Below are 72,089 nucleotides of genomic sequence, written 5' to 3'. Positions count from 1 at the left end.
ATTAAATTATTTGGGGGGTCTAGTGGTTTACAGTTTATTACACAGGGTTCAGATAGATTTTAGTGCTGGGGGTAAAGTTACCACTCGCCATAACAGTTGAACCAGCTTTTACAAAACAGGATTAAAAATTGCTAATCATGAGGGGCGGAGCTGGCCGCAGCAAAGATGGCTGCGTAACACCTTAGCTCTGCAAACCAGCTCCACAAATCTGTCTGAAAAGACCCAACTAATTACAGATTAATGCCAAATCTGTAATGGCAAAAGATGTCCTACACCTAGAGACCAGAGGGACCTGGGCAGATCCAGCATCGCTGCGCAAATACCGCTGCAGCCACTAACTACATCTAATACTGAGGCCTCCTACGCACGCTGCACCTATCCGGCGCTGAGAACGGCAGAAGAAAGTGAAAGTCAGCGCGCCATCAACAACGGGGCAGACCGGAGAGCGGTGAGATTGTTTGCCTGAACACAGACACAGACACAGTCTTTAACACTTACCCACCGGAACGATATATATCACGCTACAAATAGCGAGCCGTCACTCTATATATAGGTCAGTCGGTCCCGGTGATATTACAAGCAGGCCACGCAGACTAGGCATACCGGCTCTGGTATACGCAAATCAAATACACATGTATGCTTACATTGGCCCTACTCACAGATCCATCATAGGACTCTCCTAATTGAAATAAAAGGCCTCAACAGAAAGCAACTGTGATTATAGTGTTAGCACGCTGTGCTCAAAATCAGCCCCACTAAACACACTCAACTAACCACTGTACACAACCCTGTGAATGTCTGAAAGTCTGATCCTCACTCCATATACAGCAATATAGCGGTACAAGCTCATTTCAGACAACAAGGTGTCACAATCTACCCAATTCAGAAAGAACAGCTGTGGCCTGTAATACACTTTGTAGAAGAGACTTTATTCAGCAGAACCAAACATCCTGTATACAGCAACAGTCTAACATAAGGGCACTGTTTCTCTGCTCACAGTGGGGCTATTGAGGAGGCAATTGAATACAGACAGAGGTCACTGAGTCAACATGTATGCCAAGCGCTCTTCAAAACCCCATAAACTGTTAAAATCAACTAATCATAAAGACAACCTGGTAGAACAGTTTTTCTCCCCCACAAGCTCTAAGACCTCAGCAAACGAAGAGCACAGAAGATCGCTTTCACAAAAGCAATCAACACCACAAAAAAATATGGAGGAACCAGAAGAAAGCACTCCAGTCCCGAATAACATCCTCTCCACGTTGGCGTCCAAACAGGACATAGCCGACATCATACGCTCATGCATTTGCGAAGAAATTGCCGAAATCAAACAAGATCTGCACTCTGTGAATAACAGAGTAGAGGCACTGGAAGAGTTCTCTGACCACTTACAGGAAGAAATTAACGAAGTTCATGATACAACCACCAATCATACAAAAATTATAGCTGATCTTTATGACAAAATAGAGGACCTCGAGAACCGAAGCAGACGAAAAAACCTTAGAATTCGTGGGGTTCCTGAATCTGTGTTACCCAAAGACTTTCCAACATATCTCCTGGCACTTTTTGCTCATCTCAAGAATATTCCTCCCTCCACAGACATCCCCTGGGTTAGAGCACATAGAGCCCTCAGGCCTAAACCCCCAGACACGGCACCTCCAAGAGACATTATCATGAAATTCAAGGACTTTGGGGTGAAAGAGGAGCTGCTAAACCTTTCTCGCAAACATCAACCAGTAAAATTCAGAGGTAATGTGCTCCAATTTTACCAGGACCTTTCGCAACGGACACTCCAAAGGAGACGGGACTTAGCCCCATTGACAGCACTTCTCCGTCAAAAGAAGATTCTTTATAGATGGGGATTCCCTTTCCATCTATACGTCCTGCATGGCAACAGGAAACTGAATTGCAGATCCCATGAAGATGTCAGCGATTTTTGCTCTGCATTGGAAATAGAGCCGCCAGAGGGCCTAGCGACTGATGATCATTCAGAACCCCCCAGGAAAAAAGCATTGAGAACAGCCCCTGGAGAGTGGCAAAAAGTTGCCCCCAGATCTAAGACCCAAACTCTGACTAAGACTCGGGGCACCCTACCCCAGCCCGTGACCTAAGGAGAACTATTCACATGCTGGACTACTTCATAAACTGAATTCAAACCCTACTACATACTCTGTGAACATCATAAGTGCACGGTGCTTTGGTAAAGTATAGCATATGATGCTCACTGACTTTTTCTGTGAACAATTGCGTTACTAATGTTTCTAATATGTTGTTTTATAAAGTTTCCTGTTATACAAAAAGTTAATTATACTATCCCCTAGAAACTGAACCTACATCTAACCCAATAATGATACTATGCCAAGCGCTCAGATGAAAGGGTCAGTTTATTTCAGACACTTTTTAGATCCTTCTACAATAAAACATATATTTGTTATAAGGAGCTGGTTCATAGCCCCTCATGAACCAGAAAAGTCGCATGACATTACGTACTTTAAGATATTCTTTATTAAGATTTGATTTATGCTACCTGTTTATTTTTTTTCTTATTCTGTTTTGTATTTTGTACGTTACTGCTACACATTGGAGGCATGGGTGTGGGGATCTGCTTGGAGCTCCATACATAACTAGAAACTATAATGAGAGAGAATACTTTCATCCTCATAACCACTCTAATAAATATCTTTTCCCGGACTAGCTATGACCACTAAAAATAGAACAATCACATTAATTAGTCAAAACACCAGGGGTCTAAATTCAGCACAAAAATGCTCCTTAGCTATGAAAGACCTCCACAGGAAGAGTGGTGATATCCTTTTTTTACAGGAGACCCACTTTTTAAAATCAAAAGAACCTAAATACTTTGGAAGACATTACACACAATGCTTCCACAGTTCATTTGACCATAAAAGTAGTGGCGTAAGCATTTTGATAAGCAAGAACATTTCTTTCACCCCCATACAATCACACGCTGACACAGAGGGTAGGTTTCTCTGCGTCACGGGCCTACTATTTGGCACCCCGGTGACATTGGTCAATATATATGCTCCCAATACCAAACAGCTATCATTTTTCAGAAAAGTTTTTGCACAGGTACTAGACTACACAATAGGAGCACTCTATATGGGTGGGGACTTTAATATCCCTCTTCAACCAAACTTAGATACCACTAACCCCAAGCCCACAACACCTAAAAATGTAACTAAACAATTATGGAGACTGATGTATGAACAAACTCTGTTCGACATTTGGAGATTCAAGAACCCCGAAAAGAGGGACTATTCCTTCTTCTCTTCCCCACACCGCACATATAGCAGAATCGATTATCAACTTACCAACCAAAGGGGACTTACTAACATACTATCCTCTAAACTCTCACATACCGTATGGTCTGACCACTCCGCAGTACTCACTAGGCTTGACTGGCCCTCCGCACCACAAAGCTGTTCCTAACATACTACTCCCAACTTTACAACCTCCCAAAGGAAAATAGCCATCCCTTAGACACGCCACAATTGATCAACACGTACTTAGCAGACTCCCTATTGCCCCAACTGTCAGAAACACAGGCAGCAGAACTGGAAGTTCCCTTTTCTGCAGCGGAAATACTTTCAGCCCTTAAACAACTCCCCACTGGCAAAAGCCCAGGACCAGACGGCTTCACCGTCTCATATTATAAGTATGCACATATCTTATTACCACATTTGTGTAACATTTACAGTACGGTCGACCAGACACACCCATTCCTACCCTCAATGCTGGAAGCACATGTCACAGTAATCCCCAAACCCGGGAAATCACCAGATACCCCCTCAAACTTCCGTCCCATTTCATTATTGAACGTGGACGTGAAGCTATTTGCGAAACGAATAGCCATCAGAATGAATAGATTCCTACCCCAACTAATTCACTTAAACCAGGTGGGCTTCGTACCCCAAAGGGAAGCGAGAGACAACACCATTAAGGTTCTCAATTTATTAGAGTACACACAAGCACTTAATATCCCAACAGTTTTTCTAGCTGTCGACGCCGAAAAGGCGTTCGACAGGCTGGATTGGACATTCCTGAAACTTGTTCTAACTAGGTATGGTACAGGGGAAAAACTCATAGAGAAAATATTTGCCCTGTATCAAATGCCAACAGCCCGTATTAAGTTAAATGACTCTCTGTCTGAACCCTTCCGGATTTCAAACGGAACAAGACAGGGATGCCCCCTATCTCCCTTATTATTTATCCTTGCCATGGAGGTTTTAGCCTCAAGAGTTAGGGAAAATACAGATATACAAGGGATTCAGATAAACAACACAGAATACAAGTTAACACTATATGCTGATGATATCCTCTTCTCACTCACCTCCCCCCTACAGTCTCTCTCGTCACTACTCCCTGAGATTGAGACATAAAGTACATATTCCAACTTTAAAATAAACATGTCAAAATCCGAGTTTCTAGGCATAAGGATCACAGACCAAGTAAACACCCAAATCACATCACAATTTCAATTTACATCTAAAAACATCTCGATCAAATACTTGGGGATACACATAACGAAATCCAGAGATTGTTTATACCAACTAAATCACCTCCACCTTCTAGAGTCTATTAGATCGGAGTTAAAATCTTGGCAGGGTAAAAGTCTCTCATGGTTGGGAAGGATACAAGCTTTTAAAATGAGTACGCTACCCAAGCTCCTGTACCTGTTTCAGACTATCCCCATCCAACCCCCACCACATTACATCAACACCGTACAAAAAATTGTTAACACCTTCATTTGGGCACACAAACGCCCTAGAATAGCAAAACCGGTTCTTTATAGAAGCAGAGATAATGGAGGCCTCGGGGTACCCAATCTCTTACTCTACCAGCAAACAGCCCAACTCATCAGGGTGATTGACTGGTGCAAGAACACACCGAACAAGGAATGGGTCAAATTGGAACACGACCTAGCGGGCTCACAAAGCCTAGGAGCTATGTGCTGGACACATAGACAACATAGAGATAGTCTTACATTCACTTCCCCACTGGTATTAGATACACTAACTACATGGGACAGTCTTACCAGATCTCAGAGGAATATATCCACAATCCCCTCACCCTTGACTCCCTTATGTCACAACCACAACTACCCTCCACTTAGACACTTATGGGCGAAGGGCTCATACTCTATCACAGCAGGCCTACCTATATGCACAGTGCTAGATCAGGGGACTATCTTAACAAAAGCATCTTTGGAAGAAAAAAATATAACACACTTTAATAGATGGTTCGAATATCTCCAACTATCACATTTCCTCGCACAATGTTACGGTTGCCTCCAAGCTGGCTGGAAGTTGGACCGTAGAAAAGGATGCTCCTAGCGCTCACCAAAGAATCATCAGCACCATAGTCAGCAATCCCTGTAGTGATATTAGCTGAAGCTGTCCCCTACAAACATGAGTCAAAGCTTCAAGTTAGAGGGTCAAAAATAGGTCTGATGTGCTGGAGCACACAGCCTCCTTTTTATTGAGGTTACATGCAAACAGGACACTCTCAGGGGGAGGCACAAAATCCCCCATCACACATTTGATATTAGATAGAGAGACACTCCCTTTGACAGGCCACAACATTTACTTCAGCAGATAACATTACACACAATAAAACAATGCAGTCCACCTTATCACTACTAGAAGTCTGATTAGACAATGGGAAAGTTGATCACTAAACCTAATTAGAGCTAATCCCAGCAGACTTGTATGTAGAATAGGTTTCTTGAAGCTGAACAAAATTTAACTCTTAATGGCACACAATGAAACTGAACCAAGTGGGAGAAAGCCAGGGACAAGTCATTTCACAGGTCTGGGGACATAGTCTTAAAGGGGGCATTGTTCACCAGAGTCACAATATGTCCCCAGACGTTTCCCAAAGGGCCACACACACCCAACAAAAGTCAATATACTCTCAGGGGCACAATCTTCCAGGGGCCATAGTCATGAGGAAGGAGGCTGGCAAATAGGCTTCTCCAAAATCCAGGGAAGCAGGGCAACCTTCCATTTAAAGGGCCAGTCACAAATAGCAGTTTGTAACATATCTCCCCTTTTGGAGGGAGACTAACAAGGCACCTGACCTTCTGTCGGTCAGTGCCTAAGTTAGTCTCGCAACCCACCCACAAATAAACACTAGCAGCAAAGCAGCCCCCCCACAACAAGTAGCACTGGCCTGTAGGTTCCAGGTTATAGGATGAAAGTGTAGCATCCTCTGCCTTCCTGGCGCAGCTGTGCAAATAGCTGATGGTACTTGGGGGGCAGAGGCCAGCGGCACTCTGCCCTGGTGCCAGCGCTTCTGCTGGGGTGAGGGGTTTGCAGGCCAGTCCTGTAACAAGGGGGTCTGTAGGGCAGAGGCCAGCAGCGCTCTGTTCTGATGCCAGCTCTTCTGCTGGGGGAATTGGGGCATAGTCCTGCCCGGTGGCAAAGGGAACGTGGGGGTCAGTGGGGGTTAACATCTCCACTGTTAACCCTTGGCCCAAGTTAGGAGTTAGCTGGGGAGGGGGAGATTGGCTTACCTCCTCCTCCTGATACTCCGGTGGCCGTTGGGAAGGGAGGTCGATGCTCTCCGCTTCCTGTGGAACATGCTGCGGCTGGGGAGAGAGACCGGTTGTCTCCTCTCCCTGGAAGGCACACTCCGGCTGGGGAGGGAGGTCGATGCTCTCCCCTCCCTGTAGCTGGGTCTGTCGCTGGGGATCTGGGCCGCCTGCCCAGCATCCCTGTAGGGCCGGTAGAGAGACTGCGGTCCCATCTCCACCTGCCTGCTGGGGGTCCTCCCAGGACCAGTCTATGAGGCCTGCTGCCTCTGGTATCTCTGGCTGGGGAAGGGGACTGGTTGTCTCTTCCCTCTGCACGGTATACTGCCGCTGGGGAGGGAGGTCGCTGCTCTCCTCTCCCTGTAACTCTGGCTGCCGCTGGGAAGGGAGGTCGTTGCTCTCCGCTCCCTGTGACTCACTTTCTCGTTGGAGACCAGGTGTCCAGACCCTCAAACTCCACAGTTGGCGCTCAAAGGCTCGTGCCGCTTTGTTCTCCGTATCCAATTCCCGGATGATGCGACTGACTACCTCCTGTGCAGGGTCTGGACCATATCGGACTAGCCGCCTCTTTACCTCTGGAACGAAATCCGCGCCCTCATAGCGACGGATCAGGTTGAGGTGCTCTTCACAGGGTTCTGAATAGTGTCTTGTCAGCTCCATGCTGCTGTAGGTAGGGACGCTGCGCAGTGGCTAGCGTTGCCCTCAATAACTCTCCTACGATACCAGTGCTGTTGTGGTGCTGCTCCTTGCGCTAGGACGCCAATCCCACCGCTGCCGCCAAATGTTACGGTTGCCTCCAAGCTGGCTGGAAGTTGGACCGTAGAAAAGGATGCTCCTAGCGCTCACCAAAGAATCATCAGCACCATAGTCAGCAATCCCTGTAGTGATATTAGCTGAAGCTGTCCCCTACAAACATGAGTCAAAGCTTCAAGTTAGAGGGTCAAAAATAGGTCTGATGTGCTGGAGCACACAGCCTCCTTTTTATTGAGGTTACATGCAAACAGGACACTCTCAGGGGGAGGCACAAAATCCCCCATCACACATTTGATATTAGATAGAGAGACACTCCCTTTGACAGGCCACAACATTTACTTCAGCAGATAACATTACACACAATAAAACAATGCAGTCCACCTTATCACTACTAGAAGTCTGATTAGACAATGGGAAAGTTGATCACTAAACCTAATTAGAGCTAATCCCAGCAGACTTGTATGTAGAATAGGTTTCTTGAAGCTGAACAAAATTTAACTCTTAATGGCACACAATGAAACTGAACCAAGTGGGAGAAAGCCAGGGACAAGTCATTTCACAGGTCTGGGGACATAGTCTTAAAGGGGGCATTGTTCACCAGAGTCACAATATGTCCCCAGACGTTTCCCAAAGGGCCACACACACCCAACAAAAGTCAATATACTCTCAGGGGCACAATCTTCCAGGGGCCATAGTCATGAGGAAGGAGGCTGGCAAATAGGCTTCTCCAAAATCCAGGGAAGCAGGGCAACCTTCCATTTAAAGGGCCAGTCACAAATAGCAGTTTGTAACACACACCACAAAGATAAGCCCAACCTTACTCGGAACCTTAACCCCTTCGAACAACTGTGCCACTCACCGCAAGTAACGAGAGGATCACTATCCATGACATATAAAATTCTAACAACCTTACACTCGACAAACCTACCATCATACACTAGGGTTTGGGAGACGGAGATGAATACCACGATATCCCCAAATACATGGAACACCATCTTCCAACAGATGGGCAAGGCACCCTCATCAATGGGAATAACCGAGACAAACATGAAGCTGTTAGGGAGATGGTACTTATATCCAAGCAGATTAGCAAAAAATCTTTCAACACTCTGATCCCCTCTGTTGGAGAAATTGCAAACAGACAGGAACACTATTCCACATTTGGTGGGAGTGTCCCATACTCCTACCATACTGGAAAGAGATACATGGGGAAATTCAGAAAGTCCTTTCACAGACAATCCCTTTCGACCCTTTAATATTATTATTTAACAACCCTCCAAAGATTAAGTGCAAATATAAAGCCACCCTATTTTACATCATGCTCAGTAGTGCAAAACAACTAATCCCAAGACTCTGGAAACAGTGTAGGATCCCATCCAAACAGGACTGGTCCCAAAACGTCACACTTCTCCTGTCTCTAGAGAGGTATCATTACCTCAAAACCAAAAGAATGGACTTCTATTGCGCAATGTCCCTATACTGGGAAACATACATCCACACTTATACAGCAATAACCCCTGGTTAAACAATCCCAAATAGACACTAACATATAAATCAATCCACCGAAACTTCAAGAATCTATTGGCCACTACCTTTCCCCAAGTCACATTTAAGCATACCCAGCCCTACCTATCTCTGCTTTTACTTATTACCATTAGCACCTCTGGGGTTTTATTTCACTACACACACCACTCCAAAGAACTTGTACACAATCTATACAGCCACAAAAAAGGAGTGGTTTCTTGACATTTGTTCTCCTATAGCTCAGAACAATCTCAAACCCCTAAGACATGCATCTAGATATAACTGAATTAACATACACCACCTAGCAAACACAGGATACAACAAGCTAGGAGTGCCCCCATGCCCTGCCATGTTAAAAGACAATATGTATAGAATTTTGTACTTGAAATAACATTTTCAGACTCAAGCAATGTGTAGCAATGTTTATAGGTTTTTGTGTTATTAAAATTAGAAGTTTTGTTATGAATAAATAGAAGAAAATACCGCAAGCTTAAAAAAATACTCTAAAGAGACATTGAGAACTTGATTGTGTTGGACATATGATGTGTCACACTTGAATGCCGCCAGTAATACTTACCATTTATTTGTCCCTGTATATCCTATGTTGAATGTCTCTTTACTCATTTGTATAACAACTTTTTTTTTTATTCTTCAATAAAGCTTGTTTGAAAAAAAAAAAAAATTGCTAATCATGGGAATAGCTCAGTTTAATAAGTAATGGTCAATTTGGACAGTTTAGCCAAGTACATTAAAGGGACAAAAGTATTGTTTAAAAAGATACATAATCCCTTTTTTTAACCATTCCACAGTTTTGCAGAACCAACACTGTTATATTGTTACACTTTTTTGCTTCTGTGATAACCTTATATCTAAGCCTCTGCAGATTGCCCCTTTTCCTCAGTTTTTTTTTTACAGACTTGCAAATTAGCCAATCAGTGTTGACTCATAAATAACTCCACAAGAGTGAGGACAATGTTATCTTTATTGCACACATGATCTAGCACTGTCTAACAATGATAAACTGTCATAATGCACTGAAATAAGAGGCTGTCTTCAACAGTTTAGAAATCAGTTTGAGCCTGCCTAGGTTAATCTTTCAACAAATGAGGAACACGACTTGGGAATTATTATTTCAGGTGTTTTAAAATTTAGTAAACAATATAGTATTGCAGAAAGTGAGGCCAGCAGAATGTAGCAGGAGAGGCTCAATTACCTAAATATGTATAGCTAAGAGGAGAGAAGGGAAATAGGTGATTTGATAGCAACTGTCAAGTATATTAAAGGGTTTAGTAAAGATAACGCAGTGAGTATTTTACATAAAAAGGAAAGTTCAAGAACAAGGGGTCATGATCTCAAGCTGAAGAGTTGTATATTCAGGAGTAATTTGAGAAAGCACTTTTTTACAGAAAGGGTGATTGATTCATGGAATAAACTTCCAAAAGATGTAGTAATGACAAACTGTGGTGGACTTTAAGAATGCCTAAGACAAGCATAAGGCTATACTACAAACTAGATACCATTATACTTTTCTGAAATATTGGGCAGACTTGCTGAGCCTATGGGGCCGATTTATCATCAATTTGTCCAACATGATCTGCTCAGCATACACTGTCGGCATTTATCATTGCACAAGCAGTTCTTGTGAACTCCTTGTGCAATGCTGTCCCCTGCAAATTGCAGATTGGACGCCAGCAGGGAGTATCCATTAGCCCGATCGTATAAGATCGGGCAGATTGATGTCCACAGCCTCAGAGCAGGTTGGACCAGATAAGGAGCAGCGGTCTTAAGACCGCTGCTTCATAACTGCTGTTTCTGGCGAGCCTGAGGGCTCGCGCGGAAACAGGGGCATCAGGGGCCATTCGGCCCTTGATAAATCGGCCCCTATGGCTCTTATATGCCATCAATATCTATGTTTCTATGTTTAAAGGATAACAAGAGAACAAAGCAAATTTGATGCTAAAAGTAAATTTTCTGCCCTATCTGATTCATGAAAGTTTAATTTTGACTAGACTGTCCCTTCAAAACAGTTTCAGTTAACTTTTTAATCAATGACTTTTAACATGAACTTGAGTGAAATTGATTGTGCTAGGTAAGTTCAATTAACGTGCCACTTGCAATCAGTATGGCTCATCTTGTAACGTAGGCCTTATTTTGTTTTAGTTCAATGCTGAATTAACCTAATCCTGCATTTCTACTATTTTTTTTTTATTGTACCATTATGGCTTACTCTAGTATTCTGTGTATGAAACTTGTTATCATCATCATAATAATAATAATAATAATAATAATAATAATAATAATAATAATAATAATAATAATAATAATAATAATAAAGTAAGTTTTGGGACTCCTGCAATGCCCCTCATCTAACACACATCCTTAATAAAGCCACCAACATTTTAAGCCCTGATTAGGGACTAGGAACTGTTGGAAAGCATAAACTGGTTTGGGACTAGGCAGTGTTGGAGAACATAAAATATATGGGACACAATGCAATAAATGAGCATATTAAAAAAAAAAAAAACTTTTTATTTTTTAGTGTGCATGTTGCTTTCATTGTTTCAAACTATGCCACATTGCTTATCTTAGATATAAACACATATAATTACTTCCTTTGTGTAGACTTTAATGATTTAACTCTGATCATAGACTGTAATATCTCAGTTATCAGTACTAATGCCTTGTTTTCCATTTTAAATGGTTGTTAGCTGTGCATGTTTTCAATTTCTGAATACTGCTGCTTTTGAACTGAATGCTTTGTTTATCATTAATTATCCACAAGAACACAGAGATAGAGCCCCTAGCCAGTAGCCACTCTAACTTAATTACATATATTTTACATAGAATAAATACACTTGTCTGAAAACACAGAGCCATGAAATCAAACGGTTTATTTTCGTGGTGAAGACAATGGTTTATACGCTGTCTTGATGACTACTAAATGATCAAAACCACAAAATTAGAAATAGAAGTGTAGTTCCAGACATACAATAGGTTCAATGCTTCTGTGTATGCAGACGTAACTGGATTCTTGCCACTTTTACAACAATATCCTAATTTGTTGTATCCATGAATCTCGGCCAGCATTTTTTTGTTTGTTTATAGTAAGCCATTAAATTATGTATTATTTATTAGGCATGATATATATATATATATATATATATATATATATATATATATATATATATATATATATATATATATATATATATTAAAAACAAGGTTTTTGTGAATGGAAAAGTTCTTACGAGTGTTAAGAAGCGTACACATTAAGTACCTTCATATAGGCCCAACCTATAACAAAATATAATGTTGGGACCTCCATATAGGAGCATTGGTGCAGACCCATTAAATAATTATATTCACAATTGTACCAGAAAGATGAAACATCACATAATAGTAATGCTTGTAAACGCTTGTAACGCTTGTAAAAGACTGGGAATTCAGCACTCTTTTTTAATTAAAAAGACACTTGATAGGATACAAAAAATCTAGTTTTATTAGTGCAAACTGCTGGCCTGAAGCACAGAACCAAAAAGTATCAAAAGACAACATAGAATGTATTCAAAACCTAATGATAAAAAAATATTTAAAATTGTAAACCAGAACAAAGGTCATAGTCTACAAAAAGGGACCGGCCCTTGTGACAAACCTAGCTGGTAGATAAAGATGCAGATAATATACAGTTATTCAAATCCAGGACCAAGACTAGGGGATAAAAAAGAAGAGGGAGGAGAAGTGACTGGATATATGTGTATTCCGTCCAAAAAGTTCAGACCTAAGAAGTTTTTAGTGATAAACTGAACTAAACGTGCTAAAAGGACGGACTAGACAACATCCATATACAGCCCTTCAATACCAAGTTAGTTCATAAACAAACAAAAAAGAGATCATTACATGCAAAAACATTCAAACAGAATTAATTTGCGTGGCCACGCAGCAACAACATATAATTGAAAGTGGTTCTGTACATAAATGATAACAGAACCAATAGTAACAAATAGGCTTCAATTTGTTAAATGCTTTAAAGAGACAGTCATGTCATTATCTTCAGGTATTATTGTTAAACCTCTAAACTTGGAGCTCTTTGTCCACTGGTTAGTTGCAAACTGCCAGTGTACAGGCAAGTGGCAGAATATGTTCGGCGGATTTAAAGAGTTCTTTAGGGAGAAAAGGATGTTTAGGCAATATGTTTAGAGCAGATTTATTAGAACAACGTGTTAGCTCAGTCAACAGGAGATAATGCATACGCCAAGTCAGTCAGGATAGCAGAGTATAAAGTGCTTGGTAATACAGGAATGGGTTAAGTCAAGTGTAAGGTGCAGGAGGATAGCTCGTTGCTGAATAGGTACCCCTCGTTCACCTGCACCTATTTCTTCGGAAACTATCGACACTTGTTCCCAAAGCCTTGTGACATGATATATTTATCTGCTCAAATAGTGTCCTTTTTAAATCCCCAAAAGACTTGCTTACTTGTTGTGTTGTTGTTCAAATCAGCATAGGAATACACCTGCCATATTGTAGGTAGAAGCTAGTGTTTCCCATCAGTTACTCCGCACTGCCACAAACCAGCATGGAGCTATATATATATATATATACACACACAAACATGCCTGATAAAAAATTGTCTTTTATATATATATATATATATATATATATATATATATATATGCAGCAGTCGAGAAAGTGGCACACACCATCCGCACACCTGCCTGGTGCTCTGCAAATTAGGTAGATGCAATGGGTCTCCAGACCACACACCTGGCCAAGGATATGCTGTGGAGCTGGGAAAAAGCAGGCAACACAGGATCATATATACTGTATATATATATAAATGTATTTATTTTTAAACAAATGCATTTTGTTTAAGTTATTGAATGATTTTAAACTGTAGCAAAGAATAGAAAGTGCAAGTAAGATTCATGAATCACATTGTAGTTGTATTTTACAATGTTACCTAACAATGAACCATGAGTAAGAATATGCATTTGGTTATCTTTTAAAGTTTTAGCCCTATATTAAATGATAACTGAAGGCTCTTTAAAATAAAGGTTAATGCACCATAAATGTGTAATAGGAAATGTAAAGGGTGCATTTCAAATTTTATTACAAGCATTTTTTTGGGGAAAAAGTTTCCCTTAAAGGGACATGAAACCCAAATTTTAATTTTATGATTCAGATAGAGACTACAATTTTTAAAAAAAACTTTCCAATTTACTTGTATTACCAAATTTGCTTCATTCTCATGTTATTCTTTATTGACGAGATATCTAGATTGGTAGTGTGCACATGCCTGAAGCACCACATGGCAAGAAATAGTGCTGCCATCTAGTGCTCTTGCTAATGTATAACATTGTTAAAAAACTACTGCCATATAGTGTTGCAAACACGTGCACACTCCTGAGCTTACATTCCTGCTTTTCAACAAAGGATAACATTTTTTAGGAAGTGTGTGTGTGAAGCGCTAAGTTGGACCCACTCAGCCAATCTACGTTAACGGTCTCCTTCCCTGACAGTTGAAAGAAAGCAAATGGTCAGAAATAAAATATGTAGATGGCGCTTTAAGCTATGGGAGAGAAATGGATATAATAGAGTATTATATTATAAATTAACACAGGTTGTAATAATCTCTTTCTTTATCACTGATTTTACTTGAAAGGATTCGCTAAAAGGTGAATTCAAATGCAGTTTTATTAATGGTTTCTACAATCTTGAAATTTGATACAAACAAAAACTCTAAAAAATCTATTCACATTTCATCACACCTCATTCATAACACTCATTCATTCAATAATTCAAATGTTAAAACAATTAATTCCAATCTTTGGTTTTATATCTCTAAAAAGGCCCTTATTTCACAAATTAATAGATCAATCCAAACAGATAAATCAATAAAATGTCCTTTGGAACAAATACGTCTCCAAATGAAACTGGGAGCAGAGGATAGCAAACCGTTTCTTATAATTTTATAGCCAATTTCCTTTTAAAGTTCCTTTAAAATTGATTTATATACAAATCGTGTTCCTTATATAGACAATTTGTTCACCAATTTTCTTCTTAATTGAGGTTTCCACAGTCAATAAAGTGTTAAAGTTGGACTGACCACAGTCTAAGCAGTTGTGTTCAAATCACATAAAGATGGTTAAGTGTGTGTGCACATATTTTAACATATCTTAGTTCCCCCCCCCTACATATATTGATTAGTCCCTGTATTATCAAATTTTACTATCAAATTTTACTATCAAATTTTACTATCATATCTATTATATTTATTTTTTTATATATCACATGATAATATACGCCATTAAATATTTTAATTGATTTTTTATTTATTATTTATTATTTATTATTTTTTATTTAAATGAATTATTTAAATGAAGTAATTTATTTTATTTTATTATTTTTTTTATATATTATATTAATTGCCAAATCCCACTATACGAATTCTTTCAAGTTTATCTTTAGATTCTTTCAATTTTATTGTTAGATTTTTAATAGAGGTTTTTATATATAAAATAGTATATAAATTAAAGGTTATAAATTAATGGTATATTTTATCAAATTATTATATATATGTGTATGTCTGAAATAGTTGGTTAGATTTAGTAATTTTGTATGCACATACTACAGATGCAAAAGTTTAAGACCCTTTATTTAAAGACCCTGTATTTAAAGAATAACACTGGGAGTGATAATGGAACTATGAAGATTTAAACAATGAAATAAATATGGAGGGTAAGAAGAAAATGAGGTTTCCACCAAATGGCATCACATAGATACAACGGGAGAGGAAGTAGAAATTTTCCAAATTACCTACCGGAAGCTGTTTGTGTATTTAAGGCACAGGTGAGCAGGACACAGTATCTTGAGAAAGGGGTGAAACGCGTAGAAGGACTGTGGATTGATATAGAACCTGCATCTGGCAACATTTAAAGATTGGAGCCCAGATGATTTTCTACTCTGCGTTCGAAGTACTAAAGTGCAGAGAGTGAACCGAGGGCGGTCAAGAAGGAACAAGTCAAACTTACATTACTTGCGCAAGTATTCAACTATTCCTACAGGTGATCACAGCTGATCGTAACCGGTGACGTCAGGCGCTTTGCTAGCAACGCGAGGACTCCCGGGGAACTACAAGCTGCAAAACCAGACAGTGCTGCAGGTGAGAGCGTTGTACCTAGAAGCAAGCGCGTACACCAAGGCGGTAAGATTGTTACATTCCAGCGAAACTACAAGCCATAAGAATTATATGTGCACACACACTTAACCATCTTTATGTGATTTGAACTCAACTGCTTAGACTGTGGTCAGTCCAACTTTAACACTTTATTGACTGTGGAAACCTCAATTAAGAAGAAAATTGGTGAACAAATTGTCTATATAAGGAACACGATTTGTATATAAATCAATTTTAAAGGAACTTTAAAAGGAAATTAGCTATAAAATTATAAGAAACGATTTGCTATCCTCTGCTCCCAGTTTCATTTGGAGACGTATTTGTTCCAAAGGACATTTTATTGATTTATCTGTTTGGATTGATCTATTAATTTGTGAAATAAGGGTCTTTTTAGAGATATAAAACCAAAGATTGGAATTAATTGTTTTAACATTTGAATTATTGAATGAATGAATGAGTGTTATGAATGAGGTGTGATGAAATGTGAATAGATTTTTTAGAGTTTTTGTTTGTATCAAATTTCAAGATTGTAGAAACCATTAATAAAACTGCTTTGGAATTCACCTTTTAGCGAATCCTTTCAAGTAAAATCAGTGATAAAGAAAGAGATTATTGCAACCTGTGTTAATTTATAATATAATACTCTATTATATCCATTTCTCTCCCATAGCTTAAAGCGCCATCTACATATTTTATTTTATGAACAAAGGATAACATGAAAATGAAGCAAATTATATAATAGAAGTAAATTGGAAAGTTATTTAAAATTGTATGTTCTATCTTAATCACGAAATAAAAATGTGGAGTTTTAAGTCACTTTAAGTTAGCTAAGATAGTTTCTGTGATGTATTCTTTGTGCATGCAAGTTAAAGGGATAGGAAATCAAAATTAAACTTGCATGATTCCGATAGAGCATGTATTTTTAAGACACTTTTACATTCACTTCTATTTTCAAATGTGCTTTGTTGTCTTGGAATCTTTTGTTGTAAAAGAATAGACAAATATTCTACACTAGTGGGAGCTGCTGCTAATTGGTGCCTGCACACATTTGTCTTTTGTGAATGGCTGACTAGATGTGTTTATCTTGCTGCCAGTAGTGCAATGCTGTCCCTTCAGGAAAGGATAACAAGAGAATTAAGCAAATTTGATAATGGAAGTAAATTGGAAAGTTGTTTAAAATTGTATGTTCTATTCAAATCCTGAAAGAAAATGTTGGGGTTTCCTGTCCCTTTAATTCATCCACGTGTATTCTCTTTCTCCACAAGCCCCAAGTGCTGGTGATGTCACTTAACATGTCACTTCCTGCACTCATAATGCATGTGTACATGATTTATTAATGATTGAATATGCTAGATTTGTTACATATTACTCTGAAAAACTGACTAAGTATAGAATTAGAATCATACACAGAATTATAAATTAAATAAAGTGAAGAACATATACTGTATACACACATGTTTTGTGTATGAGTGTGTGAGTATATATCTGTTGTTCATAAACTCAATTACTCCTTTTTTTTTCTAGGCAAGAGCACAATGATAAAGAACACCACAAACATATATGCTCAAAACTTTTAGACCTCAGCAGGAACAAAAAGCAGAAGTTGGCTATATTAAAATCACAAAGAAACTGCAAATGTGAAAGGGTGAAATGTTTTTTTTTTCTCCAAGACAAAGTTGTACAGATTGAATCACACCCATCTATGCTTTACATTTTTTAATCCATCATGAACACATAGATGTTCTTTGGGTTTTCTTTTTTTTTTTTCTTAAAAAAATTCAGCACTGCCTTATGACTCCCTGGGTACAAATAATACAATTTTAAATACAAACCAAAGTAACAAGGATACCACAATGGAATATTCAGGTAAGATTCTTAACAGTTTTATGATATTTTTTTAAAGCCACTTCCTTTTTCATAGAAGAAAGATAACATTACAGCCTGCGCACAGTGCAATTTGAGCTAACATACTGAGCATAATGCATATTTCCTTACTCAAATCCATCTCGCGTATTGAATAGCAGATCTACAAAATATGTTTTATAAATAAAATAACTGGGGGTAGATTACTGAATTTTACCATAGGTATGGGTAATTTAACTCAAAATCTGTAATTAAAGGGACATGAAAGTCAAGTTAAACTCTCACAATTAAGATAAAGGGCACAATTTATTTTAAAAAATCCATTGTATGTATTATATCAAATAGAGCTCTTTCTAATAGTGTCACTTGCCCACTTTCCATGGCTGTATATTGAATTCTCAGGAATGTGCCTTCGATCTTTATGTAAAACTTTGTTACAAGCATTGTTGGATATACTGTTGCCATATAATGCCCTTATGGAAAGGACCTAGGCTTCAATAAAGCATACCTATAGTAATAAGTACATTTAATAAAAGAAATAAACTGGATTTTCTAGTTTTAATTATATATTTTAAGGGAATCATAACATTTTACTTTTGACTTCCATGTCCATTTGAAAGAGGTTATTTTAACAGAGTAGGATCTCCATCACCAAATTTGATATATGAGTTTATGTTTTTTAAGTCACATTATATTTATATATATATATATATATATATATATATATATATATATATATATATATATATATATATAATATAATATATTTAATTATTTACATTTTTAGAAACTCAGTATGAATTATCAAGAAATGCTAATATATTTATTTTTCACTGGCAAATCATTTTTGGTGAACAGGGATGAGTGCTGCTCACAGGTTGAAAGGAAAAAGTCAATTTATTCATCAAAGATATGTCTGCTGTTAAAAATTAACAAACAAAAATAAATCATGCATTTGAAATATTATATTTCTTTGAGTGCTACATTAAAGTGAAGGTAAACTTTGATGAATGAAAGCCCGTTTTTTTTAAATACTATTAAAAACAGGGGCACTTTCATTCAGCAAAGTTTACAAAGCAGCCGTTTTGATTAAAAACTTACCTTTGTTTTTTTCACAGCCAGAGCAGCTTCCCACACCCGTAGATCCTCTCTTCACACGTCAGCAATGACTAATCCAGCTTCCTCCAATCACGGCATGGCCTAAGGCAATGACTACCCTGAGGGGAAAGCCGTGATTGGAGGAAGCCGGATTAGTCATTGCTGACGTGTGAAGAGAGGATCTCCGTGTGGGGGAAGCTGCTCTGGCTGTGCAAAGAAGAAAGGTAAGTTTTTAATCAAAACGGCTACTTTGTAAACTTTGATGAATGAAAGTGGCCCTGTTTTTAATAGTATTTTAAAAAAACGGGCTTTCATTCATGAAAGTTTACTTTCACTTTAAGCTTTAATAAAGCAACTCAATAGGAATTAATAAAATACTTTTCCAATTGGAGTATTGTTATTGCAGTAAACTCAAGAGAGATAAAACCCAAACATTTTCTTTCATGACTCATATAGAGCATACAATTTTAAATAACTTTCCTATTATCTAAGTTCTCTTGGTATTCTATGTTGCAAAGCATACCTAGGTAGGCTTAGGAGCTTGGAGCTAGCTGCTGATTGGTGGTTGCACATATATGCCTCTTGTCATTGGCTTACCAATATGTTCAGATAGCTCCCAGTATTGTATTGCTGCTCCTTCAATAAAGGATACCAAGAAAATTAAGCAAAAGTGATAATAGAAGTAAATTAGAAAGTTGTTTAAAACTGTATGTTTAAAGGGACATAATACTCATATGCTAAAACACTTAAAACTGATGCAGTATAACTGTAAAAAGCTGTCAGGAAAATATCACCTGAGCAGCATCTCTATGTAAAAAAGGAAGATATTTTACCTCACAACTTCCTCAGCTCAGCAGTGTAAGTCATGTGTAAAAGGTTATTCTTTAGCTGCTGTCCAGCTGCAGGCAAAAAAAATAAAAAATGAAGAAATGAACTGCAGCCAATCAGCATCAATGGTGCTGAGGTCATGAACTCTTTTACTGTGATCTCAAGAGATTTCTCTTAACTCTCATGAGATTTCTTAGTAAACTTCCTTAAACTAAATAGGGAACTAACAGTTTTCACGAAGCTCACTCCCTTGCCTGTCTTGGGACAGACATACTGATTTGTTGCTTAAAGGGACATAAAACCCAACGGCTAGATTACGAGTTTTGCGGTAATATGAAAAAGCAGCGTTAACAGGTCCTAACGCTGCTTTTTTTCACTTCCGCTGCTATTACAAGTCTTGCAGGTTTAGGGGCACCTGCACACTTCTTTGGCCTTACCGCAAACCGACTTACGTAAAGTTTGTAAAGTCTTTTTTCTATGGGACTTTCATAGCGCTGATATTACGAGTTTGTCCTGGGAGGCCAAAAAGTGAGTGGTACACCCTCTACCTCCAAGATTCCTAAGATTCCTAATACATTCAAAAGTCAGTAGTTATGAGTTTTACACTACAAAGCTGTAGCATAAAACTCATAACTAAAGGTCTAAAAAGTACACTAACACCCATAAACTACCGATTAACCCCTAAACCGAGGCCCCCCCCGCATCACAAACACTATAATAAAATTTTTAACCACTAATCTGCCGCTCCGGACATCGCCACCACTAGAATAAACATATTAACCCCACACTCCCGCCTTGCAAACACATCGCCGCCACCTACCTTAATTTATTAACCCCTAATCTGCCGCTCTGGACATCGCCGTCACCTACATTATATTTATTAACCCCGAATCTGCCGCCCCCAATGTCGCCGCAACCTATCTACACTTATTAACCCCTAATCTGCTGCCCCCAACGTCGCAGCCACTATTCTAAATGTATTAACCGCTAAACCTAAGTCTTACCCTAACCCTAACACCACCTAATTTAAATAAATCTAAATAAAAATTACTGTTATTACCTAAATAATTCCTAATAAAAACGAAATACTTACCTATAAAATAAACCCTAAGCTAGCTACAATATAACTAATAGTTACATTGTATCTAGCTTAGGGTTTATTTTTATTTTACAGGCAAGTTTGTATTTATTTTAACTAGGTAAAATAGTTATTAAATAGTTATTAACTATTTAATAACTACCTAGCTAAAATAAATACAAATTTACCTGCAAAATAAAACATAACCTAAGTTACACTAACACCTAACACTAGACTACAATTAAATCAATTACCTACATTAAATACAATTAAATAAATTCAATTAAATTAGCTAAATCACAAAATACCCCCACTAAATTACAGAAAATAAAAAACAAATTACAAGATATTTCAACTAATTATACCTAATCTAACAGCCCTATCAAAACAAAAAAAAGCCCCCCCAAAATAAAAAAAAACCCTAGCCTAAACTAAACTATCAATAGCCCTTAAAAGGGCCTTTTGCGGGGCATTGCCCCAAAGAAATCAACTCTTTTACCTGTAAAAAAAAATACAAACAACCCCCCCAACAATAAAACCCACCACCCACACAACCAACCCCCCAAATAAAAGCCTAACTAAAAAAAACTAAGTTCCCCATTGCCCTGAAAAGGGCATTTGGATGAGCATTGCCCTTAAAAGGGCATTTAGCTCTATTGCAGGCCCAAAGCCTTAACCTAAAAAATAAACCCACCCAATACACCTTTAAAAAAATCCTAATACTAACCCCCGAAGATTCACTTACCGGAAGAAGTCTTCATCCAAGTGGCAAGATGTCCTCAATGAAGCCGGCAGAAGTGGTCCTCCAGATTTTTTCAGCCGGCTCTCCCCATTGATGTCTATGGGGAAATCGTGCAGGAGCACGTACGACCAGCTCACCGCTGACTTAAGCAGCGCTGGTATTGAAGTGCGGTATGGAGCTCAATTTTGCTCTACGCTCACTTCTTGCCTTTTAACGCCGGGTTTGTAAAAACCCGTAATACCAGCGCTACAGGTAAGTGAGCGGTGAGAAAAAACTGCACGTTAGCACCGCACAGCTCATAACGCAAAACTCGTAATCTGGCCGCAAGTTTTTTCTTTCATGAACATACAATTTTAAAAAATTTCCAATTTACTTCTGTTATCAAATTGTCTTTATTTTCTTGTTATCCTTTGTGCAAGTGTCTGCAGCTCTTTATGGCAGCAGTTTTGCAACAATGTTATACATTAGCAGGCAGCACTATTTCCTGTCATGTAGTGCTTCAGGCACATGCACGCTACCTACTTAGCTATCCCTTCAACAAAGAATAACATGAAAACAAAGCAAATTTGATAATAGAAGTAAATTGGAAACTTTAAAAAAAAAAATATTCTCTATCTGAATAATGAAATGTTTGTGTTTAATGTCCCTTTAAAGTCCATTACTATGGGGTGTGAATACTTAGGACATTGTGAGGTAAAATATCTTCCTTTTTTACATAGAGATGTTCAAGTGATACTTTCTAGTCAGCTTTTTGCAGCTATGCTACATCACTTTCAAGTGTTTCAACATTTGGGTATCATGGACCTTTAATCTGAATCATGAAAGACAATTTTGGGTTGCTTGTCTCTTTAAATGGAAAAAAAGGTCAAAAGTGAAATGTGCATGATGAGTTCATTTTAATTTTAAATAGAAGCATTTTTGAAATATACTTCTATTAGCAAAAATGGTTCTAGTTAATGTTATTTACTGTTTTTTAGTGGCATATGCAAATATGCTGTGAGGGTATGTGCAGCAGTATTCAAGCTGAGAGAGCTGGCAGTGGTGTGTATTGTTCCATAATATCATTGTGATTGTTATTTTGGTGAAAAGATGGAGAGCTAAATTCTGATCTTCAACCTATCCCTTTTTAATCCGTAATGACTAATAATTTAATTGATCACTGATTGGCAGAAATCCTGTCAGTTAAATGGATAGTAAAGTCCAAATTAAACTTTCATGATTCAGATAGAGCATGTCATTGTAATTAACTTTCCAATTTACTTTTATCATCAATTTTTTTTTTGTTTTCTTGGTATTCTTAGTTGAAAGCTAAACCTAGTTAGGCTCATATGCTAATTTCTAAGCCCTTGAAGGCAGCCTCTTATCTGAAGGCATTTTTTTTTTACAGATAGAGGGCGTTAGTTCATGTGTTTCAAATAAATAACATACGCCTAGATTACGAGTTTTGTGCTATAGAGGGTGCTAAACAAACGCAACAAAATTTGCGTTATTTCACTCTCCATAGCGCTGCCATTACGAGTTAATGAATAGCCTCCTTGTGAGTACGATATGGTGGTGATAAGCTCCATACCGCACAAAAGCCAAGGGCTGCTTTGACGTGCTTGTGCACATTTTCCCCCATAGACACCTGAATCGCGGAATGGCGATTGCTGTAACGCAACCCCATTAATGTCTATAGGGAAAAAAAGTTACGTTTAAACCTAACACCCTAACATAAACCCCAAGTCTAAACACTCATAATTTGCTGCCCCTGACATCACTGACTCCTAACTAAAGTTATTAACCCCTAATCTGCCACTCCCGCAACTAATATAAATTATTAACCCCTATTCCGCCGCTCCCTGACAACGCCGCCACTATAGTAAATTTATTAACCCCTAAACCTCTGGCCTCCCACATCACCGCCACTAAATAAACCTATTAAACCCTAAACCGCCAGCCCCCAACCTCACAAAAAACTAAATTAAACTATTAACCCATAAACCTAACAACCCCCTAACTTTATATTAAAAAACAATATCCCTATGTTAAAATAAATAAAAACAGAATTTATGCTTACCTGATAAATTACTTTCTCCAACGGTGTGTCCGGTCCACGGCGTCATCCTTACTTGTGGGATATTCTCTTCCCCAACAGGAAATGGCAAAGAGTCCCAGCAAAGCTGGTCACATGATCCCTCCTAGGCTCCGCCCACCCCAGTCATTCGACCGACGGACAGGAGGAAATATATATAGGAGAAACCATATGATACCGTGGTGACTGTAGTTAGAGAAAATAATTCATCAGACCTGATTAAAAAACCAGGGCGGGCCGTGGACCGGACACACCGTTGGAGAAAGTAATTTATCAGGTAAGCATAAATTCTGTTTTCTCCAACATTGGTGTGTCCGGTCCACGGCGTCATCCTTACTTGTGGGAACCAATACCAAAGCTTTAGGACACGGATGAAGGGAGGGAGCAAATCAGGTCACCTAAATGGAAGGCACCACGGCTTGCAAAACCTTTCTTCCAAAAATAGCCTCCGAAGAAGCAAAAGTATCAAATTTGTAAAATTTGGCAAAAGTGTGCAGTGAAGACCAAGTCGCTGCCTTACATATCTGGTCAACAGAAGCCTCGTTCTTGAAGGCCCATGTGGAAGCCACAGCCCTAGTGGAATGTAAGGGTTCAAACGGAACCCCTTGAAGAACTGAAAGAACTAGATTTAGACTCCAGGGAGGAGTCAAAGGTCTGTAAACAGGCTTGATCCTAACCAGAGCCTGAACAAATGCTTGAACATCTGGCACAGCTGCCAGTCTTTTGTGAAGTAAAACAGATAAAGCAGAGATCTGTCCCTTCAGAGAACTTGCAGATAATCCTTTCTCCAAACCTTCTTGTAGAAAGGATAGAATCTTAGGAATTTTTATCTTGTTCCATGGGAATCCTTTAGATTCACACCAACAGATATATTTTTTCCATATTTTATGGTAAATTTTTCTAGTTACAGGCTTTCTAGCCTGAATCAGAGTATCTATTACAGAATCTGAAAACCCACGCTTTGATAAAATCAAGCGTTCAATCTCCAAGCCGTCAGTTGGAGGGAAACCAGATTCGGATGTTCGAATGGACCCTGAATAAGAAGGTCCTGTCTCAAAGGTAGCTTCCATGGTGGAGCCGATGACATATTCACCAGGTCTGCATACCAAGTCCTGCGTGGCCACGCAGGAGCTATCAAGATCACTGAGGCCCTCTCCTGATTGATCCTGGCTACCAGCCTGGGGATGAGAGGAAACAGTGGGAATACATAAGCTAGGTTGAAGGTCCAAGGTGCTACTAGTGCATCTACTAGGGTCGCCTTGGGATCCCTGGATCTGGACCCGTAGCAAGGAACCTTGAAGTTCTGACGAGACGCCATCAGATCCATGTCTGGAATGCCCCATAATTGAGTTATTTGGGCAAAGATTTCCGGATGGAGTTCCCACTCCCCCGGATGGAATGTCTGACGACTCAGAAAATCCGCTTCCCAATTTTCCACTCCTGGGATGTGGATCGCAGACAAGTGGCAGGAGTGATCCTCCGCCCATTGAATTATCTTGGTCACTTCTTTCATCGCCAGGGAAGTCCTTGTTCCCCCCCTGATGATTGATATATGCAACGGTCGTCATGTTGTCTGACTGAAACCTTATGAATTTGGCCTTTGCTAGTTGAGGCCAAGCTCTGAGAGCATTGAATATCGCTCTCAGTTCCAGAATGTTTATCGGGAGAAGAGACTCTTCCCGAGACCATAGACCCTGAGCTTTCAGGGATTCCCAGACCGCGCCCCAGCCCACTAGGCTGGCGTCGGTCGTGACAATGACCCACTCTGGTCTGCAGAAGCTCATTCCCTGTGACAAATTGTCCAGGGTCAGCCACCAACGGAGTGAATCTCTGGTCTTTTGATCTACTTGAATCGTCGGAGACAAGTCTGTATAATCCCCATTCCACTGTCTGAGCATGCACAGTTGTAATGGTCTTAGATGAATTCGTGCAAAAGGAACTATGTCCATTGTTGCAACCATCAATCCTATTACTTCCATGCACTGCGCTATGGAAGGACGAGGAACAGAATGAAGTACTTGACAAGAGCTTAGAAGTTTTGATTTTCTGACCTCTGTCAGAAAAATCCTCATTTCTAAGGAATCTATTATTGTTCCCAAGAAGGGAACTCTTGTTGACGGGGACAGAGAACTTTTTTCTTTGTTCACCTTCCATCCGTGAGATCTGAGAAAGGCTAGGACGATGTCCGTATGAGCCTTTGCTTTTGACAGGGACGACGCTTGAATCAGGATGTCGTCCAAGTAAGGTACTACTGCAATGCCCCTTGGTCTTAGAACCGCTAGAAGGGACCCTAGTACCTTTGTGAAAATCCTTGGAGCAGTGGCTAATCCAAATGGAAGTGCCATAAACTGGTAATGCTTGTCCAGAAAAGCGAACCTTAGGAACTGATGATGTTCCTTGTGGATAGGAATATGTAGGTACGCATCCTTTAAATCCAAGGTAGTCATAAATTGATTTTCCTGGATAGTAGGTAGGATCGTTTGAATAGTTTCCATTTTGAACGATGGTACCCTGAGAAATTTGTTTAGGATCTTTAGATCCAAAATTGGTCTGAATGTTCCCTCTTTTTTGGGAACTATGAACAGATTGGAATAAAATCCCATTCCTTGTTCTCTTATTGGAACTGGATGTATCACTCCCATCTTTAACAGGTCTTCTACACAATGTAAGAATGCCTGTCTCTTTATTTGGTTTGAAGATAATTGAGACCTGTGGAACCTTCCCCTTGGGGGTAGTTCCTTGAATTCCAGGAGATAACCTTGAGAAACTATTTCTAGCGCCCAAGGATCCTGAACATCTCTTGCCCAAGCCTGAGCAAAGAGAGAAAGTCTGCCCCCTACTAGATCCGGTCCCGGATCGGGGGCTATCCCTTCATGCTGTTTTGGTAGCAGTGGTAGGCTTCTTGGCCTGCTTACCCTTGTTCCAGCCTTGCATTGGTTTCCAGGCTGGTTTGGGTTGTGAAGTATTACCCTCTTGCTTAGAGGATACAGAATTAGAGACTGGTCCGTTTCTGCGAAAGGGACGAAAATTAGGCTTATTATTAGCCTTAAAAGACCTATCCTGTGGGAGGGCGTGGCCCTTTCCCCCAGTGATGTCTGAAATAATCTCTTTCAAATCAGGTCCAAATAATGTTTTACCTTTGAAAGGAATGTTAAGCAATTTTGTCTTGGAAGACACATCCGCTGACCAAGACTTTAGCCAAAGCACTCTGCGCGCCACGACAGCAAGCCCTGAATTTTTCGCCGCTAATCTAGCTAATTGCAAAGCGGCATCTAAAACAAAAGAGTTAGCCAATTTAAGTGCTTGAACTCTGTCCATAACCTCCTCATACAAAGATTCTTTACTGAGCGATTTTTCTAGTTCCTCGAACCAGAAACACGCTGCCGTAGTGACAGGAACAATGCATGAAATTGGTTGTAGAAGGTAACCTTGCTGTACAAAAATCTTTTTAAGCAAACCCTCTAATTTCTTATCCATAGGATCTTTGAAAGCACAACTATCTTCGATAGGAATAGTAGTGCGTTTGTTTAGAGTAGAAACCGCCCCCTCGACCTTGGGGACTGTCTGCCATAAGTCCTTTCTGGGGTCGACTATAGGAAATAATTTCTTAAATATAGGGGGGGGAACAAAAGGTATGCCGGGCCTTTCCCACTCTTTATTTACTATGTCCGCCACCCGCTTGGGTATAGGAAAAGCGTCGGGGGGCACCGGAACCTCTAGGAACTTGTCCATCTTACATAATTTCTCTGGAATGACCAAATTGTCACAATCATCCAGAGTAGATAACACCTCCTTAAGCAGTGCGCGGAGATGTTCTAATTTAAATTTAAATGTCACAACATCAGGTTCAGCTTGATGAGAAATTTTTCCTGAATCTGAAATTTCTCCATCAGACAAAACCTCCCTCATGGCCCCTTGAGATTGGTGTGAGGGTATGTCAGAACAGTTATCATCAGCGTCCTCTTGCTCTTCAGTGTTTAAAACAGAGCAATCGCGCTTTCTCTGATAAGTAGGCATTTTGGATAAAAGATTTGCTATGGAGTTATCCATTACAGCCGTTAATTGTTGCATGGTAATAAGTATTGGCGCACTAGATGTACTAGGGGCCTCCTGTGTGGGCATAACTGGTGTAGACACAGTAGGGGATGATGTAGTATCATGTTTACTCCCCTCATTTGAGGAATCATCTTGGGCAATATCATTATCTGTTGCATTACTGTCCTTACTTTGTTTGGACACTATGGCACAATTATCACATACATTTAAATGGGGAGACACATTGGCTTTCATACATATAGAACATAGCTTATCTGATGGTACAGACATGTTAAACAGGCTTAAACTTGTCAACAAAGCACAACAAAAGTTTTAAAATAAAACCGTTACTGTCACTTTAAATTTCAAACTGAAAACACTTTATTACTGAATATGTGAAAAAGTATGAAGGAATTGTTCAAAATTCACCAAAATTTCACCACAGTGTCTTAAAGCATTAAAAGTATTGCACACCAAATTTCAGAGCTTTAACCCTTAGACCCTTTTACATTTAACCCTTATACAGTCCCAGAATGAGGCTCTGTCTATAACTAGAAAGGCCCCCATCTGAAAAAGGTGTCCAACACAGTGCCTGCCGTTTTTCTAAATGTTCCCCAAGATTATAATACCAATAATTAGTTAGAATCTGCATAATATGCCTAGTAAAGCAATTGTTTTAGCCCAGAAAAATGTCTACCAGTTTTTAAGCCCTTTTTGAAGCCCTTTATTCTTTTATGTTTAACTAAGAAAATGGCTTACCAGTCCCCATGAGGGGAAATGACAGCCTTCCAGCATTACATGGTCTTGTTAGAAATATGGCTAGTCATACCTTAAGCAGAAAAGACTGCTAACTGTTTCCCCCAACTGAAGTTACTTCATCTCAACAGTCCTGTGTGGAAACAGCAATCGATTTTAGTTACTGTCTTCTAAAAATCATCTTCCTCTTACAAACAGAAATCTTCATCCTTTTCTGTTTCAGAGTAAATAGTACATACCAGCACTATTTTAAAATAACAAACACTTGATAGAAGAATAAAACTACAAAAAACTCTTAACCATCTCCGTGGAGATGTTGCCTGTGCAACGGCAAAGAGAATGACTGGGGTGGGCGGAGCCTAGGAGGGATCATGTGACCAGCTTTGCTGGGACTCTTTGCCATTTCCTGTTGGGGAAGAGAATATCCCACAAGTAAGGATGACGCCGTGGACCGGACACACCAATGTTGGAGAAAACTTACCTGTGAAATTAAAAAAAATTAAGTTTAAACTATAAATTAAACTAACATAACTATTATACTAAACTATTATACTAAAATTAAAATAACTACCAATTAAAAAAAACTAAATTACACATTAAACAAATCCTAATACTACTAAAAAAATTAAAGTCTAAAATTACAAAAATAACAAACACTAAATTACGAAAAATAACAAACAAAATTATCAAAATTAAAAACAATTACACTTAATCTAATAGCCCTATAAAAATAAAAAAGCCCCCCAAAATAAAAAAAACCCCTAGCCTACAATAAACTACCAATAGCACTTAAAAGGCTAGTGTAAGGTTTTTTTTAATGTGTAATTTAGTTTTTTGAATTGGTAGTTATTTTAATTTTAGTATAATAGTTATGTTAGGTTTAATTGGTAGTTTAAACTTAGTTTTTTTTTTTATTTCACAGGTAAGTTTTTATTTATTTTAAGATAGGGATATTGTAATTTTAATTTAAAGTTAGGGGTGATAGGTTTAGGGTTAATAGTTTAATTTATTAGTGCTGATGTGGGGGGCTGGTGGTTTAGGGGTTAATAGGTTTAGTTAGTAGTGGCGATGTGGGGGCTGGCAGTTTAGGGGTTAATAGGTTTAGTTAGTGGTGTTGGGGAGCGGCAGAATAGGGGTTCATAACTTTATTATAGTGGCGGGGATGTGGGTGGATGGCAGATTAGGGTTTAATAAGTTTTAAATAGTGTTTGCGATGCGAGAGGGTGGCGGTTTAAGGGTTAATAGGTAGTTTATGTGTGTTAGTGTACTTTGTAACACTTTAGCTATGAGTTTTGTGAAACATTTTTGTTACACAAAATCCATAACTACTGCTCTCAGATGGCGGTATGGATCGTGTCAGTATAGGCTGTAACGGAAGCATTTTAGCCTGAATGCACAACCTGTAATAGTGGCGCTATGGAAATCCCACACATTTTTTTGAGAGTGGGATTGACGTTGCGTTACAGGCTACAATGCTTGCAGTATAGCTATACCGACACAACTCGTAATGGCTGTGTTACTGTTTTTACGCTGAATTTTTTTTCTACCTGATAGTTCTCACGCGCGTGAAGTTATTTAAAGGGGCAGTCTAGTCCAAAATAAATTTTCATGATTCAGATAGGGCATGTAATTTTTTTTTTTTTTAAATATTTTTTATTGAAGTTCACGGCATACAGGCTATGCTTTACAGTACAATCAATACAAACAAAGAAAGAGATCAATTCTAAATAACCACATCAAAATTATAGAGCGTTGATTAGGGATAATAATGAACATCATATTAGCCTGTTAAACTATAAGCCTTCTGAATAACAAAAGAGGCCACTTTTGGACCTCACAGTAAATAAAAAAACAAAGCTATAGAAGACTACCATGAACCATAGGGGGCCACTTTTGGGTCCCAAGTAGTGAACTTCATTTTTCCTATTTTAACATATATTACATAGAAATTAGGCTTTTTTTTTTTAAATTACGCTTTTTGAACCACTCTGGCACAGTTTTAGAACTTAAGTAATGGAGGCCTTCACATTTGGGCATTAAGCATTAGTGTAGGATAACACTGAAAAGGAAAGAACCAATTATCTATAGTCTAATTTATGAATTGGCTCATTCAAGCGTTAGCTATATACCCCATTATTCCAAGATGTTGTGACTCATGGGTCCTCAGACCCAATATTTAAAATGGGATGTGGTCAGACTAGGGAGTAAAGGAAAACAGGACAAACTGTATTAATTATAGAGCTAGAAAATCTATTTCCTATTTTAATTAACAGGCTGATATAACTATTAACAGGCTCAGTGAGTAAGCATACAATCCATGAGGGCCAACTTAATTTACATATTTGTGATCTACCCAAGGCCTCTTTTTTTGGAGTGGAAATATCATAGCAACGGAGCGCCAACTAGTGCTAAGAATTATTGAAAAGAACATACAGGTTATAGGCATGAAACGGGTCATCCACTTATAATTAGATTTATAAACTAAAGCAAAGTAGTCCCAAAACAGGTTTTCTGTACCCTGACTACTGCGACATAACTGGGGTAAAATTTAATGCTAGCAGGCGAAGTACGCCATGACAAGACAGCAGTATATAATTGTATGGCTTTTGATGTCTACTCTCCAGCAATGCAAATATACTGAGGGGTTAAATATGGACTTGATTCCTGCTAATATGATAAAAACCACTCTGACTATCTCTGTATGGGCTGTATGGATATCGTAGCACATAAATAATAGGGGGGATCCCCACAATAGTGACCTACTGTCAAATCAAGGCAAACTTCCACATTGAATAGGTTTGACTGCCTCGGCCGCCGGCAGCCCTACCCTCATCTAGACAAAATTTTGAGCAATAACAAAAAGGAAGTAAAATCCCCAGAAAACAATAAGCTATCATAGTGGTATAATGATGTAAAGTAGTTTTGCATTTCATTACCAATAATTATAGACCAAAGCTATTTAGCATTTATAATGAAGCAAGCACTGATGTTAAATGGTACGCCTGTGCTCAGGAAAGGGGTGTACCGTTCTTGTGTTAGGAGCCATTAAATTTAAAAATACTATTTAAGCATATATCTGAAGCCCTACATGTTATTCTTATTCAATAACAGGGTAGTAAACAATATAAATTGTGTTGCATGGTGAAATGGCTTATTTATAGAATATTCTCTACATCGACATAACCAATTCATTTTTAGGTGCATTCCTTTGATATTTCCTTCCTGCATGCCCCCATAATAGCACTCATCACTCACTCCCTCTTGTGATCTAAAAAACGTATGAGTTCTCTTTCTAGACTAGACTACATTTTTTATCCCTTATTCCTACGCTATTTTGAGTATTGAATATCCGTTAATCCTATAGGGATATATTAAAGAAACTGCAAAAAAGAAAGACATAAAATTGGGCAATGAAAAATCTAACTCCTAAAGAAAAAACACATGAACATATATAATAGTGCCAAAAATAAACGTCATGGTAAGTGAATGTCCCAGACTACAGTCTCATAAGCCATCATTAGGATTTACAAAGAGGAACAAGTAAGCATGTTTGGTGTAACACGGATTCTGGAGAGCCAAAAGAATAAGTTAGTAAGTGTAGTCAGTAACGTGAGTGATTGCCCATGAATCGGCTAGTACCTCTAAAGGGGTTCATCCAATACTCATTTTGTCAGAGCTTCTTATCTTATCAGCCAGTATGTCCCGAAGTAGTGCTACGCTGTGAGCCCTGTTTAGCTGTATATTTGAGAGCGGTGAAAAGAGTAAAAAATTAAGCAATTTCGGCCCCGGTTCCGTCTGGGCTTCAGACAAGGCACCATCCAGGGATCTCTCAGCCAAGTATGATCTAAACTCCTGCATTGCCAGGGAGGTTGAATTAGCAGCCTTGAGATCGCTGTCGCCACGCTGCTTCAAATCAACACTGTGTACAGCTTTACCTTCTGGGTGTTGAAATTTAGCCGCTCTCTCCAGTCCTGCAGCGGGAACTTCCCAGAGGTTCACCCCTTCATGACCATCATAGGCCGTCTCAGGAGATTTCTTTGTATTACCAACAGATGCTTCCTTATTAGAACTTCTGAGGCTCTGGTCGGGCAAGATTTCTGTATCGGTCTCAATACCGGAAACGCTCTGGACCTCGATGGGGCTCTGGATTGAAGCTGTGCGGCCCTCGCTCTGCAAGTATTGCGCTGGTACGGGTGTTTGGCTAAACTGGTCCTTGCAGTCTAGTGTGAGTATCTTAGCTACTGGAGCGGCTGCAAGGAGATCGCACAGTTCCTTTGTCAGCGTCCGGTAATGTTCCTCTATAAGCTGGGTCATCTGTGACTCCCATCTATTCAGGGCCTCCATGATCAGTGTATGATTTAGGTTCAATAATGGTAGCGCCTTCAATATTCAAAGCTTGCTAGATAATTCCTTCTTGAAGTGGATCAGGAATCGAAAAGAGTCCTAATTTTAGGACACCGTAACCCCGGCAGTGGGGGGGGGGGGTTAATATGCGGCAGCCCCAGTCCTATGTTCTAAAACCTCCACGAGGCCCAAATTAAGATGGCTTCCGGGCCTGCGAGAAGGCTACAACACAGCCGTCTCAGAGAACATAGGCAAAAACAAAGTCAAAACATCAGCTCTTAGAGTATATACAAACTGAAGCAACATATAAGGTCAAATATATCCAATTAGTGGAATATTTTGTAGACTTGAAATAAATAGTTTGCAAAAATCTTCACAGTCTCACGGAGCTTCACAGAGACATGTCCTGCCGCTTTGAGAGCAGGCTCCGCCCCCCCAGATAGGGCATGTAATTTTAAACAACTTTCCAATTCACTTTTATCACCAATTTTGCTTTGTTCTCTTGGTATTCTTAGTTTAAAGCTAAACCTAGTTAGGCTCATATGCTAATTTCTTAGACCTTGAAGGCCACCTCTTATCTGAATGCATTTTGACAGTTTTTCACCACTAGAGGACATTAGTTCATGTTCAGTTACCTAGGAGCCAACACTGATTGTCTAAAATGCAAGTCTGTCAAAATAACTGAAATAAGGGGGTAGTTTGCAGAGGCTTAGATACAAGGTAATCACAGGGGTTAAACAGTATATTAATATAACTGTGTTGGTTATGCAAAACTGGGAAATAGGTAATAAAGGGATTATCTATCTTTTTAAGCAATAAAAATTCTGGTGTAGACTGTCCCTTTAAGAGTCAGCACTAATTGCCTGAAATGCAAGTCTGTCAAAAGATCTGAGATAGGGAGGCAGTCTGCAGAAGCTTAGATACAAGGTAATTACAGAGGTAAAAAGTATATTTCTATAACAGTGCTGGTTATGCAAAACTGGGGAATGGTAAATAAAGGGATTATCTATCTTTTTTAACAATAACATTTTTGTTGATTACTTTCCCTTTAAGATGCATTTTCTATCTGGAAGAGGATAAGGAGGAGATTAGAGGTGACTATCATGAAGATTTTTTTTGGAGTTGGGATTTAATCCCTTAAACCCATTCGTTAAGGGTTTTCTTTTTTATAATAGCGCAGGTCCCACCGCAAGCACTGTTATACCCTCCCTCCTTCCTTCTTGTCAACGGAAACAGCATGGTCTTGCTACTGAGAAATAACTGCGCTAATAATTTCCCAATCCCCATAGAAAGACCAGAAAAATAGTCTTTAAGGGGTTAAGATCAGTGTCTTCAAAAATAAAGAAACTTAAAGGTATTGAACTAGATTACAAATGGAATGCAAAAAAATATTAGTGCTATTGAGAGCTAACACTGATCAATAGTGCTCATATTCTTGCGCTCATATTACAAATTGAAAGTAAAAAGTTATAACCTGCTAGCACTAACATCTCGAGTTTTGATAGGACATCCTTGCTAAGTATCTTTGGTGCACTATGGGGTGCACTACAAAGGCCTATTATGGCCTCCACTCACGTGTTAACCCGAAGGTGAGCTAGGCCAAGTGCATTACACTGAAGGTGCAATAAGAAATACTTGAAATAGCATTGCTTTCACTTAGAAGAAACTGTTATTTTATTTTTAAAGATATATATATATATATATATATATATATATATATATATATATATGTATGTATGTATATATGAAGATATACAGAACAGCCGGCACTAGCTTCGGTTAAAAAGTCTAGAATTATTCGACAAGTTAAAAGGAAAAGCTGCAACATGCAGCTAACAGCAAACAGCAAAAAGCAATGGTCTTAGTCTGACATGCTTCGGCCATTGGCCTTAATCATAGACATAGTTAAAACAGTGTGTGCTAGTTAAAATAAATACCTAGTGCTGTATCCTTATTGGTTGACCTCTAATTGTATAATGAAAGCCTGAATATACTTTGTCTATTAGTTAATCTCAAGCTCTTTTTACATGTATGAATAGTAGGTTGAATCAAGTAAATAAATGAGACAAAGGCAAAGGCTGGAAAAAACATAGCTGGAAAAATAACTGACATTTTAAGAAACAATAAAAATAATAATATAGGAATGCCAATGTAATAAATAAGCGTTTTGAAGAATCTAGTCAATGGATGTATATATACCCATACATGTTTGGAAAAAAACTTTTACTTATTACTACTTATTACTTTTTCCTTTGTGACAGGCTATGTCTTACTTAGCCTTTAATTTGTATGGTAATATGTGTAAAACGACCTTTACGTATGTCCATTTCTGAGCTACGGCTGACTTTATTGTTGTAAGGCACAATCTGTCTTACATAGAAATATATATACATATATGAAATGCTACATCTATCTCGCTGTATTTTGTGTTGACCTTCTGTCTGTGTGTTTTTATTTGAAAAACTCAGCTCTCCTATATATCTGTTTTTTGTTTTTAGAACTCCAGCTGGTTTTAATGTTAGTTTCTATGGAACTTACTTATTAAAAGCCATTTAGGTACATGAGTTTATCCCTGAAAGTGTGACTGAAAGAATTGTCAAAAGGGGAGGGAGACTAGAACAGATGAAATGCTACTCCTGAATTCCCAATTATAATGCTTGGATGTAATCGACCTTAAAAAGCCGAAATATTATTTCAGATATAATTTATTATATAGGGTTAATATAGGGTTAATATTACTTGTAGACTACTGACTGACATTAAATTAGAGACCCTCCAAACCTATGTCACTGTACTCTTCTTCTATACCTTTGCTCATGTACTGCAACTAACCAGTGTATACCAGAGGTAAATTAATTTTGTCTACAGTCGGGGTTTATTCCCAAAAGTTAATGATATCATAAATAGAGTTATATCCATTGGGGATCCTGGTGGCCAAGGAAAAAATCCAAGAGGCCTCCCGTTTTAGCAATAGCTTGTTCAAATCTCCCTCTCTTTTGGATTTCTTAAGTCTTTTGATTACCATCCATCTAAAGGTCAAATTGGAACTATCATGTACTTGGATGAAATGTTTTGCTAGTTCTGATCTAGCATCAGATCTCCTGATATCTGATAAATGCTGTTGTATCTTCTCTCTGACCTCCCTGGAGGAACAACCTATGTACTGTTTTTTCGTGCATGTGCACCAGGCCATATAGATTGCAAATTTTGACCTGCAATTGACACAACTGTCAATGTGGTACTCTTTGTAATTAGCTGCTGACCTGAAGTTTTCTCCCTTCTGTATGAAGCTGCAGGGAATGCACCGGCCATAGCCACATCTAAACATTGCAAACCACAATAAAATACAAAATATTGTGTGAGAGGTGCACCAAATGCACCCCCAATGAGGCAAGATGAATAATAAAACAATATAAATATAAAAACAATATAAAAATTATAAATCAGTAGAAAAGAAATCAAAAGTCAATGCACATATAATATCAAATCCAATGTTCATATGTGTGTGTCCATAATGTTGTCCTTCAACAGCGGAACAGGATATTAAAGGCAGGCAGCTCTCTCACCAGAGATGGAACAAAAGATATACTTGAATCCTATAAGACAAAAATAAAAGAGGCGCCCTTTGTGCAATATCTCAAGATATTCAAGTGGAGCAATAGCGTGGTGATAGCAATTAGGGACTCACAAACAGAAGTGCACTAATCCAACAGGGCAGCTGGGCCACAAAGGGGCTCGTCTCCAGTGATGTCACAGCTTCCGGTATCGACAAGGGAACACGGCCCAATGAGGAGGTAGCACTTACGATAAGTCTACAAAATTAATATGTTTGCTGTTTCTGGATATGCAATCCTCAGTAAGAGCAGAAGTCCTTTGTAGTAAAGCTTATAGGAAAAAGCTGCTTCAGTTTATTTACAAAAGTTCATTATTTCCAGGAATGAGTAAGGGCGTGTAAAAGTTGTGATGGAAATCCAGTATATCTATATAGAAGATGTAGGTAAAGTATTTACAATAAAAGTTAACCCTTTTACCTGTATATATTATAATGCAAGGACACGGTAGGTAAAAGTAAACTTGATTAAAACTAACAAAAACGAACAAAAAAACTAAACTCATGTTTTGTTAGTTTTAATCAAGTTTACTTTTACCTACCGTGTCCTTGGATTATAATATATACAGGTAAAAGGGTTAACTTTTATTGTAAATACTTTACCTACATCTTCTATACACAGTGAGATGATTATATGAGCGAGGGTATAACAAATATACTGTAAGAAAAATGAAAAACCAAGTTGACATGATAGAAAGGAAGACCTTGCTGAAAGACACTCCAAAAGGTATTCACATCTAGGATTGCTAGAGACACAGACAGAGTGACCTTTGTGACTCAGTATTCTTCAGATTACCAAGAAGTTTGTGAGGTAATCAGGAAACGGCACTGGATGTGCACTTCTGTTTGTGAGTACCTAATTGCTATCACCACGCTATTGCTCCACTTGAATATCTTGAGTTATTGCACCAAGGGCGCCTCTTTTATTTTTGTCTTATAAGACTCAAATACATCTAAACATTCCTTTAGATGTGAGCCAAGCACTCATTGCCGTATTCTGTGATAGGTCACTAGATGTTTCCCAGTGTCACCCCTTTTCTATATGAGAACCTGCATCCATTTTTTAGTATACCTGTCAATCCGTCGTCTGCAGTTAACATAGGCAAGTGTTTCCTGATTACCTAACAAACTTCTTGGTAATCTGAAGAATACTGAGTCACAAAGGTCACTCTGTCTGTGTCTCTAGCAATCATAGATGCGGATACCTTTGGAGTGTCTTTCAGCAAGGTCTTCCTATCTATCATGACAACTTGGTTTTTCATTTTTCTTACAGTATGTTTGCTTTACCCTCGCTCATATAATCGTCTCACTGTGTATCTTGTACTCCCTCTCATTTGAACAATTTATTTTCATTCTTACAAATTGCCCTTTTGCTATAGATTTCTGTACACTGGCTGGATAATTGCTTTTGCCATGTTGGAGGGTGTTTCACGAAATTGGTTTCTTATAGTTGGTGGTTTCAATTTTTCCTGTTCCCTTATATGGATTTTCAAATCAAGATAAAAAACTGAGGAATCATTGCACCCATAAGTAAATTTCAAGCCCCATAAGTTCTGTTTGAGGGAGTCTATAAAGGATGCTACCTCACTCTTGTCTCATGTCCATATAAATATTAAATCATCTATATACCTGTAGTAAGATTTTATTTTATTTGCAAAGTTGTTATTCTCTCCGTATATGTGGGTTAATTCCCACCACCCCATTGTGAGGTTGGCAGACGAGGGGGCAAATTTTGCCCCCATTGCAGTGCCTTTTAATTGGAGAAAATAATTAGCCAGGGATCAGGAACCAGGAGGGACGTCAGACAGCCAAGTAATACACAGGAACTGGAAATCTCACAAACAGGTCTGAGACATCGCAAGGGCAAAGCATACTGCACACAGGCCCTTAAATTAATAAGTAATGACATCACATTTCTGAGACAGCAATCTGTCTCACATGGATGATGTACACCAATCTGGCCATAAAAGGGCATGCAGTAAATGAGCAGCATCACACACTATGCACCAGAGTCAGCAAGAGAGGTGAGTAAAATGGCTGCCAGCAGCACATGGCAAACAAAGTAGGGAAAAAAAACCTGACAGTACCCTCCCGTCAACGACCCCTCCCCTGCGGGAGGACAAAAGGCTTATTGGGGAAACGGGCATGGAAGGCACGGAGGAGGGTGGGAGCATGAACATCAGAGGAGGGAACCGATGAACGCTCCTCTGGACCGTAACCCCTCCAGCGAACCAAATACTGTATGCGGCCCCTGGACATACGAGAGTCAATAATGCTGCTGACGTCATATTCTTCATGGTTGTCAACAAAGATAGGATGGAGACGAGGCAACACAGTGGTAAACCGATTACAAACCAAAGGTTTAAAGAGGGAGACATGAAAAACATTGGACATGTGCATTGCAGGAGGAAGATCAAGAGCGTAGGCCACAGGATTGACCCATCAGAGTATTCATAAAGGACCAATATAACGGGGAGCCAGTTTATTGGAAGGCACACAAAGGTTCAAGTTGCAGAAGGACAGCCAAACCCTCTCACCAACCTTATAGGAAGGCACGGGCAGACGCCTACGATCAGCTTGGAACTTTTGGCGCTGCATAGAGCAATGAAGGCAATCCTGAATCTGCACCCACATGGAACAGAGTTGCCGGAGATGCTCCTCCAAAGCCGGAATACCCTGAGACATGAATGAATTGGGCAACAAGGATGGTTGAAACCCATAATTTGCTATGAATGGGGATAACTTGGAGGAAGCATAAATAGCACTATTACGAGCAAACTCTGCCCAAGGTAACAGTTCAGACCAACTATTGTGGTGATTTGAGACATAGCAATGGAGGAACTGTTCCAGAGCTTGATTAGACCATTCCACAGCCCCACTGGATTGAGGGTGATATGTCGAGGAGAAGGAAAGCTGGATCCCCATTTGAGCACAAAAGGAACACCAAAATCTGGAGACAAACTGGCTACCACGGTCCGACACTATCTCCTTGGGTAACCCATGTAAATGGAAGACCTCCCGGGCAAAAATTGAAGCAAGCTTCTGAGCGGTAGGCAGCTTCTTCAAGGGAATGCAATGTGACATTTTAGAAAAACGGTCAACCACTATAAGGATAACAGTCTTGCGATTGGAAACAGGGAGCTCAACAATGGAGTCCATGGAAAGATGTGTCCAAGGACGCTCACCATTAGCATTAGGTTGAAGAAGACCCACAGGAAGACGTCGAGGAGTCTTATTCTGTGCACAAACTGAGCAGGAAGCAACATACGCAGCAACATCAGAATGAGGACCTGGCCACCAGAATTGTCGAGTGACAGACCAAATCATTTGGTTCTTGCCTGGGTGACCTGCGGCTTTAGGATAGTGGTAAGTGTGCAAAAGTTTAGTTCAAAGATTCTCAGGAACAAAACACTTACCTCTAGGTTTCTCAGGGGGTGCATTGGTTTGTGCAGCCAGGATCTCCTCCCCCAAGGAAGAAGTCAAATTAGTACGTATGGTAGTCAATATATGGTCAGGAGGTATAACTGGAGTAGGTACAGACTCCTCCTTGGACAGAGGCGAAAATTGTCGAGAGAGGGCATCAGCCTTAACATTCTTACTACCAGGCAGGTAAAAGACTACATAATAATTGTCAAATACACACGCAATAATACGTAATAACAATACGAAAGGCATAGGGATTATTATATAGCGATTTTGTCAAATCCAGTGGGTAACGTAAATTAGGTTCATTATGCCTATTTGTCCGTTTTAATCATAAGTACAGCCGACAGGGTGTCAGGCTCTGTGTAGCCAGGGTAGGGCTATATTGTTACATGATTGACGTGTGTACAAGCTACTTGAGAAGTTCTAGGCCCCGCCCTTATCCAGTGTTATTTCCCTTCCGATTGGTGCTCTTGGTACTCTGCTTCCTCCAATCATATCTTTGCATGGAGTTAGGGATGCTGAAGGAATCATAAACCGGATGATGGCGGTGCCATAACAGCATCTAGCACAACACTTGGGTTGTTCACTTTAGAGTTAGACCCTTGGCGATGCCACTTCAAGATCACAAGAATACTGGGCAGGTTTGATTTCCCTTTTATTTAAAAGTTAATTTTAATCATCAGAGGGTTTAAAATACATGTACACATTATCGTAATGGAAGGGGCGTATAGTATATATTGTGCACACCATAGATGCCTATATACTGTTCAAAACAACATCTAGTGTTACTGTGGTGACGGTTTGGGTTTTTATTTCATTATTTTTATTCATTTTATCCTATTATATTACATCTTATTAGATTGCAATTTAATTCTGTGTTATTATTTTTTAGCATAAGATTGTAATTTATATGAGCTAACAAAAGGATTATTATTTTTTATTTTGGTGAAAAGATTCTTTTGAATTATGTATTCATTGATTGTCACATACTCAAGTGGGTTGTAGACAAATTTTATGTATAATTTATGTCAAATCGTTTTGTCATGAGATCATTATGTGGGAAGTTTTGTTTACGGTTACTATCCCAACTAATTACCTACTGATGGTACATACAGGTGTTTGTTATCAATGGTATCATTTACTAGAGTTGTTCATCCCTTTATATAGCAAGTGTATCATTTAATTTTTGTAAAGCCTGAGGAAACAACCCTTTTAGAGGCTGAGAAATGCGTTGCTTTGTTTTTAATACATTTATGCTTTTTAATACACTTGCTTCTTCAATTTTTGGAGTTTTCTTTTTATTATTTTTTGGACCTACTTCGTGTGGCTGGTGAACGGACGCTGTCTACACCTGAGTATAGTCTGCTGGGCGACTGAGAAGTTTCAGCTTGCCTTGATTGCACCTGGAGGTGCACTGTTTATTGTAAGTTCGACCAGTAATTGTGAACTCTGCTTGTTTAAACTGTACTGGGCTATGTATATTGTCTTATATCACTTACAGGAATAAAAACTTTGCTGGTTTCTACTCTGAGTGTCTCCTTTCTGAACATACAGTGAGCTGGACCACTGCTAATTGATTCAGCCTGCGTCATTTGCACCTTTGGGTGCTCTATTTTTGTAGGTATAATTGTACTTCACATTGTTTTATTATTGTGCAGGCGCTACTAGGCCATATTGGTGCCGCTGTGTATCCTTTTTTCCAAGAGACCACATAATTAAACTGAGACAAAAATAGCCCCCATCTGGCCTGTCGGGGCGACAAATGTTTTGCTTCAGATAGATAAGTTAAATTCTAGTGGTCAGTAAGAATGAGCACTGGTACGCTAGTACCCTCGAAAAGATGCCTCCATTCCTGGAGTGCCAAAATTATGGCCAGTAATTCCCTGTCGCCAATTTCATAATTGCATTCCGCTGGAGACAATTTCTTAGAGAAGAAACCACACGGATTCAAGGAACCGACAGGCATAGGACGTTGAGACAAGAGGGCAGGGCACCTGCTCCAGTTTAAGACGCATCGACCTCAAGAACGAAAGACAGGGTTAGGATGAGACAGAACTGGAGCGGCAGCAAAGGCAGTCTTAAGACTATCAAAGGCCTTAATGGCAGTAGGTGACCGATGGAGTGGATCATTCTCTTAACGGGTCATGTCTGTGATAGGTTTGACCAAGGAAGAAAAGTTTTTAATAAAATTTCTATAGTAATTGGCGAAGCCCAAAAAACGTTGAATAGACCAAAGACCAACCAGGCGAGGCCACTGCAGAACTGCAGACAACTTGTCAGGATTCATGGAGAACCCTGCAACGGAGATAACATAACCTAGGAAGGTTACTTGAGTCTGATGGAACTCACATTTCTTGAGTTTACAAAACAGGCCGTTCTCACGTAGTCTCTGAAGAACCCGTGTAACATCAGAACGATGAGCCTCAAGTGTGGGTGAGTGTAGGATATCGTCTAAATACACCACAACACACTGTTGCAACATATCTCATAGGACATCATTAATAAATTCCTGGAAAACAGCAGGAGCATTACATAGGCCAAAGGGCATTACAAGATACTCATAATGCCCGCTCCTGGTGTTAAATGCTGTTTTCCATTCGTGGCCCTCCTTGATCCTAATGAGATTGTACGCTCCTCTCAAATCAAGTTTAGAAAAGAACGTAGCTCCCTTGAGGCGGTCAAAGAGTTCCGTAATGAGCGAAATAGGGTAAGCATTCTTAATGGTAAGACAATTAAGACCCCTATAATCGATGCATGGTCTTAACTCGCCACCCTTTTTATTCACAAAGAAGAAGCCAGCCCATGCAGGAGAGCAGGATTTGCGGATGATCCCCCACGACAGAGCATCGGCAACATACTCCTCCATAGCACAATTCTCCGCAACAGACAGAGGGTAAACCTGGCCCCGAGGAGGAATGGCTCCGGGTTGCAGGTCTATGGCACAATCGTAAGACCGGTGAGGAGGCAACGTACCGGCACGCACCTTGTCAAAAACATCTAGGAACTATCGGTACTCCTCTGGCAAGTGGAAATACATTGCAGAGACCACAACAAAATTTTGGACCTGCACCAGTCGAGACTGGGATTGTGCTTTTAGAGCCAGGGATAACCCAGAACAACTGGAAAATGTGGAGAATTTATCACCTGGAACTGGAGGGTTTCAAAATGCAGAGCCCCAACAGCCATGGATAACGGAGTGGTTTCGTGAGTAACAAGTGCAGGCTGAAGGGGCATGCCATCAATGGCCTCAATAGCAAGCGGAAGGGACTGAGGCAAAATAGTAATGGAGTGCTTTGATACAAAAGCACTGTCAATGAAATAGCCCACAGCACCGGAGTCAACAAGAGCCTGGGTGACTATGGAGGAGTCCACCCAGGAAAGGACAACCGTGACCAAAGGTTTCTCCTTTAGCAGTTCCGGGGACGAAGATAAACCACCCAAGGTCTGCCCACGACAGGACCTTAGGTGTGAGCGTTTCTCTGGCCGTGTAGGACTAGACTTCAAAAGGTGGTCCTGTAACCCACAATAGAGGCAGAGCCCCTCCCTCCTCCTAAAGACCCTCTCCGCTGCAGAGAGACGCGTGAATCCCAACTGCATTGGCTCAGCAGTACCTGGTGACTCGGGACCAGGAGGCATGGGAGGAAAGGGAGGCATGGGTGGGAGACAAAGGAACAGGAGGCTTCCGCAAGCGCTCCTTGAAAGAGGACCTCTCTGAGTCTGATGTCAATTAGGATAAAAAAAGACACCAATGCCTCGAGATCCTCTGGTAAATCTCTGGCAGCAACTTCATCTTTAATAGCATCAGAGAGCCCATGAAAGAAGGTGGCAACAAGGGCTTCATTGTTCCAACCTACCTCTGCGGCAAGCATACGGACCTCAATGGCATACTGGGCAACAGATCTTGTACCTTGCTGAATGGACACGAGTCATTTAGCAGTAGAGGAGGAGTGAGCCAGAACATCAAATACCCTTTGAAAGGAGGCCACAAATTCAGGGTAATTTAAAATCACAGGTTTATTAGTCTCCCACAAGGGATTAGACAGGCAAGAGCTGTGTCAGAGAGTAACGAGATGAGAAATCCCACCTTAGCTTTGTCAGAGGGAAACACCTAAGGTAACATCTCAAAGTAAATAGGATAGGTGAGAATTGGCGCTTATATCAACCCTAATGCCAAGTATAGAAGGGTCTCTCTCTAAGAACCCTGAGGAGGATAGTAGAATAATTTAAGCGGATATACTGGCGCTGAAAGCAGGGTAGTACACAAATACAATATACGGGTAACCTAAAAGGGTCTACCTTAGCAGGAAAATAATCGTTATAAAAGTTAATAAATGGTTATAGCCTAATATATATCTAAGAAAATATATTTAATAGTGTAAAATTACAATACAATCAAGATTAAAAAATCAGTGTTAATAAAATCAGTACATATATACTAAAAAGTAATTAATGGGGCCCTTTAAATTAGTTTGAAAAAACATACAGAAAGGGGAAAGATTAACCACAAATCTATATATATATATATATATACTGTGATTGAGGATAGAAGAAAACTATACTCAAATAAATATAAGTATAAAGATGGCAGAGATATTCAAACAGTATAAATGAAAACAAATAGCAATACAAACAGACTTAATAACTGGACGTCCAGCGTAAAAACCAGGGGTTAAAACAGTAATAATCTGGGGTTAAAACAGTATTAACCTGAAAGTGCACTATAGTGAACAAAAACACTCGTGACTAGATGATCATACTAATAGCATTGGATCAAGCTAATGGGCGAGTGAGGTACCTTGCGCTAATCTGTGGAGCACAGATTGAATATTGTTTGTCCTGTACCTCCTCCTGAGGTGGGTGTGTACTCCTAGCGTAGTTCACTTACATCACCCTTTCTGAAAATGTCCAGCTGATTTTGGGAGGAACAGAATGTAAACGATCTCTGGGGTAATAGCAATCCTTTAGATGATGGTAGATAGTAACTTCAAGGCACTCTTATTCTGTGGTGCTTAGTGCAGGTACTAGATCATCTGGCAGTATATTCAATTTGTAGACTGGTGCGCTCCCTCAGAGGGCTGTATTCAAATTCACAGGCCTTGGGGGTAATGAGCCAGGCGTTGGTAGTTGTCCTGTGTGCTTTTTCAACACAATAGCGATCCTTTCGGCGGCTGTATCAAGTTCACAAGCCTTAAAGGAGTTCAGCTTAGCAGTAGTTCTTCTTGTAGGAAATGAGACACAGTCATCAACCGGTTTCTCCCCTCACTTGGGGCTTTTTCAAGATGTGTTCTCATTGCTGGCAGGTATTCCTTTATAGGGCTATCCTGCATCCTTATTGGTTAGTTCAAAGGGGTGTGTGATCCCAGTTAAGGTGGAATTTGAGTTATATCCCTTAAACTTTTAAGGAGGTATCTTATTGTCTCTTGTAGTTTTTTGGAAATGTCCCGTTGTTAATTTTAGTTTAACAACTAGTATACTAAAAGTACATATTGCTCCGGAAAGGAACAACCATACGTGTAATATGGTCACATCCATGGTGTCAAGTGAAATCAACTTAAAATTATGAGTAAAGTTTGTTCAAGAGTTAGTATTTTTTGGAGTCCTCAATTTGATTAAACACATAGGTAGAGGTAAAAGACATATGTCAGTATTGTACAGGGAATATAAAGTTTTTACAGAGTTTTACATTTGATAGTTACAAACAGAAGTAAATTAGGGACAAAAAGAGAGAGCTGGGGGTTCTCATTGTCTTAGAGTTAAAGTTAAACACATAGGTAAAGAATTTTTCCCATATGTGTATATGATACAGAAAATAGACAGACATTCTAGATATTTCACGTTTGGTGGTTGCATATTGGGGCATACTTATCTGATCAAGAGTCAGTATTGTTTGGGGGATGATAGTATGATTAAACACATAGTTAAAGGTTAAACACATATGTCGATATTTGTTCTCTTTTTGATAAATATTATAAAATCTTACATTTGGTACTTGCAAACGGAAGTTAATTATGAAAAAACGGTTCTTAGTGTATTAGGGGTAAAGTTAAACACATAGGTAAAAGTTAAACACATAGGTAAAAGTTAAACACATATGTGTATATGACATTGACAGACTATTCCAAAGTTTTACATTTGGTACTTGCAAACGGAAGTTAGTTATGAAAAACTAACCAATAAGGATGCAGGATAGCCCTATAAAGGAATACCTGCCAGCAATGAGAACACATCTTGAAAAAGCCCCAAGTGAGGGGAGAAACCGGTTGATGACTGTGTCTCATTTCCTACAAGAAGAACTACTGCTAAGCTGAACTCCTTTAAGGCTTGTGAACTTGATACAGCCGCCGTAACATCTCAAAGTAAATGCCCACCTGGTTCAAAAACCCTCTGCACTGAATAGGATCACCTCCATATCTCTGAGGTAGAGGTGCAGAACCGGACATGCTCCTGGTAGGACTAGGTGCAGCAGCGGAAACAGGAGAAGCCATAACTTGTGGGACACTTTGGTCCAAATGTGCAGTACGAGGCAGGAGGGTTTGCAGGGCTAGTGCAAATTGATCCAAGCGGTGATCCTGTTCATCCATCTTGGAAATTATGGTAGGTAAAGGTGAATTATTTTCACCATCAGGATTCATGGCCCTTGCATAATGTCAGGGTGCCAGGAATCAGACGAGCCGAGTCAGGAGCCAAAGCGAGTAATCATGAACAAGGAGAACAGCAGAGTCAGGAACAAGCCAGGGATCAGGAACCAGGAGGGACGTCAGACAGCCAGGTAATACAAAGGAACTGGAACTCACAAACAGGTCTGAGACAATGCAAGGGCAAAGCATTAAATACATACACGTACAACCACATATATACACATATATACATACACATATGCAAATATGCCAGATATCTATACACCTTTGAGCCCTTCCCGTTCAAAAACCTTGAAATATACCATATCCCTTTAAAACTTTCTGTTTAATGAACATATATTTTACATATGCTAAACATTATCTGGTTATTCTCATTTATTGCAAAATTTTAATACCACTTTGCATGCTAATCATACCATGGTCCCGCAACATTGATAGTGCACCCTGCGTTAGAAATAAAGTAGAAAGTAAAGTTGAAAGCTATTTTAGGTTGTTGACCAGAGGGGTGTCACTTTGTGTAATGTTTACAATAAGAGGGATACCATTGGAAAGGTTGCTTGCGCTGGGAAAGTTTAGGGTGACTGGATGTGGTGGTTGCTCTTGGGTGTTACACGTTTCTTAAATTAATTGTAATAGTTTGTGGAAGTGGCTCATGGACAGTCAAAAAAACAGTCAAAATTAAAGGGACGCTGAACCCAACATTTTTCTTTTGTGATTCAGATAGAGCAAGCCACTTTCTAATTTACTCCTATTATCAAATTTTCTTCATTCTATTTGTATCTTTATTTGAAAAGCAAGAATGTAAATTTAGATGCCGGCCCATTTTTGGTGAACAACCTGGGTTGTTCTTGCTGATTGGTGGATAAATTCACCCACCAATAAACAAGTGCTGTCCATGATTCTGAACCAAAAATTGGCTGGCTCCTTAGCTTAGATGCCTTCTTTTTCAAATAAAGATAGCAAGAGAAGAAAGAAAATTTGATAATAGGAGTAAATTAGAAAGTTGCTTAAAATTGCATGCTCTATCTGAATAATGGAAGAAAAAATGTGGGTTCAGTGTTCCTTTAATTGTTTATGATTGAGATAATGTGGCCGATTTATCAATGTCTGGCGGACATGTTACGCTGTAGTGTATCATGTCCGCCAGACATCCCTGAATGCCGACAGCATATGCTGTCGGCATTTAACCATTGCACAAGCAGTTCTAGTGAGCTGCTTGTGCAATGCTGCTCCCTGTAGATTCATGCCAATCGGCCGCTAGCTTGGAGTGTCAACCAACCTGATCGTATGCGCCTCAGAGGCGGTGGATGAGTTAAGGAGCAGCGGTCTTAAGGCTCGGGCGGAAACAGAGGCATTGGGGCCGATACGGACCTTGTTAATTCGGCCCCAGAGTGTGCAACTTTAAACAGCATTTCAATTTACTATTATTTTCAAATTTGCTATGTTCCTTTCGTATCCTTTGTTGAAAAAAAAAAAACAAGGTAGGCTAATAGGAGATTGCATGTGTCTTTAGCAGTCTATGGCAGCAATGTTTGCAACTATATATAACATTGCTACAAGCCAAAGTAACTAAGCAAAATTAATAATTAAAGTATATTGTAAAGTTGATTAAAATATAATGCTCTATCCAATCAATTTGACATGAAACCCATATTTTTTCTTTCATGATTACAACAGAACATACAATTTTAAACAACTTTACAATTTACTTCTATTATGAAATGGAAAGGCAAAACAAGCAGCACACAGATGTAAATTTAAACTGTAAATTTATTTACCAAAAACACCACATCCACCTGGCAATGCTCATAGAGCTCTATGAAATAAAATCATGTTTACAACATATGGGAAACACATCGGAAAGAGGAACATAACACATGCAAATGGACATATACTTTCCCATTGTATATATTATTGGAAGCCAACATAAACCATATAGATCAGTCAGTATCACAGTTACACTGCACAATGTTCTCTGTAAACAGAAAAATGACCGCAGACACAGCTGCACTCTAGGTCAGTAAAATGTACAGTCACTGGGTATTACAACTTGCAAGCTCATCCGGAGGTATACCTCATGGGTTATGGATGACCAAACATTCCACTCACTCCTCCCCTTTCCTTATCTTTGACCATCTGTCAGGTAGCATGAAGTATGACAGAGGAGTGACTTACTCACTCGTCCGTGATTGGTTCCAGGCCACAGAGGCTGATCTTCATTGGCTAACAGTGTCTCCAGCTGCTAGATTTATGTGTTCTCAAAAACACGTCTTCTCCGATCATGAAATATTCCTCAGCAAATAGCTTTCCAAATTCGCATTTCTGCAAGTGCCCACCTTTATACACCAACAGTCTGCTTAGTAGTCGTACTACTGTAGAGTGCCACACAGGCCAAACGACTGTTGTATATTGGAAGGGTTGAATTTACAAAGTTCCCATACTTTTTCTAAGATAAACTGGTGATAGCCAACTCACATCAGAGCTGGGTTTAACACATTGGTACCAACGAACGTTTCACCCCTACATCAATTATGTGTCTCAGGGGCTTCATCATGACATAACTGGTTCACTAGAACCTCCTCCTTATATAGCATCTGTTCTTACTTAGGTGATTGCTTCCATACATTTTTCCATTTCTTAAAGGGGACTTTACCACCTCAAAGCCGTGGTATAAAGCATTTCCCATTATTACAGCAGTTTCTTGTTAAAGCAACTTAAGCACCATTCCTAATACTTATACCAATCATCTGCATATTAGTAACTACATATCTACGTCTAGCTATGTTTCATTTCATTAGGATGGCATTCACTTCAAAAGAATTACAAACATATTCAACTAAAATCACAGTATATACACTTCTTTTTACATTTTCTTTAGTAGATAAGTTTACATCTATACCTCAAATGGAATTTTGTTTAAAGAAAACTCGCAAACTCTAGCTTGTCATTAAGCCCAAATGGAATTCTAGTTCCCAGCCTAAAAATCCATTTAGCTTCCGTCTGAAGCAAGATCCTATCATTTTCACCTCCTCTACCGGAGGTGATTCAATTATAAATTACCACAAACTTTAATGAATGAACCTCACTGTTATGTAGTGCAGCAAAATGTCTAACCACATTTGTGTCTTTAAGGTTTAGAATGTCATTTTTGTGTTCCTGTACCCGGTCCTTTATAACTCTTTTGGTTTTCCCAACGTAACAGACCGGGCACAAACACAGTAGAAGATAAATAACCCCTCTGACCTACAATTGAAAAAAAATCCAATGTCATATGTTTTTAAACCATCAACAGAAAATTGTTTCGTGCTATCCATATGTATACAGTAGACACAATGTCCACACGTAAAACTACCTTTTATTCCTTTGTTCTTTCTTAACCAATATGAGTTGGAGGGCCCTTTAACGTATTGGCTTCTGACCAATTTGTCCTTTACACTTGGAGCTTTTCTCGCCACCATCAGTGGCCCTTCCCCTACTATCTCTCTAATCCTGTCATCCAAGGTTAAGATGTGCCAGCTTTTTTTCATTGCAAGTCTTATATTGTCCCATTGGTTATTGAAAATCAATATAAATCTAATCTGTTCCAGATCCTTCTTCCCCTTTTCTTTGTATAGGACATAATCTCTGGAGATATTCCTTGCTCTCCAGAGTGCTGTCTTTACACATTTCTTAGAATAACCCATTTTAAGGAAGCGCTCCTTCATCATCAAAGCATGAAAATCAAACTTCAATAGTGAGGAGCAATTTCTGTTTAAGCGCAGGAACTGGCCATACGGAATACCCTTTATCAAGTGCTACAGATGGCTAATCCTCGCATGCAAGATGCTGTTTGTTGCATTGCTTTTCCTAAAATTTTACAAGACTATCACCTGTCCTTCCTTTTTCACAGTCAAGTCTTGAAATGCTAGCTCTTTTTAATTTGTTTCGGAAGTTAGGAAGATGTTCTTGTCATTTTCATTAAGGATGGCAACAAAGTCATTAAACTCATCTGTTGTACCATCCTAAAGGACAAAAACATAATGCACATATCATACCCACATTTGTACTATCACATCAATTATATTACTGTGATTTCTAAAAATATCAAAAATCTCCCAAGCCCCCAGACGAAGAGACGCATAAGTAGGGGCACAAATAGTCTCCATGGCTGTACCTGTATAATCTCTATATTCTGGGCCTCTTGTATCCAAAAATCTTTTTATTGCCAACAGACCCACCTGGTGGGGATCGATGAGTATAAACCTTCTACATCTAAAGATGTCAGTATAGTAGTCTCACTCACCAAAACCTCATCAAGTTTCCTTAAGAGGCCTGATGTGTCCTTCACATATGACAGTAGAGTCATCAAAAAGGGGCGTAGATATTTATCAACATATTCACCAATCTTCTCGGTGATACTTCCAATCCCCGAGACAATCGGTCTACCAGGAGGACATTTCATGTTCTTGTGCAGTTTGGGCAGAACATAAAAAACAGCATCAAAGGATGCTCAGGGTACAAAAACTGAAATTATTTTTGTGAAATTACTCCCATGCACCTAGCCTCATTCAGGAGTTTAAACACAGAGAGTGGAATATGGCACAGAGGGTTACTGCTCAACCTTTCATATTGGTTCTTATTGCTCAACTGGCGTTTGACCTCATTTACATATAGGCACTTATCCATCAGGACCAGATTCCCACACTTGTCTGCCGGTTTTATTACCAAGTTCTTTGCACTACTTAATTCCTTTAGTGCTATTCTCTCCCTTGGTTCCAGATTATAACCCTTCTGCTTTGTTTCAAGTAGTTCAATCTCTTTTTTCCATCTGTTTAACAAAGAGGTTAACAAATGGAACCAGGGAAAGGGACGGCATAAAGGTAGATTAAGGTTTAAAAACTTTTTTCTCTCTGTATATTTTCTACCCCTGAGGGATCTTGAGTCTACCCCTGCACATTATCAGCAAGGAGAGACTCAAGGTCCCCCAGGTCCATTTCATCCTCTCTATTTAGGGTATGTGGCGATTGTCTCTGGGATTTCATAATTTGAGACAGGACAACCTTTCTTGCGAAAAGATGGAGGTCTTTTATCATCTCAAAGTTCTTTAAATCTACAGTAGGACAGAAAGAGAGACCTTTTTTAAAAGGTCTATATGTGCTAGATTTAATGGGAAGGAGGACAGGTTTACAATCTGCAATTCCTCATCTCTGGGGTTCATTAGTAGCCCCTGTGAGTTCCTCTCCACCTGGGTTTCCCCCTGTTCTGGTCATATTGATCCTCTCTCCCTCTCATCTGTCTCATTTGGTAGTGTCTCTCTCTCTCATTGGTAACCCAAATTTATCTTTTCCTTTTCCCCCCTTCTCCTTCTTCTCCTCCTCCTTTTGATCCCATACCAGAGGAGTTTTTTGCTTCAGAGTCAGACGCATCCGCTCCTGAGTCATACGACCCTTTTTTGGATTTGTACACATAAACTCTACTATTTTTATAATCATCCTGATCCCGTCTTAATTTCCTGCATTTCCTTGACTTAATTTCTAATCTAATTTATAATGGTACAATATAATACCTGCAATGAAAAAAAGCTGACACATCTTAACCTTGGATGACTGGATTAGAGAGGATTAGAGAGATAGTAGGGGATGGGCCGTCGATGGTGGCAAGAAAAGCTCTAAAGGACAAATTTGTCAGAAGCCAATACGTTAAAGGGCCCTCCAACTCAGATTGGTTAAGAAAGAACAAAGGAATAAAAGGTAATTTTCTGTGTGGACATTTTGTGTACTCTACACCTATGGATAGCTTGAAACAATTTTCTGTCGATGGTTTAAAAACATATGACATTAGATTTTTCTTCAATTGTAGGTCAGAGGGGGTTACCTCTTCTACAGTGTTCGTGCCTGGTCTTTTACGTTGGGAAAACCAAAAGAGTTATTAAGGCCCGGGTACAGGAACATAGAGATAATATTCTAAACCTAAAAGACACAAATGTGGCTAGACATTTTGCTGCAGTACATAACAGTGAGGTTCATTCATTAAAGTTTGAGGTCATTAAAAATGGAATCACCTCCGGTAGAGGAGGTAATAATAATAGAATCTTGCTTCAGATTTTTAGACTGAGAACTAGAATTCCATTTGGGCTTAATGACAAGCTAGAGTTTGCAAGTTTTCTTTAAAAGAGATTCCATTTGAGGTATAGATGTAAACTTTGTTGCTAAAGAAAATTTAAAAAGAAATGTATATATTATAATTTTAGTTGAATATGTTTGTAATTCTTGCGAAGTGAATGCCATCCTAATGAAATTAAACATAGCTAGACGTAGATATGTAGTTATTAATATGCAGATGATTGGTATAAGTATTAAGAATGGTGCTTATGTTGCTTTAACAAGAAACTGCTATAATAATGGGCAATGCTTTATTCTACGGCCTTGAGGGGGTAAAGTCCCCTTTAAGAAATGGAAAAATGCATGAAAGCAATCACCTGAATAAGAACAGGTGCTATATAAGGAGGAGGTTCTAGTGAACCAGTTATGCCCTAATGAAGCTCCTGAGACACATACTTGATGTAGGGGTAAAACATGCATTGGTACCTATGTGTTAAACCCAGCACTGGTGTGAGTTGGCTATCACCAGTTTATCTCTCTTAGAACATGTATGGGAACTTTGTAAATTCAAGCCTTCCAATATACAGCAGCCATTTGGGAGAACCTTTTCCTGCCTGTGTGACACTCTGCAGTAATACAACTACTAAGCAGACTTTTGGTGTTAAGGACTGCTATGTCCTTGTATATAATGGCGGGCACTTGCCGAAATGCGAATTTGGAAATCTATTTGCTGAGGAATATTTCATGATCCGAGAAGACGCGTTTTTGACTATACGTAGATCTAGCAGCTTGAGATGCTGTTAGCCAATGAAGATCAGCCTCTCTGGCCTGGAACCAATCACAGATGAGTAAGTAAGATCAGCCACTCCTCTGTCATACGTCACGCTACCTGACAGACGGTTAGAGATGAGGAAAAAAGAGGAGTGAGTGGAAAATTTGGTCGTCCATAACCCATGAGGTATACCTCCGGGTGAGCTTGCAAGCGGTAATACCCAGTACATTTTACTGAACTAGAGTGCAGCTGTGTCTGCGGTCATTTATCTGTTTACAGAGAATTTTGTGCAGTGTAACTGTGATACTGACTGATATATATTTAAATCTGTATATACAATATATCTATCGATCTATATATCTATATATATATATATATATATATATATCTGTATATACTCATATAGATATGTTTCCAAATAGGCTTAGCACTCTCAAACCATAAACAATATCAAATGAAGGAGGCACTCTCCAGTCTTAAATCTAATGTCATGATTTTACTGTATAACTTTCAGTGTTTCTGAATACGGGGGTAAAACCCCAAAACGTTATACAGTAAAATCATCACATTGGATTCAAGACTGGAGAGAATATATATTTAAACATAAAAACAATATATTCTTCTAAGTGAAGAACACTGGAATTTGAAGTAATCTTAATGCAGCTGTGGGTTATCGCACAATCAATAAAATGAAAAGGATTTCTTTAGTGAGCCCAATAGGAATCTATGGAGAGTTGGAACTAGCGCAGACTCAATGGGGCCTAGTTATCAAGCCGTCAACCTCAAATACTCTGGAATTCCGCAGCGTATTTGTGGCAAGGCTGATTCGCCTTAGTTATCAAAGGCTAGAGACCGGCAAAAGTAGAATTTTGTGACGTAAACTTCGATCCGCCGGACTCAGTCCGACACAGATCGATTCTTACGTCACTCCAGATGTTCCGCACACAAGTGCGGCACAATCTGACTACTTTTGCTAGTTATCAAAAAACTAGCAGGTACGCTCGGCACTTTTACTGCCCAGCGTACCTGGTTTTCAAACCGTCACCCTGGAGGCGGCGGATCCCATAGGAATCAATGGGAGTCTGACCATAGTGAAAGTACAAGTTCGCTGCTGACAGACATCCCATTGATTCCTATGGGAGATGTCTGCACCTAACACCCTAACATGTACCCCGAGTCTAAACACCACTAATCTGTCCCCCCTACACCGCCGCAACTAAATAAAGTTATTACCCCCTAAACCGCCGCTCCCGGAGCCCACCGCAAGCTACTCTATACATATTAACCCCTAAACCGCCGCTCCCGGAGCCCACCGCAACCTATATTAAATTTATTAACCCCTAATCTGCCCCCCTACACCGTCGCCAATCAGATTGAGCTCGCATTCTATTGGCTGATCGGAACAGCCAATAGAATGCGAGCTCAATCTGATTGGCTGATTGGATCAGCCAATCGAATTGAACTTGAATCTGATTGGCTGATTCAATCAGCCAATCAGATTTTTCCTACCTTAATTCCGATTGGCTGATAGAATCCTATCAGCCAATCGGAATTGAAGGGACGCCATCTTGGATGACGTCCCTTAAAGGAGCCTTCATTCGTCGGTAGTCCGTTGGTAAAGAAGGATGTTCCTCGTTGGCGGGATGAAGATTGAAGACCCCGCTTGGAAGATGACATCGCCCGGATAGAAGACTTCTTCAGCGCCTCTTGGAAGATGACATCGCCCGGATGGAAGACTTCTTCAGCCCCTGCTTGGAGGATCACTTCATCGGATGGAAGATTTCTTCAGCGCCGCTTGGAGGATAACTTCTTCCGCTCCGGGCCTCCTCTTCGGTTCCATCGCTGCTCGGCTGAGTGAAGACGACTCAAGGTAGGATGATCTTCAGGGGATTAGTGTTAGGTTATTTTAAGGGGGGTTTGGGTTAGATTAGGGGTATGTGGGTGGTGGGTTTTAATGTTGGGGGGGGGTTGTATTTTTCTTTTACAGGCAAAAGAGCTGAATTCTTTGGGGCATGCCCCACAAAAGGTCCTTTTAAGGGCTGGTAAGGTAAAAGAGCTTTGAACTTTTTTAATTTAGAATAGGGTAGGGCATTTTTTTTATTTTGGGGGGGTTTGTTATTTTATTAGGGGGCTTAGATTAGGTGTAAGTAGCTTAAAATTGTTGTAATATTTTTAAAATGTTTGTAACTTATTTTTTTATTTTTTGTAACTTAGCTTTTTTTATTTTTTGTACTTTAGTTAGTTTATGTAATTGTATTTAATTGCAGTTATTTAATGATAGTGTAGTGTTAGGTTTAATTGTAACTTAGGTTAGGATTTATTTTACAGGTAATTTTGTATTTCTTTTAGCTAGGTAGTTATTAAATAGTTAATAACTATTTAATAACTATTCTAACTAGCTAAAATAAATACAAAGTTACCTGTAAAATAAATATAAATCCTAAAATAGCTACAATGTAATTAATGACATTGTAGCTATCTTAGGGTTTATTTTACAGGTAAGTATTTAGTTTTAAATAGGAATCATTTATTTAATGATAGTGTAGTGTTAGGTGTAATTGTAACTTAGGTTAGTTTTATTTTACTGGTAAATTTCTCTTTATTTTAGCTAGGTAACTATTAAATAGTTAATAACTATTTAATAGCTATTGTACCTAGTTAAAATAAATTGAAAGTTGCCTGTAAAATAAAAATAAATCCTAACATAGCTACAATATAATTATTATTTATATTGTAGCTATATTAGGGTTTATTTTAAAGGTAAGTATTTAGTTTTAAATAGGATTAATTTAGTTCATAATAGAAATATTATTTAGATTTATTTAATTAATATTTAAGTTAGGGGGGTGTTAGGGTTAGTGTTAGACTTAGGTTTAGGGGTTAATACATTTATTACAGTGGCGGCAGTGTAGTGTGGGGGCAGGATAGGGGTTAATAAATTTATTATAGGTGGCGACGGTGTAGGGGGGGCAGATTAGGGGTTAATAAATTTAATATAGGTTGCGGCAGGGTCTGGGAGCGGCGGTTTAGGGGTTAAACTATTTATTTAGTTGAGGTGCAGGATCAGCAGGATAGGGATTAATAACTTTATTATAGAGGGCGACGGTATAGGGGAGGCAGGATAGGGGTTACTAGGTATAATGTAGGTGGCAGCGGTGTCCGGGAGCGGCGGTTTAGGGGTTAATACATTTATAAGAGTTGCGGCAGGGTCTAGGAGCGGCGGTTTAGGGGTTAATACATTTATCAGAGTTGCGGCAGGGTCTAGGAGCGGTGGTTTAGGGGTTAATACATTTATCAGAGTTGTGGCAGGGTCTAGGAGCGGCGGTTTAGGGGTCAGTAACTTTATTTAGTTGCGGGGGGCTCCGGGGGCGCCGGTATAGGGGGTAGAACAGTGCAGTTTAGTGTGGGTGCTTAGTGACAGGCTAGCAATAAAGCTGGGAAAAAGCCGAAGAGCAGCAAGATCGGATGAGTGATAACTCTCACAGTCCGCTGCTCATCGCGCCGTACTTGGTGCGCGGCTTTTTGACAGCTTTATTTGATAACTTAGGCAAAATTTTTCAGGTCCGCAGCGGCGATGTGAGGCGAGCTTAGGCAGGTGTATTGGGCCGGCGAAGGCAGTTAAGTTGACACGTTGATAACTACCCCCCAATATCTGAAGTACAGAAGTTATCACGCCTGAGTCTTTCACTCTTTCACTTACATACTTTTTTACTTACATTCAATATGTAATACCAGCACTAGCCTGGAAGCACTAATGTTTTACCTTGAGCGCAAAAAAAAAAAATAGGGCTCCACTTAATCTAGACCATAGTTTGCCAGCTCTAGATGGGTAGTACATTTCTGGTCTGGAGCTAAAGATGGTTTCTGAGCAGCATATGTACGTAGCTGACAGTCACCAGCCATGCTCATTTGAGGATTAGCAGTGTATTTAACTCATTAATCTATCCAAGCTATAGTACAATCGTGTGCTATATGTGCATTGTATTATTATTCAGTTTGCCATTATCGTCATCTCATTCTGATGAGCTAACCTTAAAGGAATAGGAAAGTCAAAATTAAACTTACATGATTCCGATAGAGCATGTCATTTTTATACACTTTTAAATTCACTTTTATTTTCAAATGTGCTTTGTTCTCTTGGTATCCCTTGTTGAAAAAGAATACACACATATCCTACACTAGTGGGAGCTGCTGCTAATTGGTGCCCGCACACATTTGTCTATTGTGATTGGCAGACTAGGTTCATCTTGCTGCCAGTAGTGCAATGCTGTTCCTTCAGCAAAGGATTAGAAGAGAATGAAGCACATTTGATAATGGAAGTAAAATGTAAAGTTGTTTAAAATTGTATGTTCTATCCATATCATGAAAGAAAAGTTTTCCTATCCCTTTAAATCTATATAATCCATTCATCTAAGCAAAGATTTTTTTTTTTTTTTAATCAAACACATAAACAGATTATAGTTTACCTCCACATTTGGAGATTTTCCACTGTTTTTAAAAAAAAAAAAAAAAAAAAGCAAGCAAACAAACTTCTGTCTGGCCTGTACCAGTTTGTGGTGGGAATATTTTAACTAAGAATTTAAATAAACATTACACAGAATGCCTATTATCAACAAAAGGAAACATCTGAAAGAGTATTTCTTGGAAATAAAATGGTTTCACAGATATATTGTCAACTCTAAAAATAATCATCAAGCTATACTATAACCACATAATAAAGCACACAATTAAACAATGTGAAACGTCAAAGATAATACAATTTATGAGTATCACATTTAAGTATTAAAAAAAATAATACATTTTGCATTTACTTTCTCATCCTGTCATTAGGATTGGTGCTTTACTTATTTCACCTTCAGAAAATACTGAAGTAACCCATCAATGTGGAAATTAGCTGAACATACAGCTTATGGGTAAAACTGCCATTGGATTCGTAAATTAGTAAAAGAATTGTGATGCTTTGTGTAAGCTAAAGATCCAAAATTGTTTTCTATAGTAATTTAAACATCTCTATTTTCTTTTCTTCTAGGAAATGGGGACACCATGGATGAAGCAGATATACATAATATTACTGGCAACATGGGCAACGGCAGTGTGTGCTCTAGAGAGAATCGAGTTAATCAAGTCCTTTTTCCTGTACTCTATACAATCTTGTTCATTGCTGGAATAATCATGAATGGCTTGGCAATGATATTATTTTTCCAAATTCCAAGTAAATCCAATTTCATTATTTTCCTGAAAAATTCAGTTATTTCTGACACTTTAATGATTATGACATTTCCATTTAAAATTCTAAGTGATTCAAGACTTGGACTTTGGCCACTTAAAGGTTTTGTTTGTCAAGTTACGTCGGTGATATTCTATTATACAATGTACATCAGTATTATATTTCTTGGACTAATAACCATTGACCGTTATCTGAAAACAGTCAGACCATTTAAAAAGTCTCACTCAACAAACCTGCGATCATCAAAGATTTTATCAGTCATTATATGGGTCGTTATGTTCTCACTTTCATTGCCCAATATGATTCTGACCAATAAGACACAAACACCAAAAAGCGTGAAGAAATGTGCTATACTTAAATCTAATTTTGGCTTGGTTTGGCATGAAATTGTAAACTACATATGTCAATTCATCTTCTGGATTATATTTTCCATCATTATTATTTGTTATATACTCATAACACGAACCCTTTACCAGTCATACAAACGAACTAGGAAAGAAAGCTCAGGATCTCGAAAAAAGGTGAACATGAAAGTATTTATTATTATTGCAGTTTTTTTCATTTGTTTTGCTCCCTTTCACTTTGCCCGGATTCCATATACACTAAGTCAAACAAGAGATGCTTTTAAATGCTCTGCAAAAACGACTCTCTTTTATCTTAAGGAGAGCACATTGTGGATGGCATCTTTAAATGCATGTCTGGATCCATTCATTTACTTTTTTCTCTGTAGAGCATTTAGAAATTCACTCGTAAACATGTGGAGAAAAAGGAGAGCATGTATATCTTCTTACACAAGACCGCGGATTCGGAAGAGGTACAACATAAGATGCCAGGAAACCAATATTTAGCTTGCATCTATGCTACACCTTTGCTCTTATTAGTATTCCAGTATTACAAATTATTAATCAACATAATCAACAGTGGTGTCTTCATCAGACTTTTTCAGGACAATCTTATTTTGAATGTATTCTTTCCGATCTAAGTAACAGTCTGCACCATTAAATATTATTGCATTTTATTTTAGTTTTTTTAACTTTTTTATCACGTTAATTTTAGTATTTTTAAGTTGTGCATTTAGTACTATATACTAATGTGGCACTTCACGTAATACAGATAGTCTTCATTTTCCACCAGTTGACAATAACAACTATTACAGCATTCACCATATGCAACCAAAAGTGTGACTTAAGGAAATGACATATTGCACTTTATGTTAAATCTTTTTGGAAAGATAAATTAGTTATCTGAAACTATGTGAAAGACTAGTGAGATATTTTAGCACTGAATTTGAAGAGATGTTGCACTTGAAAGGGCAGTAATGTCAAAATAAAAAATTTATGTTTTTAAAGAATCAATTTTACTTCTCTTAACAAATTTGGTTTGTTCTCTTAGTATCCTTTATTGGGTAGACTTAGGAACAGCACTACTGTGAGCTTTTCAACAAAGGTTGTAAAGAGAACAAAGAAAGTTAGATAATAGAAGTAAAATGAACAAAGCAACTAGGCTCTCCATAGCAGAATATTGGAAGATAGCGGACCCGCTTATTTCTGTTATAGAGAATAAGGTTAGCTTCTATTATCAAACGGAGGAGCATAATCTATAACAGGAAAGATTACTTCTGGAAATATTAACTTATCTATATGGACAGGGGGATCAACAGACCAGGAAATATTTTTGAAAGTTGGTGATATTTCTCAAATATTCAGTACTACAAAAGAGGGGAGGGGGTGGGAGACTGGAGCTCTCCCGGAGCCTGTTTAGCACAACCGCCAGTGATCAGAATTTATTGGACCCATTGTTACCTACTTTTTTAATATTATATCTATTTGTATCTAGAACTTACTGACTCTGCAAAACAAATTTGTAATGGGACTGATGCTGTCCATATGCCGCATCTCAAGTATAACACTGTGGATGATGTATCTGAAGGTGCAAAGAATTTACTGTTGCTAACATACTATATTGTTATGTTCTCGTAACTGTAAAAACATCTGGTTAGCTATTAAAAAAAGATATGTCCAAAGAAAATCCTTATAAAACAAAATCATTAATTATAATTATAATAATAAGTAGATACAAATAGAGTTTGTATGACCATCTAAGAGATTACTCTATATGTGAATTGGATGCAATAAAAATGAGTCTCTAATACATATCTAAGTTCTTTTAGAAAAATATTGTAGCCTTTATTGAGTACTGTGTAAATGTCTTCACAATTCTAGTAGTATGTTGGTCAGGTGACTCTGCATGGAACCATTTTACTGTAGATAAATCTCAGAAGCTTCCACTGCTTCATAATGCATTGGAAGTTCATGAAGGGTGGACACCTTGATTACAGGGGGTGTTTGGGGCTGGTTCCTGTTGTAAAAGTAGCATAGTGTGCAGGGATTGGGAATGAGGCTGTGGATGATATGGTTAGGAGTAACTGTGGTTGGGGTGCCATTAAGGCTTAATGTAACATCCAAGGGAGTGTTCTACATGATTCAGTCAAGGCAAATTCCCCCAGGGCAACATCTAGGAAAATTCCTAAATTATAGTTCCAAAAACAAACCCCCTCCAAGCAACCCCTATAAAAAACCCTGTAGCAACGTAGGATCACCAAACATACCCTCACCAACTATACAAAAATAACAAGAAAAACAAAATATAAACAAAATCATGTTAAAGAAATGTACCTACCTTATTCCTCATGGTTAATCTTTAGCCTTTCTTGGCTATAAACAAGATTACACATGGAGCACAAATAAACTAGTACATTGCTCAAGTTAAATCAATAATGCTTTTATTCTTGCGCTCAGATTGCAAGTTGAAAGTAAAATGGCATCACTCAAGTGAAAGCCTCAGAAGTGCTAACATTTAGAAGTTGAATAGCATAGTCGCTCTAACTTTCTCGCCTAATAGACTTTTATGGGGCTTGCTATAAAACATATTTCTGGCTTTGGAATTTGGAATTTGTCAGAAACAAATCTGCTACTTTTGCTTTTGCATTATCTATTTATTATGCATTTATTGAATATGCTCATCTATTGTGTTTAGTGGTCCATTTCCATCTTTCAGTTCTTGTACACATTAACGTTATAAAATAACAAATCATCTCAGCTATTCTTTCTTTCATTCAGAATGTGCTTAATTCTGTTTGACACAGCTATCTTCTTCACATGCTTCTTCATACAAAGTATTCTTGTGTAAACAAACACAAACATTGCTTTATTATAATTTTTAACATAAACATTGACAAGCTTATATTAAATTACAACACATTTAAGATTATTATTCCAAATCTATGTATAAAAACTACAGAAATGTCACTAATTCTGCTATGACACTAAAGAAATGGTGATGGCCCTGTTTTAAAATGGATCCTGCTATGATGGCTAGCTGGCATTACTGTGCATAATACGCACAACATGTGAGAGGGACTGTGCCAGAGTGACAGAGGTAGTGAAAGAAGACAAACCAGTGTAACTGAGGGAGTAAAGGATTCAAACCAATGTGACAGAGGGAGTGAAAGGGGTAAAACCAGTAAATGGGCTTGGGCTGTGAGAGGCCAGTTACTGGTGACACTGATAAGGAAAACGTTTTTATTATTATTGCAATAACATTTTTTTGAGGGACTTTAAGGGGTCTTTGTGGCTTGTTTATGGGTTATTAACCCACATGGCTAGTTTAGGAAACACTCTGTTGTGTTTCTTTTAGGCCCCATGACATCGAGTGAGGTGGGAGGGGCCTATTTTCGCGTCTCAGTTGCGCAGTTTCTTTTCCTCAGAGACATCCAGCTGCTTCTCCAGAGGGTCCTGCTGTGTTTGAGGGCTATAAAGAAGTTTTTTTTCCCCACAAATCGTTCATAAAGGGCAGGTAGGCACCACAGCAGAGCTGTGGCAAGGTGCTGAACGTTTTTTTACTGTTTTTTGACGTTTTGTCAATCCGGTTTTTACATTAAGGGGTTAATTGTTTATTTGCATAGCTGTGCAGTTACTAAAGCTTTATGATGCTACTGTAAACATTTTGTTGAGTTTACTGCTTTTTTACACTGTTTTGCAGAGTTTGTGCAGCTTTTTTCTCTTAAAGGCACAGTACTGTTTTTTTCTAAGTATTATATACTTTGAATAAAGTGTTTTCCAAGCTTGCTTGTTTCATTACTAGCCTGTTTAACATGTCTGACACTAAGGAAAATCCTTGTTTAATGTGTTTAGAAGCCATTGTGGAACCCCCTCTTAGAATGTGTCCCACTTGCACTGATATGTCTATAAATTATAAAGAGCATATTTTAGCAATGAAAAATATAGCAATAGATGATTCTCAGACAGAAGGAAATGAGTTTTTGACATCTAGCCCTCCCCAAGTGTCACAACCAGTAACGCTCGCACAAGTGACGCCAAGTACTTCTAATGCGTCAAATTCATTTACTTTACAAGACATGGCCACAGTTATGAATAAAACCCTCACAGAGGTTTTTTCTAAACTGCCTGGTTTACAAGGAAAGCGTGACAGCTCTGGGTTAAGTAAAGCTGAGCAGTCTGACGCTTTAGTAGCCGTATCTGATATACCCTCACAATGTTCTGAAGTAGGGGTAAGGGATTTGTTATCTGATTTTTACATGACGGCCTTTAAATTTAAGCTTGAACACCTCCGCTTATTGCTCAGGGAGGTATTAGCGACTCTAGATGATTGTGACCCCATAGTGGTTCCGGAGAAATTGTGTAAAATGGACAAATACTTAGAGGTTCCTGTTTACACTGATGTTTTTCCAGTCCCTAAGAGGATTGTGAATATTGTTACTAAGGAGTGGGATAAACCAGGTATTCCGTTTGCTCCCCCTCCTGTTTTTAAGAAAATGTTTCCCATATCTGACACCATGCGGGACTCGTGGCAGACGGTTCCTAAGGTGGAGGGAGCTATTTCTACTCTATCTAAGCGTACAACTATACCTATCGAAGACAGTTGTGCTTTCAAAGATCCTATGGATAAAAAATTAGAGGGTCTCCAGAAGAAAATTTTTGTTCATCAAGGTTTTCTTCTCCAACCTATTGCATGCATTGTTCCTGTAACTACTGCAGCTGCCTTCTGGTTCGAGGCTCTAGAAGAGGCTCTTCAGATGGAGACTCCATTAGAGGATATTATGGATAGAATTAAGGCTCTTAAGTTGGCTAAATTTTTCATTACAGATGCTGCTTTCCAACTGACTAAGTTAGCGGCAAAGAATTCAGGTTTTGCCATTTTAGGACGCAGGACGTTATGGCTTAAGTCCTGGTCTGCTGATGTATCATCAAAATCTAAACTTTTGAACATCCCTTTCAAAGGAAAGACCCTATTCGGGCCTGAACTGAAAGCGATTATTTCAGACTTCACTGGAGGGAAAGGCCATGCTCTCCCTCAGGATAAAACAAATAAATTGAGGACCAAACAAAATAATTTTCGTTCCTTTCAGAATTTCAAGGGTGGTCCCGCTTCAGCTTCCCCTGCTGCAAAGCAAGAGGGAAATTTTGCCCAATCCAAGTCAGTCTGGAGATCTAACCAGGCTTGGAACAAGGGCAAACAGGCCAAGAAGCCTGCAACTGCCTCTAAGACAGCATGAAGGGGTAGCCCCCGATCCGGGACTGGATCTAGTAGGGGGCAGACTCTCTCTCTTCGCTCAGCCTTGGGCAAGAGATGTCCACGATTCCTGGGCTTTAGAAATTGTGTCCCAGGGATATCTTCTGGATTTCAAAGACTCTCCCCCAAGGGGGAGGTTTCATACTTCTCAATTGTCTGCAAACCAGACAAAGAGAGAGGCGTTCTTACGCTGTGTAGAAGACCTACATACCATGGGAGTGATCTGCCCAGTTCCAAAAGCGGAACAAAGGCTAGGGTTTTACTCAAACCTGTTTGTGGTTCCCAAAAAAGAGGGAACTTTCAGACCAATCTTGGATCTCAAAATTCTAAACAAGTTCCTCAGAGTACCATCATTCAAGATGGAGACTATTCGGACTATTCTACCTCTGATCCAGGAGGGTCAATATATGACTACCGTGGATTTGAAGGATGCGTATCTACACATCCCTATTCACAGAAATCATCATCAATTCCTCAGATTCGCCTTTCTGGACTGGCATTACCAGTTTGTGGCCCTTCCCTTCGGGTTGGCCATGGCTCCCAGAGTTTTCACAAAGGTGCTAGGGTCCCTTTTGGCGGTTCTAAGACCGCGGGGCATAGCAGTGGCGCCTTATCTAGACGACATCTTAATTCGTCCAACTAGCCAAGTTTCGCACGGACATCATGTTGGCTTTTCTGAGATCTCACGGGCGGAAGGTGAACATAAAAAAGAGTTATCTCTTCCCTCTCGCAAGAGTTTTCTTCCTAGGGACTCTGATAGACTCGGTAGAAATGAAAATATTTCTGACGGAGGTCAGAAAATCAAAACTCTTAACCACTTGCCGAGCTCTTCATTCCATTCCTCAACCATCAGTGGCTCAGTGTATGGAGGTAATCGGTCTCATGGTAGCAGCAATGGACATAGTTCCTTTTGCCTGCCTACACCTCAGACCACTGGAACTATGCATGCTCAAACAGTGGAATGGAGATTATGCAGATTTATCTCCTCAACTGCATCTGGACCAGGATACCAGAGACTCACTTCTCTGGTGGTTGTCTCAGGACCACCTGTCTCAGGGTATGTGTTTCCGCAGGCCAGAGTGGCTCATTGTAATTTCAGGTGCCAGCCTACTAGGCTGGGGTGCAGTCTGGAACTCCCTGAAAGCACAGGGCTTATGGTCTCGGGAAGAAACTCTCCTCCCAATAAACATCACGACTGTAGCTTATATCAATCATCAAGGAGGAACACGGAGTTCTCTAGCGATGATGGAGGTAACCAAAATAATCCGATGGGCGGAGGATTACTCTTGCCATCTCTCAGCAATCCATTTCCCAGGGGTAGAGAACTGTGAGGCGGATTTCCTAAGTCGTCAGACTTTTCATCCGGAGGAGTGGGAACTCCATCCGGAGGTATTTGCCCAGCTGACTCAGCTATGGGGCACACCAGAATTGGATCTGATGGCGTCCCGTCAGAATGCCAAACTTCCTTGTTACGGGTGCAGGTCCCGGGATCCCCAGGCGGTACTGATAGATGCTCTAGCAGTACCCTGGTCCTTCAATCTGGCCTATGTATTTCCACCGTTTCCTCTCCTCCCACGTCTGGTTGCCAGAATCAAGCAGGAGAGAGCTTCTGTACTTCTGATAGCACCTGCGTGGCCACGCAGGACTTGGTATGCAGACCTAGTGGACATGTCATCGGTCCCACTGTGTACTCTGCCATTGAGGCAGGACCTTCTAATCCAAGGTCCATTCACGCATCCAAATCTAATTTCTCTGCATCCGACTGCTTGGAGATTGAACGCCTGATTCTATCAAAGTGTGGTTTCTCTGAGTCGGTCATTGATACCCTGATTCAAGCTAAAAAGCCTGTCACCAGGAAGATCTATCATAAGACTTGGCGCAAATATTTTTATTGGTGTGAATCCAAGGGTTACTCATGGAGTAAGATTAGGATTCCTAGAATATTGTCCTTTCTCCAAGAAGGTTTGGAGAAGGGATTATCAGCTAGTTCCTTAAAAGGACAGATTTCTGCATTGTCTATTCTTTTACACAAGCGTCTGGCAGATGTTACAGACGTTCAAGCGTTTAGTCAGGCTTTAGTCAGAATCAAGCCTGTATTCAAACCTGTTGCTCCCCCATGGAGCTTAAACTTAGTTCTTAAAGTTCTTCAAGGGGTTCCGTTTGAACCTATGCATTCCATAGATATTAAGCTTCTATCTTGGAAAGTTTTGTTTTAAGTAGCTATCTCTTCGGCTTGAAGAGTTTCTGAGTTATCTGCTTTACAGTGTGACTCACCTTACCTTGTTTTCCATGCATATAAGGTGGTTTTGCGTACCAAACCTGGGTTTCTTCCTAAGGTTGTTTCTAATAGGAATATCAATCAGGAGATTGTTGTTCCTTCTCTGTGTCCTAATCCTTCATCAAAGAAGGAACGTCTGTTGCACAATCTTGATGTGGTTCGTGCTTTAAAGTTCTACTTACAAGCAACTAAAGATTTCCGTCAAACATCTTCATTTGTTGTTTATTCTGGTAAACGGAGAGGTCAAAAGGCTACGGCTACCTCTCTTTCCTTTTGGCTGAAAAGCATCATCCGTTTGGCTTATGAGACTGCTGGCAAGCAGCCTCCTGAAAGAATTACTGCTCATTCTACTAGAGCAGTAGCTTCCACATGGGCTTTTGTTGAACAGATTTGTAAGGCGGCGACTTGGTCTTCGCTTCATACTTTTTCAAATTTTCCAAATTTGATACTTTTGCTTCTTCAGAGGCTATTTTTGGGAGAAAGGTTCTACAAGCAGTGGTGCCTTCCGTTTAGGGTACCTGTCTTGTCCCTCCCTTCATCCGTGTCCTAAAGCTTTGGTATTGGTATCCCACAAGTATGGATGAATCAGTGGACTCGATACATCTTACAAGAGAAAACAGAATTTATGCTTACCTGATAAATTTCTTTCTCTTGTGATGTATCGAGTCCACGGCCCGCCCTGTCTAAGACAGGTAGTATATTTTTATTTGAAAAACTTCAGTCACCTCTGCACCCTATAGTTTCTCCTTTTCTTCCTAGCCTTCGGTCGAATGACTGGGGGGGCGGAGCTAAGGGAGGAGCTATATAGACAGCTCGGCTGTGGGTGCTCTCTTTGCCACTTCCTGTAGGGAAGGAGAATATCCCACAAGTATGGATGAATCCGTGGACTCGATACATCACAAGAGAAAGAAATTTATCAGGTAAGCATAAATTCTGTTTTTTTTCTGAGGTAAATAACTCGGGATTAGAGGTCAGTGCATGGTGGTGAGAAAGAGAGCAGGTAGCCCAGTGCTTTCCAAACTGTGTGTCGTGACATAGTGTGTCGGCGGCAGTGTGTAGGTGTGTCCCTGCTTCAGCACAATTTTTTTTTTATTTCAAATTATTTTTACTTTTTTTTTTCTTTTTCGATTTTCCGCCTGCCTGCTACGCATATCACGTGGTTGACACGTGATTGATACCTAGTTGGTCACAGATCATCTTAACCAATTGGCGCAGCTTAGCGGGAACTGAAACTATTCCCATTGGCGGCACATTGGCTCCTGACTCCACGTGTAGACTCCTTAATCAGCTCGTGACTGCACGTGTAGTCAGTGAGAGGTACAGCAGTGTGTTTGCAGGCAGTAGTCAGTCAGACTCGTAGAGCTCTGAGGGAAGCAGCTTAAACGCTGAGCTGAAGTCAGAAGTCAAAGTGTTGTTTTTTTGCAGCTAGCTCCCAGTAGTGCATTGCTGCTCCTGTTCTTGATATATGGATAGCAAGCTTAAAAATGCTTGATGATGAAATGTGAGTGTCCTTATCTAATATTCCACTAAATATTCAGAAACTGTGTTCATCCTATCAACCTCATACATCCCATTAAAATTGTAAGTAGCAATTGGTGTTATTAAACTTTTTTAATTCTTGCACATACATACTGTTACTTGTAAATGTGTTTTGTTATTATATAATTTATGTATCTGTCCGTATCTCTTCAAACAAATTAGTTTAACCTCCTGGTTGCTAGTACAACTGAATTACTGTGTCGCAAAATGATGTAGGTCTAAAAAGTGTGTCACCAACATGACAAGTTTGGAAAGCTCTGAGGTAGCCACAAATAGGTGATCTTTTATGGGTATAAAAACAGGCAGGCAAATGGCAGCAGAGCAGCTGGAAAACTGCATCAGAAGGTTTTGCTTAAGGGATGTGGTAACAATGAAATGTCGATGAGTCCAAGTCTTGTTTGTCTGTATGTGCTGCTCAAGCAATACCTGGAGCCAACATTACAGGTTAACAGCATTGAACATGCTCTCCCCCCTCTCTTTTGCTCTCTCTCCCCCCTCTCTTTTGTGCTCTTTCTCCCCCTCTCTTTTGAACTCTCTCTCTCCCCCTTTCTTTTGTGCTCTCCCCCCTCTCTTTTGTGCTCTCTCTCTCCCCCCTCTCTCTTGTGCTCTCTCCCCCTCTCTTTTGCGTTCTCTCACTCCACCTCTCTTTTGCTCTCTACCCCTCTCTTATGCTCTCTCTCTCCCCCCTCTCTTTTGCTCTCCCTACCCCCTCTCTTATGCTCTCTCTCTCCCCCCTCTCTTTTGCTCTCTCTCTCCCCCCTCTCTTTTGCTCTCTCTCCCCCCTCTCATTTGCGCTCTCCCCCCCTCTCTTTTGCGCTTTCCCTCTCCCCTCTCTGTTGCGCTCTCTCCCCCTCTCTTTTGCGCTCTCTCCCCCCTCTCTTTTGCACTCTCTACCCCCTCTCTTTTGTGTTCTCTCTCTCCCCCTGTCTTCTGCGCTCTCTATCTCCCCCTCTGTTTTGCTCTCTCTCCCCCTCTCTTTTGTGCTCTCTCTTTCCCCCTCTCTTTTGCGCTCTCTCTCCCCCCTCTCTTTTGCGCTCTCTCTCCACCCTCTCTTTTGTTCTCTCTATCTCTCCTCTCTTTTGTGCTCTCTCTTCCCCCCCTCTTTTGCTCTCTCTCTCCCCTCTCTCTTTTGCTCTCTCTCCCCTCTCTGTTGCGCTCTCTCCCCCCTCTCTTTTGCGCTCTCTACCCCCTCTCTTTTGTGTTCTCTCTCTCCCCCTGTCTTCTGCGCTCTCTATCTCCTCCTCTATTTTGCTCTCTCTCCCCCTCTCTTTTGTGCTGTCTCTTTCCCCCTCTCTTTTGTGCTCTCTCTCCCCCCTCTCTTTTGCGCTCTCTCCACCCTCTCTTTTGTTCTCTCTATCTCTCCCTCTCTTTTGTGCTCTCTCTCTCTCCCCCTCTCTTTTGCGCTCTCTTTCCCCCCTCTCTTTTGCGCTCTCTCTCCCCCCTCTCTTTTGCGTTCTCTCTCCCCCTCTCTTTTGAGCTCTCTCTCCCCATCTCTTTTGTGCTCTCTCTCCCCCCCCACTCTTTTATTCTCTCTATCTCTCCCTCTCTTTTGCGTTCTCTCTCCCCCCTCTCTTTTGCGCTCTCTCTCCCCCTCTCTTTTGCACTCTCTCTCCCCCTCTCTTTTGTGCTCTCTCTCCCCCTCTCTTTTATGCTTTCTATCTCTCCTTCTCTTTTGCGCTCTCTCTCCCCCTCTCTTTTGTGCTCTCTCTCCCCCTCTCTTATGCATTCTCTCTCTCCCCCGCTCTTTTGAGCTCTCTCTCTCCCCTCTCTTTTGCGCTCTCTCTCTCCCCCTTTCTTTTGCGTGCTCTCTCTCCCTCCTCTCTTTTGCTCTCTCTCTCTCCATCCTTCTCTTTTGCTTTCCCCCCCTCTCCCCCTTTCTCTCCCCTCTCCCCCTCTCTCTCTTCTCTCTCTCCCCTCTCTCTCCTCTCTCTCCCCCCTTCCCCCTCTCTCCCCTCTCCCCCCATTCTTTCCCCTCTCCCCCCTCTTTCCCCTCTCCCCCCTCTTTCCCCTCTCCTCCCTCTCTCTCCCTTCTCCCCTCTCTTTTGCTCTCTCTCCCCTTTCTCTATTGCTATCTCTCCCCCCTTTCCCCCCTCTCCCCCTCTCTCTCTCACTCTTTTATTTTGCTCTCTCTCTTCCCCTCTCTTTTGCTCTCTCTCTTTCGCCCTCTTATTTTCTCTCTCCCCCTCTCTCTTCCCTCTATTTTGCTCTCTCCCCCCTCTATGTTGCTCTCTCCCCCCTCTATGTTGCTCTCTCCCCCCTCTATTTTGCTCTTTCCCCCTCTTACCCTCTCTTTAGCTCTTTCCCATCTCTTTTACTCTCTCCCCCTCTCTTTCTATCTCCTTCCCCTCTTTCTAGCGTGCGGCCGCGACCGACCATGCCCCGCTCACGCTGAACACGCCCACTCACGTACGCCCACTCCCGCCCACCATCACTGTGCCGCAAAAGATCAGGTAGACTCTAAGGCCAGGTGTGTTTGTCCTTGTGCTGTCTCTACTGTGCATGACAGCTTCGGACAAACACACTTGGCCTTTTATATTATAGGATGTGCTTTTCCTTGTGTGAGTATGTGTGTTACTAATATGTAACAAAACCAAACACTCCAGGTATGACACTACTTAAAAATAATATTAATCCTCATCATAATAACACAAATAAATACAGAAATAAACATAAAAACAAAGCAGTGTAATTGTTTAAATTGTACATGTAATTTTATCAATGGGAGGAAAATACCAAACAGAAGCAAATTGCAGCCAGAATTACAATTGCATCTTTTAACTCTCCTAATCCCACACACAAAGGGGCCTATCTATCAAGCTCCGTATGGAGCTTGACGCCCTGTGTTTCTTTCGAGCCTGAAGGCTCGCCAAAGACAGCAGTTATGAAGCAGCGGTCTAAAGATCGCTGCTCCATAACCTGTCTGCTTGCTCTGAGCAGGTGGACAGACATTGCCACAAATCACCCCAATCGAGTACGATCGGGTTGATTGACAACCCAATTGGCTACGAATCTGTTAAATAGGCCTCAAAATCAAGCAGCAAGTTCTACACTTGGGAAATTTGCCACATAACTCTGTTTTAAATTGACACAAAACGCAAACATTTTTTTCATGATTCAGATAGAACATACACTTTAAGACAACTTTCTAATCTACTTATATTATCTAATTAGCTTTGTTCTCTTGGTATCTGTTGTTGAAAGGCATACCTAGGTAGTCTTTGAAGCAGCAATGCACTACTGGGAGTAGGGTTGCTACCTCAGCCATATTTTCCTGGACACTTATAAATTACACATGCTGCAGGGTGTGCAGGGATGAATATGAATAGTGCATATAGATAGTACTGTTTAGAAACCCATATATGTACCTCACTGCACACCCTGCAGCATGTGCAACTCTTAAAGGGACACTGAACCCAATTTTTTTCTTTTGTGATTCAGATAGAGCATGCAATTTTAAGCAACTTTCTAATTTACTCCTATTATCAAATTTTCTTCATTCTCTTGGTATCTTTATTTGAAATGAAGAATCTAAGTTTAGATGCTGGCCCATTTTTGGGGAACAACCTGGGTTGTTCTTGCTGATTGGTGGATAAATTCATCAACCAATAAAAAAAGTGCTCTCCAGAGTTCTAAACAAAAAAAAAGCTTAGATGCCTTCTTTTTCAAATAAAGATAGCAAGAGAATGAAGAAAAATTGATAATAGGAGTAAATTAGAAAGCTTAAAAATTGCATTCTCTATCTGAATCACAAAAGAAAAAATTTGGGTTCAGTGTCCCTTTAAGTGTCCAGGAAAACATGGCTATGGTGGCAACCCTAACTGGGAGCTAGCTTCTGATTGTTGGCTGCACATATATGCCTCTTGCCTCTTGTCATTGATTCACCCAATATATTCAGCTAACTTCCTTTAGTACAATGCTGCTTCAACAACAAATACCAAAGGAATGAAATATATTGGAAAGTGGTTTAAAATTGAATGCTCTATCTGAAACATAAAAGAAAAAGAAACTAGGTTTCATGACCCTTTAACTGGCAGGAATATTACACCCAGTTATAACATTTCCTCTTTTGCAATGCAATCTGTAACACCTTGATGGTGTGGCATTT

The 72,089-nt window shown here is 39.6% G+C and overlaps 1 protein-coding gene across 1 annotated transcript; it reads left to right on the top strand.

Annotated features, from left to right (window-relative positions):
- Positions 1 to 17,642: 17,642 nt before the first annotated feature.
- Positions 17,643 to 59,593, top strand: P2RY12 (purinergic receptor P2Y12). Its single transcript, XM_053709013.1, has 2 exons — positions 17,643 to 17,870; positions 58,378 to 59,593. The coding sequence occupies exons 1-2, from the start codon at positions 17,858 to 17,860 to the stop codon at positions 59,421 to 59,423; spliced, it is 1,059 nt and encodes a 352-aa protein (XP_053564988.1). The 5' UTR covers positions 17,643 to 17,857; the 3' UTR covers positions 59,424 to 59,593.
- The last annotated feature ends 12,496 nt before the right edge of the window (positions 59,594 to 72,089 follow it).

Source organism: Bombina bombina, chromosome 4 (genome assembly GCF_027579735.1).
Source record: "Bombina bombina isolate aBomBom1 chromosome 4, aBomBom1.pri, whole genome shotgun sequence".
Lineage (NCBI taxonomy): Eukaryota > Metazoa > Chordata > Amphibia > Anura > Bombinatoridae > Bombina > Bombina bombina.
This window is presented reverse-complemented; position numbering and strand designations above follow the sequence as displayed.